The following is a 72,089-nucleotide window of genomic DNA, read 5'->3' on the forward strand; positions in this document are numbered from 1 at the left end:
CAGTATGAATATATTATCAAACCTGTTTATTTAAATGACACCTAGTGTGGACCCTTTGGTGAAGCAAATGAATCAGCCTTTCATTTATTAGCTCTTCTGCTGCTAGGATCGAAATCTTAGATTCCTTGTTCACATCTGCAGTAGATCCCAAATTCCACCGCATGTGTCCAGGCACAGAGGCTGACTGGTTGCTGGTCGCAGACACAAGTTGAGGAATGGAAATCACTCTGATCTGGGCACAGGGGCCATAAGCACATTGCCATCTAGTTTGTTGATGACGTCTAGCATACCTGTGCGTAGGGCGCCGTGTTACAGAGCTTGTTACCACGAAATCTATGAATTAAAGAACTGATTAAATGTGTGCACTGCGGGGTTTTTCAGATGTTTGGGGTCCCCTCAACCCTCGGTTCTGGTTAGTGTACACTCTTCAAGGGAATTAAGAATTTGGTATGATTTGTCATCTGTCCTGTGTTTTGCCCACTTATTTTTCAGACCAAATCACCCTATTAATTTCTCAGGCTCACACCTTTCACAGAGTTACAGGTAATAAGTCCTTGAGGAATTTGGGAGAGTTGCAGGCAGTCTTGTAATAGAAGGCTAAAACACAGCTCAGCATTCAGTTCAGTTATGCTGTTAGGTCGAGCTACTTTAATTCAAATTTTATACTTTATTTGAACCCTATTGTTTCCTTTTTCTCTAAAAATGCATCGTTTTCTACATATGAAGGTGGTTTTTTAACAGGTCCTGGGACTAAAATGCAGTGGGTTGTCTCAATTTTATAATACCAATGGTATTTTCAATATAAAAATAGATTGATATTGATCTTATTTTTTAAAATATTTATCTTACTGACAACTTTTTGGGATCATGTACATTGTGGCAAGGGATCTAACTTGCATTTTCTTAAAGAACAACTATTAGCAATTTCTCCAGGCATGTTTCGTAGTTGCAGTGTCTCATTTTTTATAATTGAAACCTCTCATTTTTACAGTGGCTGCCTGTTGGTTAGAAAGAGAGGGCTTTTTATGGGTGATTTATTTGAGTTCTGTTTATGCTTATTTAACCTTGTTAGCCAAGATGAAAAAAGTAAAGGAGGTGTCAGCCTGGGCATGAGAATTTCCCTTTAGAAAATAGGGAGAAAAAGAAGCAAAATTTATATTAAGCTATGTTTATGGTTTAACTGGTGAATATGTTTTGATTAAAAACCTATCATTAATCAGAAGTAATGTTGTATTGGGCAGCAGCAACTGGCTAGAGAAATATTTTGATTTCTACTTATGACTCCAAGCTGAGTATTTAGATCTCTACTCTTCTGACTGGGGCCAGTGAGGAAATGATTCAATGAGGTAAGCCTCTTCCGCTCCACAATATAACAGATAAAGATGAAAGTTACTTGATGCTTTTTACTCATTATTTCATCCTTTTGGGGCACATTAGGTTTTAAGAAAAGTGGGGGAAGTGATTAGAACACTGTGGAGACTTAGCTGTGTGACTTATATTCCCCGGAGTTTTTAGTTCTACTAAAAATTCTTTGAAACAACTGAACGGTACTCTCATCATCCTCTCGCATTCCTCTGTACAGGTAAAACTTCGCTTTCTGAAAAACAGAGACAAGGTCTGGAGAACTTGTCCAGGTTATCTACATCTGGAAACTAGAACTTCAGAGGGGGTATAACTGTCAACATTGATTTATTTGGAGATTAAAGGCATCCAGTAGGTCTTATAAAAAGTTGGCGAAAGGTTGGACTATAAATAAGTGGTACTGCCTTCTCCAACCTTTGGTGTCTATTAGTAGTTGGTACTACCAAATGACTAGTTTCATTTCAGCAGGCTGTCACGGAATGAATGAATTTGAATGTCATTTGGTTAATGACTATCCCTGGGCCTTAACAGAAATCCCACTACTTTGCCAGGGAATGTAATGGCAAAAGTGAGACAGTGAGAGACAGAAAGGGAGGGAGGGAGGGAGGGAGGAAGGAAGGAAGAAAGGAAGGGAGGAAGGAAGGGAGGGAAGGAGGGAGGGAGGGAGAAAGATTGTCCTGCTTTCCCCAAACTAACATTTTAAACAAGTATATATTTTCTTTTCAAGTTCACTTTTGCTGAGATGAATAAATACGAAACGACCGTAGGGCAAAACATTAAAAAATTTTTTTTCTGCCTCCTGATCTTCCTAAAGTGACATCATTAATGGTGACACATTGGTGTCTCTGTCTGCACATCCATTAGCTTCTCATCAGGCCATGAGGCAATTTCCTTTGTCTTTCATTATTCGGTTTCCCTGCCTGCCTTGCTCTAACGCTCCTGGAGATCATTTACTACTTCTGGAATTAATAAGAGCTGGAAGTTTGAAGGCTTCTTGTAAATTGCTGTGCCGTAGTGGAAGCAGGCAAGGATTCTGGTTTCAATCATTTATACTTTCTTGGGACAGAACCAGATTTCCTACCTTGTGTGGTAGGAAAATCCCCACATCCTACCATGTGGGGATGATTTCACTCATTCAAGGCAGAGGTAAGTCCAGGGAGTTTTTGTCCCTTTGGCATCGTCTTAATATGCCTCAGACAGGAGCAATTTTGATGTTTTCCTTTTCCTGATGACTTTCAGAGATGATCCATTACTAGATCGAGCTCCTTACTGTTTTGTAAACTTCTCATCTGTGAGGACTTGGATTTTGTCTCAGCATTTCCTAAAGAAGTGGCTTTCAATCCTAATTGCACATTTTAATTACCTGCAATGGTTTTAAAAAAAAGAAGCCCTACCCCTAGAGATTCTGATTCAATTGGTCAGGTCTGGAGTACAGCCGGCATTTTCAGAGCACTGCCCAGGTGAGGGCTGAGTGTGACGTGTGGCAAGATTGCCTATGATGTCTAGATAGTTTCCCGGGAAGGGCAGGAAGTCTCCAGCAAATGACAGTTAAGCTGAACTGCACTGATAGACAAATGGGTTGCACAGTGCCAGATGATTTCAGGTAAGAACATACTTGGACATTCCTCACTGCAGGCATCTTGTGCTGCCTTCAGCAGCTCTTCATTTTGGGGTAAACCATAGGGGTCTAAAGGTCTCAACTTGGTTCAGCTGGTAGCTCAGCTTGGTTTTGTTGTCTGCCCTTGGGTTTTGTACCTTAGTTTGCTCATCAGTAAAATGGGAGTAGTCAAATATGAGGTTGTATTTTTGTTTGAGGCAAAAACTAGTACAAATTTGCCACAGTGAACTTTGTGTAAAATCATCAAATTGCGGTCATGCAAAGAGGGATGGAGTTTTGGAAGTGGACGCAGCAGGAATGTGGCTGGAGTCTTGCCAAACAGTAGCTCATCAATGGGGCTCAGCGATGACCTGGACGTAGCAATCCTCCTATCAAATCTTGTTATCACGACATTTGTGCCACTGAGAGAATGTCACAGTCTCCACTCACTGAAGGTTAAAACTACCACGTCTTCTTTGTAATAACTGGAGGGCTTCTGGCATCCAGACTTTTTCCATGAGCTGTTTGAACTGTTGGTCAGGACATCAGTGTGAGGGATGGTGGTTCCCTGCTCTGACCACCAGCACCTCGGAGGCCCTGTGCACTCTGCAGGGGGGCTCAGGCCTGCTGGCGTTATCTGTCCACAGCTGCAAGGCTTCCCACACTGACAGCCCCAGCTCACAGCCCTGGGGTCTGGACCCAGTCATGGAGTGGTTACTTCAGATCTTGAGCTGCAGATCCTGGCTTCCTGGGATGAATCCTTTTCCTTGTCTAATTCCCTACCTCTGTTTAGAACTAGAGCTGCACGCTATGCCTGTGCACATAGACTCCCTCCTTTTGCCCCGTCTGTCTCATTTTGTGCACCCCAAGCCCTGCTTGAGTTCCTCGACCACTTCCACCCTTAAGGCTAGTCCAGCAGACCCTGTAGGGCCAGGCTGAGCAGCTTCATGGGGTAGCCACTGAGCATCTGCCCAGGTCTAACACAGGGGCTTAACGCCTCTTCCTCGCATCTGACCTAAAGTCTTAATATTTAATGCTGCTCTGTACATATATCTCCCTAGAGATGGGAAATAGATGGTTCCCTCTTTTATGACATTTATGCTATTAGTGAAGTACTGGGCCCTCTCATCTTGGGGTAAATTACCCCACTGTTTTCAGTTGCTCTTAACAGTGTGTGGGTTATCTCTCCTCATCTCCTCTTAGGCTATAGAGCGTCAGACCACACACACAGTACCTTAAGAAAAGAGCAATAGAGGACAATTTATTTTTGCAGGTAGGAAAATGAGGCACAGAGAGTTTTGATGACTTGTAACCATAACAAGTGAATGGGACTTGAAATGAGGATTCTCCCCCTCCAGAGAAGGAGGTGAGCAGGGGTGGTGGACCTGGAGAGTGCTGCAGGAGAGTGTGCTACTTAGGACACTTGAGCTTCAGGGACAGACAGATATTCACTTCATGTTGTCTCAGTTTTCTTATTTATAAAATAAGAGAATAAGAATACTTAACCAATAAGGATGCTGCGATGATTGAAAGAAATATATGTCACATGGTATATGTATACAACGGAATACTACTCAATTATAAAAAACGACAGTAATCTAGCACCTCTTATGTTTTCCTGGATAGATCTTGAGCCCATCCTCTGAAGTGAGGTATCACAAGAATGGAAGAATAGGCACCACATGTACTCGCCATCAAACTGGCACTAACTGATCAACACTAAGGTGCTCACACGTAGTAATATTCTTTGGGGGCAGGGGGTTTGGGGCTGGGTAAACACACAATTAATGGACGTGGTGAGTGTTGTGCGGGGGCAAGGGCATGTCTCAAATCATGGTTGGGATGTGGCAAAGTCATAACATATAACCAAAATGTTTGTACTCCCATAATTTCCGGAAATAAAAAAAAAAATGCAAAAGGAAAAAAAAAGAAATATATGTGGAAAGGACTGGCATAGGGTTTGGCACCTAAGAGGCTCTCATTACAGGCAGTGCAGGCACATACACTGAACACCCATGCGGCCACGAAGTTGGTTGCTCTGAGGTGTCCCTTTCCAAAGCTCAGCCATAACCCACAGGTCCCCCGCCATAGCTCCTGGGAGAATCTCCCCCTGCAGGACCCTGGAACAGTTACTTCTCTCGAGGTTCATCTCCGTGCAAGGATGCATGTTCTGGAGAATGACTTGCAGGGACCTCAAGGGGGCTGTCTGACCAGCAATGGATGCAGCTAGCTGTGCCCTGCTGCACAACCAGAGGCAGGGCTAACCTAGACAGCAGCACTAGTCCCTCCATAACCGTGATTCCTGAAACCTGTTGAAGAACACAGTTTCAACAGTATCTGCTTCATTTTAATAAAATGAGGCGATGTCTATAAGTGGAACACTTAGCTTAATGATGGGTATGTACCAAGTATTCAACAGATATTAACAGTTCTTAGTAGTGGTGGTGTTTTAAATCCAAGGCTAGATTGGGTCAGAGGGCTTTCAATTGTCCTTTTTCCAGCCTGGGGCAAATGAACAGGCTCTGGATTAGGGGCAGTCTGTAGAAAGTCTATGCTCACCTATTGGCATCTGTTCCCTATTTACTTATTTATTTGTTCATTCATTCATTCATTCAACACATTTACTGAACACTAGATTTGTGTGTGCCCCTGTGCTCAGCACACAAACCTCTAGTCTTTGGTATTTGTGCCTGGCTGCATTCTGGACTGGCACACCTAGTATCATATCAGAAAACCCTGCTTCTCAACGCCGTCTTTCCATCTGCCTTCTAAGAAAGCTGGAGAGTTAGGGGGAGCTCTGATGATGGCCCGTTGCATGCCAGGGTGTGGAATTTGGAATCAGGCAGGTATGTGTTTTTTTTTTTTTTCCCCACAGATAAGGAAGCAGAGGTCTGAGGGAGGAGTACTTGCCTAAGTTCTTACAGGAATTTAGTGGCTGTCTGAGGCTAGAACCTGGTTTCCTGATCAGCGTAGGAAACAAGGGTCCTTTCTACTTGACCAGTTACCTCTGTAGGAGAGTGGAATAACTTGTCTTTATGTTTTCCTCTGCACATGGGTAATTTTTTCCTTTCTGATGAGCTGCATTTCAAGGTTAAATGAAGAAGCTCTTGAATACTTCTAGAACAGTGGTTCTCAACTCTGGCTACATTAGATCATCTGGAGAGTATTTCAAAAATACTGATGTAGGAGCCCCACCCCAGACCAATTAAAAAAGTATTTGTGGGGGTGGAGCTGGGGCCTCCTGTTGGCTTTTAAATTTCCCCAGGTGTTTTTAATATACAGTCAAGGCTCCACAGTCTAGTACACAGTGAGTCTAATATACAGTCAGTATATTCCAAATTCTAATACACATTGGAATCATCTGGGGATCTTGTTAAAATGCAGTCTCCATTTCTAAGAAGCTTCCATGTGGTGTTAATACTGCCTGTCTGTGGACCACACTTGGAGTAGCAGCTCAGAAGGTTCTCTGGGATTTTGGTCATCCACCTGGTCACTGGTTACTCTAGTCAGGGGCCTGGGAGTTACTTCTCTCCTTCATCCTCTCTTCTTCTTCACCCCATCAGGCCCTTGGTCATCAGATCTGGTCAATTCCATCCCAGGGCGCCCTGCCGCTCCTGTGCTTTCTTGGTGGACTAGAGCAACATTCGCCATCCGGTTCCCGCCATCACTCATTACTCTGGCTGTGTTCTTGCTAGACTGCCTCCTGACAGGGCTTTCTCATTCTTCCTTGCCTCTGCCCATGCTGCTTTTATTTCATAGAAAGCTCTTCCACTCCTTGACCCATCTCTTAAGAGACCACTGCACCCCTGGACCTCCTCTCTCCCTGCACTAATCACCTATGACTATTGGTGACAGGGTCCCCTTCTGGTTTGTTTCTGCATTTCCAGCACCCAGCTCAGCGCCTATCAGACTCTCAATAAATACTTGTTGATTTTAACAAACAAAACCCCAACCCTCAATGAACAAGGCCAAACAAAGGCCTCAGCTGCTTTCCTTCCGATAAAAATGAACATTCCTTCGAGATTATGCATCAGGCTTTAATTCCCCTTTCGGAAAAAAAAAAAAAGTTGACCAAATTTAACAAAGTAAGTGGTTATTTCCTGTCTGGGTTAGGTTGTTTAATACAGGCTCAACGCAGGCTACGGGACGGGAATGAGAAGGATGGATGCTGGCAGGAGCTTGGAGGTCTGCTTGCAAATCTGGGCTCGTCCCAGCGCAGGGAAAGGCTGGAAGTCCGGGATAGGGTGGAGGCGGACGATGGGAACCTCCCCGGCCGGAGACAGCGAGAAGCGCACGCAGGCAGGCAGGCGGGAGTTGGGAGCGTGAACTAACTTGGCGCGGAGGGAGGCGTCGCACGCCGCAGCCGTTCAGGTTTCGCGTCTTGCGAGCGCCCACATGGGCGGCTGGCTTGGGGAAGGGGGCGGGGGAGAGGGAGGGCAGGTCCCGAGCCGAGGGGGTGGAGGAGGGGGGAGACCGAAGGAAATGAGACAGCCTTTTCCTCCCACTGACTCGGGCTTCTCCAGCGGCTGCGGGGCTCGGCGCGGCCGCCCGTGAGCGCCCAGGCCCGGACCCCGTGGGCGCCCAGGCCGGGACCCCGCGTCTCCACCCCAGCCCCGGCCCCGGCGGCCGGTCCGCCGGGATTTCTCTCCGAGGCGCCGGTGCCGGCCCAAGCCCCGGGCGGCGCTTTGTCACGTCCTCCCCTCGGTGACCGGCTCCCGGTGCCCGGGCTCGGCCCCGCGCACCCCGAGCGCAGCCCCCGGAAGTACGCGCCGGCGGCCCCGGCGAAGGTAAGCGGCGCCCGAGAGCGCGCCCTGGGCGCAGGGGTGCCCGGCATCCCCGGCGGGACGCGGCTTCCCCAGAGCGCCCCCTCTGCGGAAACACCCAGAGCACTTCTGACTTGAAGCCGCTGCTTTGTTCCCGAGCTCCTGCCCAGGTGTTGTGGGCTGGGTCCTTCAGGGAACTCTGCTTCCCAGCGCTTTCTTTTTTGCCCCCTCTTCCTCCCACTTTCCTGTTGCTTCCCCTGCTCCCCGTTTCTTTTTCTTGCTCAAACGACTCTGGGCTCCCAGCCTCTGCACCCAGCTCCCAGCCTCTACATCCAGCTCCCTGCCTCTACACCCAGCGAGTCCTTTCCAAATCTGGCGCCTCTCTCCTTGTCCGTCTCAGGGAGCGGGACTGAGCGAGCTGGCCCACGGCAGCGACTGGCTTTGATCCTGGGCCTGCCCCAGGCGGACCTGCCTGAAATTTACGTGGTGCGCCTTCGTGGTGCGCCTTGGACTATTTACCTGGCTCGTTTCGGAGACACTCAGTTAGCCGCGCGCATTTGGCAACCCCCAGGACCCTTAAGTCATTATTGACTGGGGAGTGAAAAGGCCGTTGGCGCCCCCTAAAGCCTGAGGGGGATGCTCTGCTGGTGGACAGGGGCGCAGTCAGCCCATGCCGCTCCACCTGGGGGTCCCAACGGTGGGGGCGAGGGGCACTAGGTATGGGACGTGGAGGTAATTAGATGGTTTGGAAGGACAGGAGGGCCAACCCCGTCAAGCCAGCTTGCCATTTTGCTCTTAATAAATAAACTGCCTTTCTCACACCAAGGCTGTGAGTGGAGACTCCTTTCCCTTTTTTACAAACGGGCAAAATGAGATGGGGAGAAGTGACATAAGACTTCCTGGGCCACACAGCTAGGAAGAGGCCCAGCCAGGATTTGGGTCCCAGCTGGTCTATACCGTCCAGCCCTATAAAGGTTCGTCTGTTCAGTCTGAGCAAGAAACCACCACCTTCTGCTTGCCCCATAGCTCAGGGGACCAGTCTTTTTCCTTGCTGAGCAAATGCATCTTGATTCTATACAAACCCAAACTATTTATTTAGTACCTACTATCCTCAGAGTTCAGTGGCGAGTACTGAGGTTTCACCTTTGAACCTCACTCTTTCATGCCCTTCCTGTCATCCAGTCTGTTACTAAATCTATAATTTTGCTGCAGGAGGATGGCTTGAATCTCTCTGCCAAGAAAGGCAGTTAAGCACTGTGGCTAAGAGCCCAGGCCCTGGAGCCAGACCACCAGCTTGAATCCTGACTGAGGCCTTTCTGTACCTGGATTTCCTCATCCATAAAGTAAGGATAGTAGGGTTTGCAGCAATGGTTCTCAACCAGCGATTTTCCCCCCACGTGGCATCTGGCAATGTCTGGAGACACTTTTGGCCACCATAGTGTAAGCAGGGGAGAATGTTATTCATCTGGTGGGTAGAGGCCAGGGAAGCTGCTAAATATCCTACATTGCACAGGATGGCACCCCACAATGGAGGATTATCTGGCCCCAAATATTAATAGTGCTGAGGTTGAGAAACCCTGATTTAATGTATCAGTTCATGGAGAGTGCCATTATTTCCAGCTCTCATCCTTTTATCTGCTCCAGTTTGGCTGATTATACCAACCTCTGTCCCCATCTCTCCCCTCATTCCAGTGCCAGAATTCTGTTGCTAAATCCACACCAAGTCTTACAACTATCTTGCGAAATTACACTTGTTGGTCTCCCATTGCTAACAGAAGGGATGGGAATCTTCAGGTGTTTTACAAGCATGAAGGTAATTTTTCTGCATGTTAAAGTTTGAGAAATCACTGTCTTTAGGGAATAAAATCTAACCTCTGATCTTGTACACATGGCCCTTCACCACTGGCCTCAACCTACCTTCCCAACCTCACCTTATGCCACTTCCTCTGTGCTCCCACCATAACTGACAACTCACTGTTCTGGGTCCTCACTTTTCGGAATGCCCTTCTTCCTCCTTGGCTGGCAAATTTCTCCTCACTCTTTGACACTAGAGCTCAGGTCCCATTCTGGGTGAAGCATTCTTCAGTTCCTACAGCCAGTTCTGTTGCGGCCCCAGCCCCAGGCATCCCTGCCCCCTCCGCACTTTTCTTTCAATATATCTCTCCTAGTATTTACTGCACTGCGTAGGGATCCTTGCTCATCTTTCCACTGGTCTAACATACTTGGACTCTAGAGTAGTGCTGCTCATGCTCACAGTGGGGGCTAAGCTTTCTGGCTTTGGAGTCAGGCTGCCTCCATTCCAATCCCAGGCCTGCCACTTATTAACTCTGTTAAAAGTTAATTACTTGACCTTGGGCAAGTGGACTCAGTCTCTCAAAGCCTTACAGGTAAAATAAGAAAAAAATAGTATGCCTTCTCTGTAGACTAGTGTGACTAACTAATGGGATAATAATTGTTCATCTTAATACTGAATGTCTACCCATGCCAGGAGTTGGTTCAAGTTTAGGATTTTATGAGTTTTTACTCAATTAATCCTTAAAATGTCCCTTTAAAGTTAGTACTAGTATTGTTCTATTTTCCAGACAAAGAAATAGTGGCATTAACTGTGCCCAAAATCACACAGTTAATGAATGGCAGGGCCAAGATTCACATAGACATGTGGATTGCAGAACACACACTCTACACTATGCAGGTGAAGGGCTTAGCCTAGTGCTTGGCATATAGTAAGTGCTCAGTAAATGTGTGATGAGGTTTGTTGAGGGCATGAGAGCCTAAGTTCATTGGCTTTTCTACCTGCATCACACTTATGATCTAAGCCTGTGCCATTATTTTTACAATTCCTGTTCCTTTCCTTTCCTCCTTGCCCTGCCCCCAGCCACACAGGGGTAGGACTTTGGGGTTAGTCTCCTATCACAGTGCTGAGCCAGCACCACTGACCTTGATACTCTATGGAGCTTAAGTGTGCCTAGTCAGGGCTAGAAGAGCATTAGCTTTTGGGGAATTGGTGGAGAAGCGGGGGTTGGAGTCAACACACACCTGCCTGGAGGAGAGAGATGAAGATGTGGGGTCAGAGACTCTGTGACCATGATTTTGTCTTTACCAAGCATGTGCCCTTTGCAGTGTGCACCTAGCACATAAATATTGGCAGAACCAATTGATGAATAGGGGATGGACGAATAAATGCCACCAGCTGGGTCTCCTATCTTGTACTTGATCAGGTGTGGAATACACCTTCTCTCTGAATATTATAAGAAACATTTATGTATTAAAGATAAAACTTGTTAAGGGAATTTAATGACTCATGTAGGGTATCGGAGAACCAGGTTTGAAACCAGTCGTTGATCATCTGTATGAGTTGTGTTTGACATTGGGTACTTGGTTACAGCTAGAAATGTTTTATTGCCCCAACTACAGCCCTGGCTTTGAAAGCTGAGCCCCCTCCTTCCTAGTCCTGGACCAATTGCTCTGTAGGCCAGTCTGCCTTGCACAAACACCTGTGCATTTGTGTACTCTGGCTCCCCCCACAGCTGTCCTCCACAGCTGTAATCCCCCTGAGTTTGCTTGTTTTGACAGGTTGCCCCTAAAATTCAGTGGGATGAGGTCACCTGACATCTGTAAGGCCTGGTGGTTTTGTTAGGGGCCACAGAAACACTCCAGTAAAGGCTGCTTTTGAGGGCGAAGCAGAGTGAGAACTTTCCTGTCCATTGACACATCCAAGACCCTTCAGATCCCCTGTAGCACTGCCTTCCCCTTCAGGCACTAGACTCTTATGTCTCCTGACATTGTCCTCTCTCCTAGGTCACCAGCTGGCTGATCTGAGAAATGTATTTCCCCAGGATGTTAATGACTTGGGTAAAAGTCAGACCCAAGATCTTTGGGCATCACTTGTGTTTACACTGAGGCTTTTATAGCCTGGCCCAGAAGATAAACTAGCCCAGTGATGGTGGGGTCGGGGGGAGTCAGGCTCGGTGCCTGGTCATCAGGCCTCTGCTGTTGCGCCTTCTTGGCTGCCATCTTGGGTGGTACCTCTTCACTGACCAGCAGGCAGGTTTCTACTGGAGCTGGCTCCTGCTTTGTGTGTCTGGTTCTAGGGAGGTACACTTTGCCCTGTTTAGTCTTGAGCTGTGTTCTTTGTGAAGTGTACTCTGCTGTTTGGCTCTACGTAAAACGCTGTTTAGTGCTATAAGGGACATTTGGTCTCAGACTAGAGTGGTGGTGGAATTTTGAGGCGTTAGCATGGACTTGGAGTACACATGCTATAAGTAGTCCTGTGTAGGTGCCAAAGACACACAGATGAAGACCTAATCCATATCATCAAGCTCACTGGCCACGGCATATGATGGATATATGAACAGATCACCAGAGTGTGTTAAATCAAATAAGAGATCTGAGCTGAGAAATGGGAGCTCAAAGGAACCAGCTATCATCTGTGCTAGTAGAGTCATGAGAGGCATCAAAAAGAAGAGGATGTTTGAGCTGGGCCTTAGCATATAAGCAGGAGCTTTCTGCTTTTGAGGGGATTGGTGATCAAAGGGCATTACAGACAAGAAAGAGCATACATGAGGTGAAGAGTCAAGAAAGGGCCTGGCAGACGTGTAGGTATATGGTGGGGACTGGAGGGCTGGAGATGGGTCTGGGGAGGTGACTTTGACATTTCAGCAGTCCAGGAGTTTGTGCCTGTGCTGTTGGGAGACAATGGAGTAGATATTTAAAACTCAGGTGTGCTGAGCTCTTTGAATGGTGGCTCTGACTCCTGTCTCTGCTGGTCTTGTTTCCTCCTGGGACAGTGGGACCAGAGACCAGGGGTCAGGGAGGGACACTGTCTCTAGTAAGCAGAGAAACCACAGTGAAAAACAAAGCTGAGCTCGGTGGTTGTGTGTGGTTGTTTTGTTTCCTTTTCAAAGCCCTGGCTGATGAACTATGTGGATGGCCCCTGTGGAGTCTGGGCTTTTGAACAATTACCTTTAGAGCATCCAAAAGTCTGTATGAATTGCTAAGTAATTGCAAAGTTTCTCCAGACTTAAAGAGGGAGGGAGGGATATAGGGAAGGAGGAACGGAAGGAGAGACAGAGAGAGAGATGGAGTTTTGATGCTCAGGTCTGTTTTACATAAAATTCAGCTTGTGATCCAGCAGATCAACTACTATAAGGACTGACACATTTCCTGGGAATTGCGTTCACATTTACATTTCTTTTCTGAGCCTAAAGCCTTTTGCATGTACTGATTGCATAGACCTCCCCACAGATGATGAGTGCATATGCTTGCTGATTGGACAATTGGTGTAGGTCCTTCTATAGGTCATCCCAAGGCTTTACTCACTTATTTACCACTTAGTGACCGCTGGCACATGAGAGGCACTCAGTAAGAGATAGATAAGTGAATGAATGCCCTAGCATGGAAGTCCCATTCCCAGCCCTCAAGGTGCTCATGGAGGAACGGGGAGATAGATAAGAAAATAGACAACATGGCACAGTGGACTAGTCCCATGACAGAGAAGAAAAGGCTGCAGAGGAAGACCCAGTCCAGCCAGGGATCAGGGAATGGAGGCAGGGAGAAGGGTGCTTTCTTCTGGGGACCAACCTCCCTCGAGGGAAGTGGTCCTGTGGGTGATTCCTAGAGGTTGATTATAATAGTAGCACCTGGGCCAGTCACAGTAGTTCACACCTGTAATCCCAAGCACTTGAGAGGCCGAGGCAGGAGAATTGCTTAAGCTCAAGGGTTCAAGGCTGCCAGTGAGCTGTGATCGTGCCACTGCACTGCAGCCTGGGTGACAAAGCAAGACCCTGTCTCTGAGAAAAGAAAAAATAATAGTAGCAGCTGGGGTGGGTGCCAGGCTCTGTGTTAGGGGCTTTAGGTGCCTTTATTGCTAGATCCTCACAAACACCCTCTGAGGTCGGTGTTGAAGAGGAGGCGTGGTCACACCCACAGCTTATAGGCAGATCTGGAATCAGATCCAGACCACTGGCCTCTGAGCCCTTCACCACTGCCCTGGACAGTCTTGGGATACTTTTATTATCATCAGTGGTGCTTTTAGGAAATCTGTTTTTAAAAAAGAAGGTACAAGAATGTGGGCCTCTGTGGTTGGAGTGGGAGCAAGCCATTTCCTCCCGGCTTTTCCCCCTTTCCTTCTCGCTATGTAACATCTGAGGTTGTGCCTGGGACAGGCAGAGGCTCTCTGCCCTCTCTGCTCTTGGGTTCAGTGACTCTGTACCTTCTCTTGCCCCCTCTTTGATCACCAAGGCAGCCTGCACTTTGTCTTCCATGGTGAGAGGACACGGAAATGCTGCTCAGCAGAGAAGCAACCAAACAGTTGCAAGGAAAAGGCTTTTTACAAAACACCTGCTGTAATTTAAGCCTCTCCTCTTTTGCCCTGCCCCCTCCTGCCCGTGTCACTCAGACGGGAAGTAGCTGCAGGGAACAGACTTCAGAGGATCCTGTTTCTGCATGGGGACCCCATCAAAAGGGCTGCCTAAAGCTGTCCTCCCCTGGGCACCTCCACAAACACACTCATCTTGTCAGGACAAGACAGGCCACAGCAGCCCATGGGGAGTGGCGGGGAGGGCCTCTTGCTGGAAGACAAGTGCACTTCTTTCCTCAGGTCCCCCATCCTGTGTGCCACTTGGCTGAGCAACTTCTGACAGCAGCTCCTTTCCTTGCTGCGCTGAGATTCGACAGTGAACCTGAGGGTGGGCAGAATGAACACTGGAAGGAAGTCGGCAATGCCACTTACCTGCCATGAGGACTGGGTCCTTTAGTCTCTTAGCAGGTCAGTCACAGGGGCAGAGATGGTTGGCCTGGACATTCTGCGGCATTAGGTCCTGCTGCATGTCAAAGTGGGGCTCACTGTGAGGACCTTGTGAAAATTCAGAAAATAATGACTTGGACATTCAGTCTGGAAAAGACGCACATGACAGTGAATTGTGTCCCTGTGGGTGGGCTCGTATGCTCACAGAGATAGCTTGATGGCCTTGGTGTGTCTGCTCAGCTCAAGCTGTCAGTGTTTACCAACACCCTTGTGTGTCATGCACAGTTCTAGGCCCTGGGGACACAGAGATGAACAAGATACTCTTTGTGCCCAAGCAGCTCAGCAATCCAGGGTGGAGACAGACAGGGGAATCAGAGATAGTAACGCAACATTTTGCTGCCCGTCTCTCTCATTAGAATAAGTTCTCTGAAAGCAGGACACATGTCCTGTTGATTGCCACATCACCAGAGCCTACCGTGAACTCTGGCATGTAGTAGGTGCCCTACCTACTACACCTATTTTATAGCTGAGTAAACCTGAGCACAGAGACAGTAAGTAACTTGCCCAAGGTCACACAGCTATAAGTGACAGACCTAGGATTTTAGGTCAGCTGTCAGGAGTCGGGGCCTGTGCCATACCACCTCTATCCATGAGTGTTGTACTACCCTAAATGCCACACTAGAGGCAATCACAGAGACAGAGCACCATGAGCACCCAGAGTAGGGGCCCATGAACTCAGCTTGGATAGCAGGAAGCTCCAAGAAGACATTCATCGAGGAGGGCGAGATGGAGGGATCCAGGCTGACTGGAGGGAGAAGCAGAACTTAGGCAGAGGGGCCAATGAGAGGTACAGTACGTCCAGGTGAGCAGGCAAGGTGTGCTCCAAGAAAGGAAGGTTGGTAGGCAAGGTTGGAGAGAAGAGAAGTGAGCCTGTGAAGGAGCAAAGTAACCAGATCAGGAAGGACCTTGCTGGAGAACTTGAACTTTACTTTGAAGGCACTGGGGAGCCACTGTGGGATTTCACACACAGGAGAGGCTGGGTCAGAGTTTTGTTGGAATAACAGACTTCTCTGGCATTAGAGTAGATATTGCAGAAGAATAAGACAGGTGTCAGGACACCACTGCAGCTTACAGGGTGGGAAAAACCTGGGGTTTGGAGTCAGGCACATCTCAGTCTCCTTCCCAGTTTCACAATGTCTCTCTAAAATTCAGGCTACCTAGTAAATGTATCTGAGCCTGGGTCTTCTCATTTGAAAACAGAGACTTCCCCATGGGTGGTATATATGTTGGTCAGGATGATGAAGTACGTGAAAGGTCTACTGCAGTGGTTTATCCATTGACTGATGTGATAATAGTGGCCAATATTATTAATATTATTGTTATTTATCATTCAGGTGAGAACTAATGAGGTTCTAATAAGACACTGGTAATAGGGGTAGAAGATTGGTCACAGACTCAAGAAATACTTGGGCAATAAAGTCGACATGATTTGGTGACTAAATGGGGGAGTGAGGGAGGGGCAGGAGTCTAGGACGACTCTGACATTTTGGCCTGGGTGACTCGTGGGAAGGAGAGTGGGCTGTTCATCAGGAGGGTAATGGGGGGAGCAGCATTTATAGGAAAGGATGATGAGCTCAGCTTTAAACATGCTGAGTTTGAGCTACCAGGGCAGTTAGGGAGAGATGTCTGTGGGCAGGTGAGAGGTCCTCTGGAGAGAGGTCTTAACGAAGATTCATAAGCAAACTTTTAACAAAAGAGAATGAAGTCATGATGTGGATCTGTTGACCACAGAGTGTGGGAAGAGGAATTATAATAGCTAATGCTTGTTGAGCGTGCATTGTGTGTTCTAAACACTTTATGTGTATTAGTCCTCTCAACAACTACTGCTAGGGAGGACTACTATTATTTTACCTATTTTATGAGTAACCTAGGCACAGAGATGGTGAGTAACTTGCCCCAGGTCACACAGCCATAAGGAAAGGACCTAGGATTTTAGGCCAACTGTCAGGATCTGGGACCTGGGCCAGACTGCCTCTGAGAGTGGGATTCCTAAAGCACAATATTGACCTCTGAAGGAGGGAAGGAGAAGACCCAGGGAAGGCAACAGGGGAGAGGAAGTGCAGAGGCAGGAGGAAATTGGACACTGGGATGTGGAAGAGGAGAGTTTCCAGGAGGGAGGGATCAATAGCATCAGTGGGAAGCATTGCATATTCCGTAATGTGGAAGTCCACTGAGAGAGCCGAAATGTCCATGGATTTGGGAATTAAGAAGCTATCACCACTTGGTGAGGGGAGTTTGACGGATGAAGGGAGTTGGTGAACAAATGTGAAGCGAGGAAGTAGACATACTGAGGATCAGCAATTATTTCCAGAAGCTTGGCTGCGAACGTAAAAAGAGAGAGAAGACAGTAGCTAGAGGTGTTAGGCAGAGGCGGTGTTCTAGGGATGGAAAAGACCTACACATATTTGCATGGGGAGGCCGGATGGCGCCAGAGGAGGCCCTGCAGAGTGGCACAAGCGCACTGTGCTCACTGGGAAAAGGATCTCCGTGTTCACTTTCCTTTTCCATGCAGATTTTTAATATTTCTCCTCATGTTCTGGACAGCTTTATTAGGTGGAGCGGACAAAATTTCCTTCACAGTGCCCAATGGTGACTCATCAGTTGTTAAATCCAGACCATGTCAAATTCAGGTGCAGTATGTTATCCACTGAATCTGCCTTTGAAATATTCTCTGAGCGAGCATTACATGCTGGGGCTCCCTGTCTGGCATGGAGAATTGGAGTCTGCTCTGTAGATCCCCGGAGGTGAGAATGGTGGTGGCACAAAGCATTGAGGAGGAAAGAAGGGGACCCAGAGCACAGTGGAGCCGTGGGGAGAGGACGCCAGCTTTGGACTGGACACGAGACACCTGATCAGAGGCACGTGTGCTTGGGGATGAAGGCAAGTCTATGGGAGGAGACAGAGGGTTGCTTGGATCTTGTAGGAAATGGAAAGCACGTGATAAGGAGGTTTGCTGGGACGACAGCCCTCTGCTTGGAATGACTCCAGATGATTTGGCTGCTGCCAATTAAGTTCTTAACGATGGAAAAGGCTGGCATTTCTTTATGAATGCTGTATTACCAGGCTTAGAGGATGCAGGTCCAGCAGGCTGTGAGACGATGTATTTATCTGGGAGCAAAGACAACCTCTGCTTTCATACATAGGATTCTTTTGTTCAGAGCAGGGGCAGATACCACAGAGGGTTAAAAGCTTGACTTAAACAAGAAATTCAGCTTTGCCTTGGTTCATGGTGCTGACGTCCCTGAGGCCCTGGGCTGGAATTAGGGTTTGGCTGCCAACTTCATAAATTAGCCTTGGTTGAAATGGCGTCTTTACTCTTCTTGGAAACATCTCAGCAAAATGCACACACCTTCACAGATGGCCTTTATGGATGGGGCCCTCCCGAAGGATACTGTCCTGGATCCAAAAGGCCACACAGGAAATGGCCTTGGGACATTTTTTTTTCCCCCCACATGAAGCAGCAGCTTAGCTGAATTATATGCTTGATCATGAGTCTTCGGATATCAGGAAAAGTGAACAGTGCTTCTTTCAGAGTCACATGTCAAGCTTCCGGGTTCCCTCAGTAGTGGAGGACACTGGGGGGCAAGGAAGGACCAGCCCTGCCGGACCCCTCCCAGCCCTGTCCCGCCAGGTGGGATGCGGGAATGTGCAGTGTCCCTTTGGCCGGGTGTGGGTGGGATGGACAGACAGGGCACTCTCCTTGGGGACAGAGTGCAAAAGCTGCAGGGATCTTGCCCCACTTGTCCTTGGTAGACAAGGAACCAACGATGTCCTTCTCCAGGAGGGCGTGGCTGGACTGGCGTATGGCTCAGCACAAATGTGGACTCAAGGGAGATCCTTAATTCTATATGTGTCTTTATTCCTATTCCACAGGGTCTGAATTTTCTGTCACGGAAAAGGCCCATCTATGTACATGTTCCACACTGATTTCGAAAATGAGTGCATAGGCCTGTATACATGCTTCGAATATCCACATCAAAGCTGTCAGTGGTGCTTCTGTCATCCTCCCTTCTAGACCACGGTGATGCCAGAAGGGTCTGGGAGACAGTATCCAGTATGCCCAGAAAGTAACAGCTTTGATACCTTTGATTCTTTCACTTGTATTGATTCATTAGTAAGATATATTTTTTTCATTCAGCCAATCGCTCATTCATTCAGCACTTGGAACAACTACCATGTGGCTGGGTGTAGGCTAAGGGATGGTAACGCAGTGGTGATTCCAACAGTCTTAGTTGCTGCCTTCTTGGAGCTCACAGTTGTTAGGGGACAGACATTAAAGAAACAAAGACACAGATAAAATACATGATTACAAACTATGGCGAGTGCTATGCTGGACAAGAACAGCGTGCTCTAGGAGGGAATGAGGGAGAACAGTTTAGATTGGGGGCATATAGGCCCGTATTCACCATAGACAGCACGCTGTCTATTGAAGGGATGTTACATGGTGCCGAGGCAGCTCTCAGGAAGGGGTGCCTGGCTCTTGGATAGGGCCGAGGGGGCAGTTCTGGAAGGCTTCAGGAAGGAAGGGACATGTAAGAAGAATCTTGAAAAACAGGTAGAAGTTTTCTACATGGAAAGGGAGTGATATTCTAGGTGGAGGCAACATGGTGTGTTTGGGGGGACTCCTAGCAAAAAAGGTGGGGTTTATGCTACGTAGAGGGGAGTGGCAAGAGATGAGCCAGGAAAGATAGGCAAGGACCAGCTAACGCAGCTTCGTTTTCGTATCAGAAGCAAGTCCCTGGAGGGAGTGACACGTTACCAAGGGGCTGGCAAACATTTTCTGTAAAGGATCAGACAGTAAATATTGTAAGCTGTGTGGGCCATAAAGTCCATTGCAGACACTCGGCTCTGCCACTGTAGTACAAAGGCAGCCATAGACAGTATGGCTATGTGCCAATAAAACTTCATAAACAAACCCAGGCAGTGCGCTGGGTTTACCCACGAGCTGCAGTTTACCAGCGCTTGCTCTGGAATGACAATTCTAGTGCCTCTGTGAAGGTTAGAGTGGAGGATGGGGAGAGAATGGAGGTAGGGAGACCGGTCAAGAGCCATTGCTTTAATTCAGGGGCCCTAAGGAAGGGACAGTGGGGAGAAATGGTTTGTGGCACGCTCCAAGATAAAAATGACAGGACTGCATGCCCAATTTAATGGGAGCATGTCTAGTTATTTCTTTAAAGCTCAGTGAACTGATTCTTCCAGTGAAGGGAAAAAAATGCATGGACATTCTAGGCATGTGACTCAGAATCACACGCACATCTGGGAGGTCACCTGCTGGTCACTGGACATAGTGCTTGGTGCATTACATAGATTATCTCATTGTTAAGCATAACTCTTAAGAATTCTTAAGAATGTTAAGTTGTATTTTCTATTTCAGTTTAAAAATAGTAAGTTGTTTTGCCCAAAGTTATATAGCTGGGGAATGGTGGGGTCAGATTTAACCTGGATGTGGTGTCAAAGCCTGTGCCATTCCTGAGACGCGGAATCTTTTCTCCTCCTCCCAGGGGGTGTCATGAAGCCCCACCCGTGAGCCTGTGCAGCTCTCTGCTGTCCCTTCTCTTTGTCCCTTCTAAGACACATTCCGCCAGGAGGACGAGAAAATGCATGTTGGGGAGATAAACACCAAGGTCTGCCGCAAGTGTTGATCTGTTTTAACTACCAGCCTCTATTGTCATTTCCTAGGACTCTTGTAACAAAACACCACAAACTGGGTGGCTTAGAATGACGGAAATTTATCATCTCACAGTTCTGGAGGCCAGAAATCCAAAGTCAAGGTGTCAGCAGGGCTGTGCACCCTCTGAAGGCACCAGAGGAGGGTGTGTTCTAGGAGTCTCCTGTGGCTTCTAGGAGCCTCAGGTGTTTTTTGGCTTATAGATGGCTGTCTTCTTTCTGTGTCTTTTCATGGTTTTTTTTTTTTTTTTTTTTTTTTTTTTTGCTCTGTGTGTGTCTGTGTTCAAATTTCCCCTTGTTATAAGAACACAAGTTATATTGGATTGGGGCCCACCCTAATGACTTCATCTTAACATAATTAAATCTGCAAATACCCGATTTCCAAATAAGGTCACATTCTGAGCTACTGGAGATCAGGACTTCCCCATATTTTGGGGGGGGGGGAGGGGTGGGTACAGAATTCAACCCATAACACAGCCCTTTCCCAAGAAGAATTCAGGAGCTTCCTTAGACCAGGGTGCCTGAGTGGATTTCAATCTAGTTCCTACTCCAGGTATATTCATTGTGGTCATTTTTCTGTCTACTTTCTGTATATGTTGCGCAGGACATGAAGATTCTGTCTATATTTACTCATGGTTTCATTATTATATTTCAGGTGGGCTCCTGTCCTAACTTCTCAGCCTTTGAACTTGCCAGGGTTCTTCCAGCATGAGAAGTTCCTCACTGCATTTGCCTCCCAGTCTCTTCTTTCCCTACTTTGCACTTTGCTAGTTCATTTATTCGTTCATATAACAATGGGTGTTAAGTTCCTATCACATTCCAGGCACTATGCTCACTGAGCTCTAAGGATATAAAGATGAAAAAGACAGTTCCTGCTCTCGGGGAGTTCTTGTGGGAGGCCACACAAGCCAACAGTGTGAAACTGAATAGGGAAGTGTACACGCAGGTTCTCACTTAGCATCCTGCATGGCTCCCTGGTGCTGCCAGGGGACAGTCCGAGCTCCCTCGCAGAGCACGCCAGGCCTCCCATGACCTGGCCCCGGCTCCCTCAGCAGTTTCATCTCTTGCTGTTTCTTTTCTTTCACTTTGTGTTTCACCCATTTTGATCTACTTGCTGTTCCCCAGCTATACAGCTCTCTCTCTCTCAAATCTTGTCTTTCTTCACGAATGCCTTCTCAGTTGGGATGTGTCCCCCTCCCCAGTCCTCAGCTATGCTCTCTTTGAATAACTCTGGCCTCCTTTGGACTCATCTCCAGGGCTGCCTCTCCCAGGAAGCCGACTACAGCCCCCTCCTCTGTCATCCGCCTAGCTCCCTGCGCTCGTCTTTGACCTCTCCTCCCCCAAGGAAACACCGACCTAGGTTTATTTATCTTCGTGACTCCAGTGCCCAGTAAATACATATGGTAGCCTGTATTAACGGGCACTCCATCAATAAATGAGTTGAGTCCTGTGTTCTGTGCTTTGCTTCTCTTCTCCACCCTGTGGCTTCATTCCCCTGAAATCACATGTCTGCTCACCACTTTTTCTCTGCCACAAGTCCAAAGACCTCACTGCTCAGGATGTCCTTTCCTTTGTGCTGACACCTCAGCTCTGCTGGCCCTAATGGTCAGTGGCCACCTTTGGCTACCCACTGACCATCATCTCTGGTCTGCCTTGCTTCCCACAAAGAAAGGCCTGCTTACTTGTCTGTAAAAAGATGGTTCTCATAGGGGAAGCAAAACTTCCTATGTGGCCTTCCCTGTTTCTCAGTTCCTAAAGTTTCCCCCTCTCCCAGTTCCAGGAGCAAGGGGGCCACTGTTTCTGCTTCATTGATTGATTCAATAGCATTTTTTTTGAGCCCTAAATTTATACCTGGGGCTGTGGTTGAAGCACACATCTAGTTTCTGTCTTTCTTACCAAAAAGATAGTTTCTTTCACCCCTTCCTGCTTAATATATTGGGTTTTTCCTAGGAACTAAATGACACAGTGATTTTCAAAAATATTTTAAGCATTAAAACTCTTCAAATGAAATCTTAAATGGAACATTAATGAATAAAACAGAAGAAACCAACATTTTTTATCTATTTCATTTGATAAATCTAATCTGCAATATTCAGTTAATTAAGAAAATAATGAGAGTGTTATGATGAATTTGAAAATTTAAAGTTGAAGGTCTGGGGTGACAGTTGCAGCCTCAGAGCATTCTCACTTCAAATGTACCCCCTTATTTTGTATTGACTGTACAGTCTGGGGAAAATTGGGGCAAGTAGACATTTGAAGTGACAGCATTATTAAACAGGACACCCTTGCAGATTCAGGCTATTCTGATTAAAAATATCCAGAAACTTGAAGGAGAAATCTAGGAAGAATTGGTTTTAATGTTGACTCACTAATACTTTGTAACAATTGTTTCATTATAAGGCATCTAATTAAAAGGAATAGATGAACAGATTCTTTCCTCAATTTATATCTTTGGCAGAAAATACTTCTCAGAGTTATGTTGTGTCATTATGAGAGATTAATTATGTTATTAAAAAAATTTTTCAGAAACTTCACTGCCTATTTCTCTCTGTTTCTTTCTGTTTCTCTTTGCCTTTAACGTAGCAAAAATGTTTAATTTAGCATGTGAGTCCAAACTTCAGTTGTCAGTCTCGTCACTGACTATTGGCCACAGGAGGAGCAGTCACAGAGTGGCCCCGCATTGTTGAGTTGATCTTGTTCAGATTTTTAAGTCTGCCAATCAGTCTAAGATTACAATAAGCACTAAAGCTGCCAATAATAACTTGCCATGGTGCAACATGTTATGTGGTCACTTATTACTGTATAGTTTACTATTGCATCTGTATAAGAGAATGCACTCAGTGGAAGCCCCTGAGCCTTGCCTGGCATTTAATTGAACAAAGCACACAGGGGCCAGAGGGGTGGTAGTGGACTTGCTTGTACAGTTTACAGCACGAGAAGACTTGCGCGGGTCTGAAATTGTTAAAGGAACTTTATGGAACCACAGTCTTCCTAAACAATGACACATCTACATGTGTTCAAACATATTCATGGTTTTGACAGGAGAACCTTTATTCTGAAGTGGGAATGGGTATATTGACCTGTAGCTCATGGAAACCATTGGGATCTGTGATCATTCACATTTGGCATCACACACTTGAGTGTCTCTGTTTAAACTTTTAAAAGTATTTTTAGAAATGCAATTTGAATCAAACATTTGCAGAACCCTGGAAACAAATAAGTTTGACCTCCTTTGTGTTGGAATCAGGTGTAAGACAATTGTGGTCCCTGGTGGGACCTTTTTGGCAAGGCTGGCTTGGGAGGGCCTCCCTGTTCTGATCAGATGAACGTCTGCCCCATTCAGGGCTTTTTACTTCCCAGGAGCTCAGCAGTTTGTCTGCAGTGAATTGAGTTGAATGGACACAGAGCAGGTCCCATGTGGCTGTGGGACTAGCTCCCCCTGGTGAGGGATGATCAGGAAGGTGTCAGGTGGAAGTTGCCACCTTCCTGAGAATCCACACAGCTCCCACTGGGGAGGCTGGTGTACCCCCCACCTAGACTGCTCATCCCTCCAGCAGGGGTTTTGATCCCCCCAACCCCCCGCTGACTTCCTCAGGGTTCCTGTGCTTGTGCTCTGGGTTTAATAATTGTAATGGACTTAGAAGTCACGTTTGGGACTGGGAGGCCAACACAAAACAGAATCAGATGACCAGGAATGCTTCTTGTTTTCATTTCGTTGTGTGTTCCTTGGTCGGGCATTATTTCTGTGAGTTCTCTATGTTTGCAGAGGCCTCAGGTGTACTGGGCTTGGGAGGCCCCACTGGTTAGGAATAGAATGGTAGCAAGTCAATTGCCTGTTTTAACATCCTGAATTAAGGATCCATAAGCCTGTCAGCATGGCCTGCCCTATTTACAGAGTCACACAGGATTCAGTCAGAATTATTCAGGCACATGTTGTTATGGCTGACCAACAGGGCTGGAATTCTTCTCACGGGCAGTGGGGTATGGATGGTGTGACCGTCTTCTGTCCTGTGCAATCATTTCCTGCCAGTGTCCATCATGGTATCTTTGTTTTCCACCTGACACTTGCAGGTGGGTGTCCCCGCGGTTCCAGCCATAGGCCTTTTCCCTTCACGTTGCATGTTCTTTCTCAGGGTTACCTCGTCTATTTTCATACTTGTACTGATAACTACCAGATGCCTTCAACTATCCCTCCGGAGTCACATGGCTTCAATCTACCTTTCCAAAGTTATTCCCCCAAACTTCTTTACATTTCTTACAAACTGGCCAAAATTAATGTTCTTGGGTCTCCCCCTGCCTCCTCCATGAAGGCAAAGCTGAGGTGAAGCCCTCATTGTCAAAGAGCTTACAGCCCAGTGAGAAAGTATAAAAAGCACACACGCTTACTCGGTACCAAAGAGTGGCACCCAGGGTTGCAAGAGTCCCAAAGCAGGAGTGATTATGCCTCCTGGGGAGGATCAGAGTCTGTGCCAGCAGGAGGTGATGTGATGTGGACCTTGAGGGATGGGTAAGATTCAGGGATTCCGAAATGCAGTGATGCAGAGAAATGCATTCCAAGAAGAGCCAAAGCTAGAGATAGAACTGGGTGGGAAATGTGCAGAGGAGAGAATGGTTCCATGTGCCTGACGTTGGGCTGTGTTGGAAAGGTAGGTTGGGAAGAACTCATGAAGGGCTTCAATTTACAGGCTCACATCTGAATTTTACTCTAGGTGATGTGGATCCTTTGTTGATTTTAGAGCAAAGGAGTGGCATTATTAGAACTTTGTTTCCAAGTGCTTAGCCTGGCACCACTGTATGAGATTGGGAGTGGGGAGGGAGGAATTCCTGAGTGAGGAGAGTGACGGTGGGGATGGAGAGTTGGTATAGGGGGTAGGATTTTCAGGGCAAGGGAGAGAAGGAAGATGTCCCGCAGGTTTGAGCCTGAGTGATTGGGAGACTCAGGATATTATGAACACTGTAGAAAATAGAGGAAGCAGATGGGTTGGGGGAATGAACTTAGGACATGTTGAGCTGGAGGGATCTCTGGGGCCCCCGGTGGAGACTGCTCCTTTCCCCTCCTGGCCTCGGTGTTCCAGACTCCAGGTCAGTGCAGTCTGACTCCCTGCCCCATTCCTACCAGCCAAGCCCAGCATACCCTGGTGCCCAGGCTTGGCTGACCTGAGGCAGTGAATACTGCAGTAGGTCGTCCACACGCCCGTGTGGCAGGCATAGATATTAGGGCATCAGTCTTGCTGGGCCAACCTAGGGCTGAGCATTAGAACCTTGCTGCCTGTCTCCAAGTCCTGTGCTCTACCTCACAGGACTAGCTTTTGATTGTCTCTGAAAACTCTTGTCTCCTTTTTGAAGTTCCCTCTTAAACAGAAACCCTGCCCCCAGGCTGATGGCAGAGCCTGGATGCCATGGACAGAATGCAGAGGCTGAAATCTGATCTTTAAAAATAACTTCTGGGTTTTTATATGTTCCATCAGCCTAGGGGACACCTTGTGGCTTTTGGTTATTGACCATTTTTAAGCCCATAGGCTTGGCTCAACTCTTCTGTCTATAAGGCCCAGTCCCTATGCCTATGTCATCCTCACGGATGGGCCCTGGCCCTTGTCCCACTCCTGGGTGCTATTTGAACACCACACCATGCCAGTGACCCCCAGGAAGTATGAGGTGTCCAGCAGGTGCACAGCATACTCTGTACCTTGTACTCACTTGGGTCCTTTGATGAAAGCACTTTGCGTCCTGCCTCTCAGGTTTTGAAGATTCCTTCCGATTCTCATCCCTCTGTCCCTGCCCCAGTAGTAGGGACACATGACTGAACACATGACATTTATGCTACACTGGAGGTCCCTGAACTGCTGGGGGTGTTGGTGTGGTGTCTCCTGTCTTGGCTGTTCTTGCTGCTAGTTGCTTAGTTCTGACAGTGCCATCATCCAGTTCCATGGAAGTTTCCTTTGTGTTTGTGGTTTGGGGACTGCAGCAATAAACTGAAACTGGAGAGAGGTCTGGGAGCATCCAGGGCTTCCATGACTGCTTTAGTCAAACATCTTCAATCACTTTCTTCTCATTCTGAAGACTTCATATAATTAAAACCATTCCCAGCCAAACACTAAATAAATTTTGCACATGCTGCTTGAATTACTGTGCAAGCTTACTCCAGTGTGGCTTTCTCAGAGATTAATATTTCACTAAAACTATCCCTCTGGGTAGGCTGAAGCCAGCAGCTGTGGAAACTCAGCATTTGCTTTATACAATGAAACTTTAGGACGGGGCTGCATTTCACATTTCTCAGATATGCTGCTCACTTGGAAAAAATAAGTGCTCTTGGCGAAGTCCACGTGGCATGAGCCCTGCTTGTGTTTCTATTCAGATATAAAATGATGAGAAAATGCAGCTCTTCATGTCATCACATAACATTGGTGCATACAAATAATGACCATTTTTTGAGCACTTACTCTGTGCCAGGCATCTTACATGCTCTGTATCCTTATAAAAACCCTGTGAGTGTGCCAGCCCTGGGCCTGTTTGTTTCCTGATCCCTGCTCTGCTCTTGAGAGCTGGAGCTGACCTGGAGGCTGCCTTTCCCAGGCTCAGGGATTCTCTGGTTTCCTGCTAGATTTGACCAATGGAAGCACCAGTGGAAGGCTGGGAGGTAGTGGAAATGAGGAAGCCAGAGTCTTTCCTCTTTCTTTTCTTCAAGTGTCTCCTCCAGCAGTGGCTGCATCTCTCCTATGGCTCCAGCTCCCACTATTTGGGTCATCCTTGGTTCCAGATTCTTCCTGGAGACCCCGGCTCCTGGGCTCTGGCAACACTATGTCTTACCTTCATCCCCTCAATGACCTGCTGCTTACTGTTGCTAATGTCTGGATTACATCATGGTCCCATCCCGTGGGATCTTCCTCCATCTAATTTCATCTTTTTAAAGTGATATCAGCTTGAGACAATCTTTACACTCTTAACTTTGTCATCTATTGCAACTGTCTTCAAGTCCCAGCTTCTCTATCACCTGCAACCTATATTTCAATCTTTATCACTGCAACCAAGTTCCTGCATTAAATTCTTTCTGTTGCAAATACTGAAGCCATTTCTATTTCTCTGTTTAGATGCTGATTGATGGATTAAAGTAGGAATAATTAGTTTTATCTAAGGATGAGGAAATTGAGAGTCAGAAAGGTGAGCTAACTTGTTCAGTCTTAAAGACAGGAAATGTTGGAGCTTGGCCTTAAACCTAGGTTTGGTTCATCCTGAAGTTTGTGCACTTTCCCATATATCAGCCTGTGTTCTGTTTACTGGTGCCACACAAAGTCCAATTTCCTGTGTATAATCCCATCATATTCTAGAAAAAGTAAACCCTGATAGTCTTCTCCAAGGTCTCCCCAGATGAAAAACTCTTTATCCCTTTAGCTGTTCCTCATGAGAAAGAGGATATTTCCCCTAATATCCTGGTTGGGTCTTTTATAATATATTAGTATTTCTCAAAGTTAAGTGTGCAGAGTATGATTCAGGAGGACCATAGAGATTGTACATTAAGACATTTTTTAAATTAGACTTTTTTTTGGAGATAATTTCAAATTTGCATGAAGTCACAAGATATAATACAGAGATCCCATGTTCTGTTTAACCAGTTTCCCTAATGATAACATCTTGCAAAACTGTAGTACAGTATCACAACCAGGATGTTGACACTGTTGAGATACAGAACATTGCCATCATCACAGGGATTTCTCATGTTGCCCTCTTATAGCTAAACTAACTTCTTTCCTGACCCCATCTCTTCCTTAACCCCTGACAACCACTAATTTTTTCCCTATTTCTATAATTTTATCATTTCAAAAATGTTGTATAAATGAAATCATACAGTACATAACCTTTTTAAAAATATGTAACCATTTGAAATTATTATTTTTTTTTCACTTCGCATAATTCTCTGGAGATTCATCCAGGTTGCTATGTGTATCAATAGTTTGTTCTTTTTATACTGCTGGGTAGTATTCCGTGGTGTGAATGTACCTCAGTTTGTTTAAACAGTCACCGTTTGAAGGACACCTGGATTGTTTTCAGTTTTTAGCTATTACAAATACAGATGCTATAAATATTCATGCAGAGGTTTTTGTGTGAACACAAGTCTTCATTTCTCTGGGATAAATGCCTAGAAGTATAATTGGTGGGTTGTATTGTTGCATTTTTAGTTTTTTGAGATGCTGCTAAATTGTGTGCTGTTTTATATTCCCACCAGTAATGCATGAGTGACTCAGTTTTCTACATCCTTGTCAGTATTTGGTGTTGCCATTATTCTTTCTTTCAGCCATTCTGATTGGTGTGTGGTGGTACCTCATTGTGGTTTAAATTTGCATTTCCCTAATGACTAAGGAATATCTTTTCATGTATTCACTTGCTATCTTAGTGAAATGTCTCTTCATGATGTTGTCCATGTTCTAAATGGATTGTTTGCCTCTTTACTCTTGAATTTGGAGAGTTTTAAAAATATATGCTAGGTACTAGTCCTTTGTAAGATAAATGATTTGAAAATAGTTTCTTCTACTCTGTGGATTTTCTTTTCATCCTTTTCACAGAGTCTTTCAAAGAGGAAATATTTTTAATTTTGATGAAGTCCAGATTATCAATTTTCCCTGCTGTGGATCATGCCTTGAGTGTCCAGGCTAAGAATTCTTTGCTTAGCCCCATATCCCAAAGGTTTTCTCTTATGTTTTTTTTCCCTAAAAGTTTCATAGTTTTAATGTTATACATTTAAGTCTGTGATCCATTTGAGTTAATTTTTGTACAAGGTGTGAAGCTTAGGTCAAAGATCACTTTTTTGCCTATGGATATTCTGTTCCTCCAGCATGATGAAAAGACTGTCTTCCTTCATTATATTGCTTTTGCAAATTTGTCAAAAATCAGTTGGGCATATTTGTGTGGGTCAATTTCTGGCTTCTCTATTCTAGTCTATTGATCTCTGTGTCTATCCCTCTGCAGTAACACACAGTCCTGATTAATGTGGCAATGCAGTAAGTCTTGAAAGTAAGTCTTGGGTAGATCGATTCCTCCTCCCACTTTATTCTTTTTCACCCTTGTTTTAGCCATTCTAGTTTCTTTGCTTTTCTATATTAATTTTAGTGTCATCTCGTTTATATCTACAACAAATCTTGCTGGGATTTTAATAGGAATTGCATTTAACCTACATATCAATTTGGGAAGAATTATTCATAGCATCTTTACTATGTTGAGTCTTTCATTCCATGGTCATGGTATGTCCCTTCATTTACTCAGATCTCCTTTGATTTCTTTCATCAATGTTGTGTAGTTTTCTGCATACAAGTGCTGTAAATGTTTTGGTAGATTTATACCTAAGTGTAGTTGCACATTGCTTGATGACAGGGATACATTCTGAAAAATACATTGTTTGGCGATTTCGTTGTATGCAAAGATCACGGAGTACACTTACACAAGCCTAAATGGGTTAGCCTACGACACATCTAGGCTATGTGGTCTAGCCTATTGCTTCTTGGCTACAAGCCTGTACAGCATTTTACAGCACTGAATACTGTAGGCGGTTTTAACACCAAAATAACTATTTGTGCATTGAAACATAGAAAAGTTACAGTAAAAATATAGTATAAAAGATACAAAGTGGTTTACCTGTACAAGACACTTAGAAAGAATGGAGCTAGCAGGACTGGATGTTGCTCGGGGTGAGTCAGTGAGTGAGTGGTGAGTGAATGTAAAGGCCTTGGACATTACTGTACACTACTGCAGACTTTATAAACACTGTACACCTAGGCTACACTAAATTTATTAAAAAAAATTTCTTTCTTCAATAATAAATTAACCTTAGTTACTGTAACTTTAACTTTATAAATCTTAAATTTTTTTTAAACTTTTGACTCTTTCATGATAATACTTAGCTTAAAACACAAACACATTGTACAGCTGTACAAAAATGTTTTGTTTCTTTGTATCTTTATTCTATAAGCTTTTTGCTATTTTTAAAATTTTTAATTTTTTAAAACTTTTAAAAACTGTTTTTGTTAAAAACCAAGACACAAACACACACATTAGCCTAGATGTATGCAAGGTCAGGATCATCAATATCATTGTCTCCCACCTCCACATATTTTCCCACTGGAAGGACTTCAGGGGCACTTTGGTACATGCATCTGCAGGGAGCTGCTGATACCATGCTTCAAGTTTCCTTTTCCTTTTTGCCCTTAATTTCTTGGCATGTAAAATGGAGATAGAAAGGTGCCACAAATCCTTTGTGGGGCACAGGCAGCTGAGATAAGTCTCTACAAAGTTGTCAGCAAGCAGAAGTCAGATACTGCAGGAGTTGGCAGGGTGCAGTGATGACAAATGAATGAGTGTGCACATGTGCGGAGGGACGGCTCAGTGCTCGGAGCTCGGTGACTGACTGCTTTCTTCCTACACACGCCTCAGTGAAGCTGGTAACAGAGGGGAGCTTCCTTAGCTGGGCTGAGCAGAGGCCTTGACACTTCTGCATGGGAGGCACAGGATGCGGGAATCCACACATCAGCGTTGACAGGTTTTTAGTGCCCACACAGAGCTGTCTGAGACTTCATTTCACGGCCCATCTGGGCATTGCTATCTGGGAACTGAATTCCCTCCCTTCCTGTTCCAGAGAGGCCGGCCTGCAAACTGCACTGATGAGGGGCTAGACGGGCATGTCCTGGTCTAGCTGTTTTGTGGGTTTTGGCTGACGGGAGAGGAGAGGAAGCATGTATCTTTGATCTTTTACCTCTTGTTTCCTTCTGCTATGACCTTGGGAGGTTGGTTTCTCTAGCTGTCTGGTCCAAATTCCAGTCAAACTCTGGCACTAGGCTTTCTCCTCTCAGGGGAGACTATTCATCCCTCCGAGAATCCAGACATGCCACCAAGGCTACTCTGTTGGGTTCATGATGATACCAGACCTAAAGCATGATGTGATCTCCCACGTATATGATGGTTTTTGTGCCACTTCTTTTTTCTTTCAGAATCGGAGAAGCCAGCTGGAGCCAACCAAGTTTTAGAACCTGTAGTGGCTGATACCAACATCAACAGAGATGAACTGTTCTTACCAGAAACTTCTCTGCTTCTGACAGCACAGCTCTTCTCAGGTAGCTAAAGCAATAATGAGATTACCACCCCCTGAGCATCATGTAACGAGACAGTCACCTGTATGGGTGCTCCCATGCAAGGGGGCGCTCACTGCTGCTACTAAACTATAAGACAAAATGTACTATCACCAGGTACATTTCCTATTACACTTGGGATTCAGTGATTGCACTCAATATAAATGGGTGGACTCAAGGTTCCGGAAAATACAAATTTGCTGCAATGGGAGGAATAAGGGTACCTCCAAAATGGAAGCCACTGGAAAAAAACTTAAAATGCCTGCAATTAGCTGCTCACAAGGTAGGGTTTATTGTCATCTTCATCAAGAGACCAGCAGGTGGTCAGGAAGACAAGAATCTGGGATGTAGGTGTTAGAAATAAGCTGTCTCCTTTCAATCATGGTGTGATTTGTCAGTAATTAGGTGAAGGAGCTTTGGGCCACGGATGAAAGAAAGCTGTTGGAGAGTAAGATTTATAAGAATTGGTAGGTGCTGTCCAAAGAAAGTATACTGTGATGCTGGCTGACTGGCCCTAGAGTGTTCTCTAGAAATGATTTTTCTCTAGAATGTTATGAGATTAATACAATGGGTTATCACTGAGAGGAAGGCCTGACTTTGAAAATACACAGCCCCTTAGTCATAATTCTGTCCCTACAAACATAATCCCCAGGATCGATGTATTTAGAGGACACAATCTAGATCTTGTGCCAGGTGGTTCTCCAGCTACAAATTATTAAGCCAGCATTGGTTGAGGATGTGCTGTCTTAAGGGCTGGGTTGCTGTGAGTCATTATGCCTGAGCTTGGTCACTTCTGGCCGCTGGGAACACTGAATTGCTGGCCCAGGACTTGGACCTGTGCTGCCCTGATCAAGGTGCTGGGAGCTGCCAAGCAGCCCCTCTTTCTGACACCTTTCTGACTGTGTAGGTGACACACATGAGGTTCTTAGACACTGAGAATTGGTTAGGCTGGTTCATGAAGCAGTGATATTTGTTCTAGAACATGTTTCTTAACCTTGGCACTATTGGCACTTTGCATCAGATAGTTCTTTGTGGTGGGAGCCTGTCCTGTGCACTGTGGGATGTTTAACAGCATCCCTGGCCCCTGCCCACTAGATGCCAGTATCATGCCCCACTATAGTTGTGACAACCAAAAATGTCTCTAGACATTGTCAAATGTTCCCTGCAGGCAAAACTGCCTTGGATTGAGAACCACTGTTCTAGGAGCTAACCAGTGGTGAAGGACTTCCTTGAGGAACAGAGTACAAAGTTGCACTTAGGAGTGAATGAGTGCTTCATTCCCTTTACTGTTATGTTGGCAGGAGGTGCAGAAATGTTTTAATTCCAGGGTGAACTGCTAGTGGAAGGTGTCCAGAGTTACCTGGAGCTGGTTCGTCCCTGTTAAGGGAGGGCCCAAGGAGGATTTGAGAGTAGAGTTTGGCTCTGGGGTTCATCTACTTCTCTGACTTCTACAGACCTTGTCTCATTGGCGATACCCTGAACAGACTCTCCTCTGCCAAGTCCTGCCCTCTAGCTTGGAGTCCATACTAAGGCTCTCTGTAACTGCTTGGAGAACTGAGCTGTGTGACAGGGTCAGTGAGGAGTAGCCCTCTGGCCCCAATCAGATTTATAAAGATGGCACTAGGTGAAAGCCCCCTGGACCTCTGTCTTGGTAGTGCTCAGGCTGAAGGGGCTAATGTAGAGCAGCACCTCTCAAACTGTACTGGGCATGTTGTAAAATAAGATTTTGATACAGTAGGTCTGGGATGATGATCAAAATTATGCAGATCTAAGAAGCTCCCAAGTCATGTCAGTGATGCTGGTCCTTGTGCCATCTTTTGAGTAGTTAGGATCTAGGCCAGGGGTCTGCAAACTATGGTCTGTGGGCCAAATTGGGACCAAGACCTATTTTTGTAAATAAAATGTTATTGTAGCACAGCCACACTCATTCATTGATATATTACCAATGGCTGCTTTTGTAACACAATGGTAAAGTTGAGTAGCCGTGACAGAGAATCTCAGGCTCTCAAAGACTAAGCTGTTTACTCTCAGCCCTTTGTAGAAAAGCTGTGCTGACCCCTGCCCTAGACTGACTTGTCCCATGTGGACCATGGAGGGTCTTCCAAGGAAGCTACTCTTTAGGATGGGCCATCTAGAGGTCGCTTTTCCTCTGCCTTAGCCTAACTTCTTTGTGCCTGGTTCTCCTGCCCCTGGCTTCTGCCACCCTCTCCATTGGCGCCTGGGGCAGGGAGACTTGCAGGAAGAGTTTCTGTGCCACCTAAGGCTCTGTCTTGCGCATGTCTCATGGTCCTGGGGAAGTGCTCTGCTTGGTGCCCCATGCAGAGCTACTGTCAGCCCTGTTGTCCTTTAGTCTTCAAGGTGGCTCACCCTCAGATCTGTCATTGTGCCTTTCATTCATCCACCCACCACCCATCCAGCCAGCTGGCATTTACTGAAAACCTCCTTTCATCAGGCATCGTGCCAGGGGCTTGGGTAACAAGGATTTATAAGATGCCTCTCCAGTTTAGGAGACAAACATGTGAACAGATAATTCCAATTGCAATATCATAAGTGCAATATTAGAAGAATATTTGGATACTTTGGTAGCCAAAGAAGGGCTTTTGGAGGATTCAGGGGGAGCTTTACTGCCATAGACTTTTCTTTATTTTTTTTAATTTGTATAATTTTAGAGGGTACAAGTGCAATTTTATTACATGGATATACTGCATAGTGGTGAAGTCTGAGCCCTTAATGAAGCCATCACCCAAATAGTGTACATTCTACTCATTAAGTATTCTCATCCCTCACCCCCTCACCCCCTCACCTTCTCACCTTCTCATCCTTCTAAGTCTCCGGTGTCTATTATTCCTCACTATCTGTCCATAGGTACACAGTATTTAGCTGCCACTTATAAGTGAGAGCATGCACTATTTGTCTTTTTGTGTCTGAGTTGTTTCACTTAAAATGATGACCTCCAGTTCCATCCATGTTGCTGCAAAAGACATGATTTCATTCTTTTTTATGGCCAAATAGTATGCCATGAGGTATGTGTACATGCACACGTGTGTGTGTGTGTGTGTGTATGTGTACACACACACCACATTTTCTTTATCTAGTCATCCACTGATAGACACTTAGGTTAATCGCTATCTTCCCTATTGTGAATAGTGCTGTGATAAACATACGAGTGCAGGTGTCTTTTTTATATAATGACTTCTTTTCCTTTGGGTAGATACCCAGTAGTGGGATTGCTGCATCAAATTATAGTTCTATTTTTAGTTCTTTGAGAAATCTCCGTATGTTTTCCACAGAGGTTGTACTAATTTACATTCCCACCAACAGTGTATGAGTTCTCTTTTCTCTGCATTCTCTCCAGCATCTGCTATTTTTGACTTTTTTCTGACTGATATAAGATGGTATCTCATGTGGTCTTAATTTGCATTTCTCTGATGATTAGTGATGCTGAACATTTTTTTCATATGCTTCTTGGCCATTTGTATAACTTCTTTTGAAAAATATCTGTTCATGTCCTTTGCCCATTTGTTTGGTCTTTTTTTAAATTTCAGAATATTATGGGTGTACAAACATTTTGGTTGCATGAATTGCTTTTATACAGTTTGAGCCAATTATAAGTGTGTCTATCACCCAGGTAATGTACATTGTACCTGTTAAGTGTGCTCACTTTTTAATGTTATTTGTGTTTTTTTGAGTTGAATTTTTTGAGGTGTTGAGTTCCTTCCTGTTTTTTTTTAAATCATGAGTTTTTATTAAATTTTACACAGACACATTTTGCATTTATTGGTGTGATATATGTTTTGCCTGTTATTCTATAACTGTGATAGATTATACTAATTTACTGTTCAATTTTTTTAATAAGTGAGATAACATCTTTTACTTAAAATTAAGCCATATTAATAATGTGATAGAATTAGAATTCTATTGACTTTAATTTTAATACCACTAACAGATAACTCTGCTGCCATTCCTGTTAATTTAAAACCAAAATTTGGTGGCAGGATTCTCTAAATGAAAAAACCTTCACAATTCACTGTTGTACCCCATCAAAACTTTATTATTATTACTGATTTTTAAAATTGTGGTAAAATACACTTAACAAAATTTATCAACTTATTTTTAAGCGCACAGTTCAGTGGCATTAAGTATATTTACAGTATTGTGCAACCATCACTACTATCCATCTGTAGAATTCTTTTCATCTTGCAAAACTGAAACTTTGCACCCTGTACCTTGTATAATAATTCTCTTTTCCTCTCTTCCCCCAGTTTCTTAAAACCACTATTCTACTTTCTGTCTCTATGAATTTAACTACTCTAGGTATTTCATATATGTGGAATTATACAATATTTGTCCTTTATGACTGACTTATTTCACTTACCCTAATGTCTTCAAGGTTCATCCATGTTATAATGTGTCAGAATTTCCTTCCTTTTTAAGGCTGTGAGTAGTATTCCATTGCATATATAGACCACATTTTGTTTATTCATTCATCCGTGGATGGGCATTTGGGTTACTTCCACCTTTTGGCTACTGTGAATAATGCAGCTGTGAAAATTGGTGTACAAATTCTGTTCAAGTGTCTGCTTTCAATTCTTTTGAGTATATACCCAGAAGTGGAATTGCTGGGTCATGTAATAATTCTATTTTAACTTTTTTGAGGAACTGTCTTATTGTTTTCCATAGTGGCTGCACAATTTTACCTTCCCATCAACAGAGCACAAGCGTTCTGGTTTATCCATATCCTCTCCACTACTTGTTATTTTCTGATTTTTTTGATAGTCATCATACTAATGGGCATGAGGTGGTATCTCATTGTGGTTTTGATTTGCATTTCCTTAATGCTTATTGAGCATCTTTTCTTGTACATGTTGACTATTCGTGTATCATTGGAGCAATGTCTTTCCAAGTCCTTTGTCCATTTTTAAATTGGATTGTTTTTGTTGTTGAAGTGTAGGAGTTCTGAAATTAAGAATTAGGATATATAGGACTCTGGATATTAACCCCTTATTAGATATATGATTTGTACATATTTTCTCGCATTCTTTAGGTTTCCTTTTCATTCTCTTGTTATCTTTCATGCATAGAAGTTTTTAATTTTAATGAAGTTCAATTTAGCTATTTTTTTTTTTTTTTTTACTTTTGTTGTCTGGGTTTTTGGTGTCATATCCAAGAAACTACTGTCAAATCCAATATAATGAAGCTTTATTTCTATTTTTTCTTCTAAGAGTTTTATAAAAAGTTTAGGTGTTACATTTAGGTCTTTTTAAACATTGTATAAGGTAAGGGTCCAAGTTCATTTTTTTTGCATGTTTTCCAGTGTTCCTAACACTATTTGCTGAAAAGATAGTCTTTTCTCCATTAAACAATTTGGCATCCTTATCGAAAATCATTTGAACATTTATGTAAGGGCTTATTCTTGGAATATCTATTGTACTCCATTGGTCTATATGTATGTTTTTATGCCAGCCTTTAAGTTTTGAAATCAGGAAGAGTGAGACTTCCAACTTTGTTATTTTTCAAAATTGTTTTGACTTTTCAGAATCCCTTGAGATTCCATATGAATTTTAGTATAGATTTTTATATTTCTGCAAAAAAGTGTTATTGGGATTTTGAAACTGCTATAGAACTTTTGAATTCTCTCTTAAAGGAAACATTTGCCAGACAGATGAGGGGAAAGGGGGCATTTAAGCAAATGGATGCATGATCAAAAGCATGGAAAGATGAAAGAGCTGCATTTGGGGAACTAAAAGTATTTTTGAAGCATTAAGCATGCTTATGTCTCTGTGTATATATGTGTGTGAGTGTCAACTTGGATAGGAGGTAAATTAGGAGCTAGACAGAGGTCAGATATTGTGGAAGTGGGCATGTGTTGTGTTGAGAAGTTCAAAGGAAATTCATTAAAGGGCTGGGTTGTGGAGTGATGTGATCATGGTTGTATTGGAGAAAGATCACTCCGTTGGTGAGAGTGGGTGCTATATTGAGCAGGAAGAAGATGTCAGCGGAAAGAGCAGGTAGGAGACTGTTGCAGAATTCTCAGAAATGAATTGATGAGACTTGTGCTATGGTAGCATTAGAGGAGATAGGTAGGAGGGAATGGATTTGAAATAGGCTTGTCTCACTGCATGCTCAGACACATTGCAGTAGCTTCATTCTTTTCCTGGGTCCTGGAGTCCTCAGACCTGCAGAACAGCCTTTGAACCCAGGTTAATATATTAAGATAGGCTAATATATAAGATAGTTAATATATTTAACCTCTCTTTATTATACCAGTTCAATTATCTGCTAAGAAAAATATCCAAGATGAAATTTCTGTGTTAAATAGTATAGACTTTTTAAATTAGAATCACAATATATTCAACATTTAGAAATATGCAAAGAACTCAACTCCAAAGTCATACGTTTTAAAAGCTGTGCTTTTTCAGTTTTGAAATCTCAAATATAAAATTAAAATATTCTTATTAGCACTCAGAAATAGGGTCTTTGAAATTAATGGTGGTTCTAACCATTCACCTGTATCATCCACTTGTCACCTTTTAGGAACTCAAATGGCTGCTAAAGGAGGCCCCGTGCTCTGGCTTAGAGGCTCAGGGATCCCTCAACAGTAGCCAGCCCTTCTCAGAGCCCCTGACCTGCCACTCCCAAGGCCTCTGGCTGCTCCAAGGACCTTATGGTTGTTTCTTCTCACCTGTGAGTTGGTCAGCTGTTCCTTGAGTGAGTGAGAGTGTTCTTTTCTGTTGTAACCAGCTCCATCCACCTTGTGGCATCGCAGCTCTCTAGGCCTTCTGTGCTCCGTGTTACTGATGTCCGTGACCCTCTGAGAGCCCAAGTTCTTTCCCAGCGGACTGGAGCCTTCTGCTTCTCTAGCTTTCCCCAACCTGACATCCCTCCGCACCGCATGACTCAGTTCCCCGCCCTCCACTCACCACAGCATTGAACTTGAGCCATTGGAGTCTTTGCCACTTCTCTCCCCCTTCATGCAGAGGAGCTCTAAGCCTTTGCCGTGACCTGGGCAGTGATGATGCCAGGTCTGAGCTGCTGCAGCAGCTGGGGAGAGGACAGGGGGTCGGGCCGAGCTGCTGAACACGAGCTGCAAGGCCCTGGAGGGGTGATGCTGTGGGTGGGCAGTCTGTGGGCTCTGTGTGTGTGTGTGCGTGTGTGTGTGTGTGTGTGGTTGGCTCATCACAGGCACAGGTGTAGCATGGAGTTGGGGGCAGGGAGCAGGCTAAAGCTCCCAAATTCTGGTGGGTATTTTATTAGAACTGGAACCGTTCTGGCAGTTCTGGGATAGCCAGCACTGACCCGCTGCCAAGGACACACATTTGGTGACCTGAGGGATGAGGCAAACTGATCAAGGTACACAAGTGTCGTCAGTGCGGGCTCCCGGGAAAGCAGAGCAGGAGAGGAGAGGGCTGTGGCTTGGCCACTTGTGATTTGGACCCGCTGGGCTGTGCCTCAAAGGTGAACCAGGGAGACTGCAATAAAAAACACCAGGGAAGGTAAGGGGAGAGAGTTAAAGTGGGGAGACGGGGAAGAGAAAAGAGAAAGGCCAGGGAAATCAGAGATGCAAAGAGTTGCTGCTTCCTTGAAAACCAACAGGCTCGCTTGAGCAGAGAGGACAAGACCCCAGATCTTTGTGGTCCCTGACTGGAAAGCTCAGTGGCATCGGGAGACTGGCTCTTTGTTCACGAGCCCAGGTTACCCGGAACATGGCCTCAGGAAAGCAGAATGTGTCTCATCACTCCCTTTGTGTTCCCAAACAGAGACGAGAGGGAGAGTGTCCACGCTGATTCAGCCGAAGCATCTCCAGGAGGTCTCCTCTGGATGCCACACGAGGTCGCCCCTCAGCCCCAGCATAGAGCACGTGGAGATGGCTTTGCTTAGCAACATCCTAGCGGCCTATTCCTTCGTCACGGGTAGGTACCTGGTCTTGGCTGGGCTAGCGCTGGGGCCTGGGGCTGGGTCCAGGGCTGTCTCCTGGGTGGCTACCTCTGGCCCTATACTCAGGAGACAAATGCTCTGTGATCAAAGTGAGGGCTCTGCTGTGCTGAGTCTTGAGATGAAAGGTCTTCTTGTTGGGAGTTAAGCTTGGCATTCTTTAATTTGGCAAATGAAGGGTTCTAAGAGCTTTATCTTGCTGAAAATGTTTGGTTTCCTTTCAGCTCAAGTGAGTAAGTGAAGTGGCCCCGGGGCTACTGTGGGCATCTGTCACTGCGCATTAGCTCTTGAGGATGGAGGGAGCTGATGGAGGGCCTCCATCCTGGCTATTGCTATGCAGTTCCAGCCCCAAACAGGCTGCCTGTGTGTGAGTGTGAGTGTGTGTGTGTGTGTGTGTGTGTTCCCTGTTTCAGGAGCTATCTGAGTGGTTGATACACTGTGGAGAGATGGAGACAGGTCTGTGAGTTTGGGAGAGTCTGATATTTGCCCCTTCCTTGGTGTAATGTTGCACTCTTTAGGAAGATGGCTGACTGTCTCCTGAAGATCATTTCCTGAAAACAGATGTTGTTCATATGAAAGAATCCGTTTTAAAATACATGAAAATGAAATTCTCAGTGGTTTGAATAACCAAACTGTTTCTCTCCTGCCTGAGTGAGGGTTAGGGTTTTTTCGATACTGTGTTTTTGTTTTGTTTTGTTTTGCCCGATGTCTCTGGATGTGGTATAAAAAGGAAAGGACTGAGATGCCAATTAGATTTCTTTGGGGCAAAGACTGGTTTTACTTTCTAATTCTCTAGGCAGGGTTGATACGTGGTGACCTAAGAGTTCAAATGCAAAGCCTGACATTTCTATTTACAGTGGCAAATACGGGACAAGGTTGAGGGTTCCATGAGCCAAGGAAGCTCATGGCTTCTCTTTGTGAGAGGATCTTGGATGACGTGCAGCCTGATTTTAGAAAGAGACTTCTCCAGGCTTACCCAGCTGGCTCCTTTGTGGTTGGCAAGATGCAGCTTGTAATCTGCATGTGCCTCAAGTCCGGGGCTCTGCCTTCTTGGATCAGTGAAGGCCTAGGTCATCGGTCCGCTCCTCTCGTCCCTTAGGAAGTCCAGAGGCCTCCTTCCCGGGCACTCACACATCAGGGGAATCTTACCTTTGATCTTTCTTCAAGGCTGTAATGGGGAGAAAGGACACTGAGGCTAGAAAAGAGATGTTTGAAATTCTGGCATCATGTTTTCACAAGTGATTGAATGATGATTCCCTTAACTTTATAGTGAAGATATCTCCAAAATGAAGTGGGGGTGGCAGGGAGGCTCTGGAGTTTCCAAGGCTTCACAGGACACCTGCAAATCAGTGGTTGCAAGAAAATGTCTCGGGTAAGAGCAAACAGAGTACTGGACTTTGGAGCTCTGCTCAGCACAGGAGGTGCCTGGCAGTTTTCCATCTCAGCCAGCGTGACCCTGAGTGTGGCCATTGAAAGTGGCAACTCATAGAGTGGTCACTGTTGACCATGTGTCTTGTGATCTTGTCAAGGCCAAAAGGGTACAAGGCCCTGTTTTTCTCTCCCCTCCAAACTTCCTCCTTCCTCCCCATACTCTTGAATTAAATACTGCTTGGGATGAAGGAAGATCTTTTAAGTAAGCACGGGCTGAGATTTTAAAAAATGTAAGGAAATGGAAAATAGGGTGACTAAGATAAAATTTGTTAGATCCAGTAAATAGACTTGATTCAGTGGGGAACACTCCCTGACTGTAAATGAAATGTATAAAGAAAATTTAAAATATGAAAGTGAATATAACAGATACAAATAACCATTGTTTTCAAAGAAAAAATTAAATAAATGGATTGGAAACAATAAAGAAAAGTATGATAAACGAAAATTGTGGAAAATGTCCTAATCTTGTAGTTCTCTCCTGCTCTCTACTCTTCTGCTGTATCTACTCTTCAACTCCTTGGGCTCCAAGGCCTCCTGTTTTCTCCCAGTACATCAGTTGCCTCTTGCCCCATCCACGTGGTCCATTATTTCAGCAACATGCTTGCTAATATACACAACTGCCTTATTATTTTGTCCAATTTCTGAGAAAACCAGTAGGGGAAACCCTAACTCTGAGTGTATCCTACTCACTTGGTGTGTGTGTGCACGCGCGCGTGTGTGTATGTTTTCTGTGTTTGGGGGGCTGTCTGAGGTGGGAGAGATGGAGGTAGAAGACACATGTGTCTGAGAGAGTCTGATATTTGCCTCTTTCTTGGCTCAAAGTTGGACTCTATACGAGGGTGGCTGAATTTCTCTTCAAGATCATTTCTTGAAAACAGATGCTGTTCATATAAAAGGAGCCATTTAAAAATACATGAAAATGCTCAGTCGTTTTGAATGACCAAACTCCTTCTCTGCTGCTTGAGTGAGTTTTTAATTTTTTGATAATTTGCTTTTGTTTTTGCCTGATGTCTCTGGATGTTATATAAAAAGGAAGGGACAAGGTTCTGATTAGATTTCCTTTGGGCAAGGACTGGTTTTACTTTCACATATCGGCTTTCACAGGGTTGATATGTGATGACTTAAGACTCCCTCTGCACCCAAGTTATCAAGTGCTGCTACAGTTTGCAGTTGTTTTTTGTTTTCTTCCGAGCACAATTGCGTTACTGGGAATACAGTTTGCAGTTTGAAGCTGCTAGAAATTCACGATCTCCAGTCTCAGCTGAGCCTTTCATGTAGTGCTTTAATCTTTCTCTTTGCTTCTAGATACATCTTGTGCCCATTCTTCTTAACAGTCATTTAAAACCTTGACCATTTCAATAATTTTAAATATTTGCTTGCCAAAATGAGCCCTTAAAAGTAAATGACAAGTGACAAGCTAAGAAAAAAAAATGTAGCATTAATGAAGAAAGGTTAAAATTTATAACATATAAAGAGCTCTCACAAATCAATAAAAGTGTCCCAAAAGAAAAGTTGCCAAAGGATAAGAATTAGCAGTTTGCAAAAAAAAAAAAAAAAAATACAAATTATTAATAAAACATAAAGGTCTCAAATACTAATAAACACAAAATGGAAAAAGCAATGAGATTAATGTTTTTATTTTATAAATTTCTCAATGATTTAAGTGATTAAGTACATAACTTTAGTCTTGGAGAAAGTGTGGGGAGATGAGCATTTGCCCATAGTGCTCATGGGATTGTGAATCGCTACAGCCTCTCTAGAGAATGATTTGGCCATATCTATCAAAAGCCTTAAAAACACATATAGCCAGAAATTCCACTTCCAGAAATTTCTCCTAAGGAAATAATTAGAGATATAGGCAGAAATTTTACTATGAAGATAATTCATCTCAAAACTGTTTACAAGGCCAGGCTCAGTGGCTCATGCCTGTAATCCTAGCACTCTGGGAGGCCGAGGAGGATGGATTGTTTGAGCTCAGGAGTTCAAGACCACCCTGAGCAAGAGCGAGACCCCATCTCTACTAAAAAAATATAAAGAAATTAGCTGAACAACTAAAAATATATAGAAAAAAATTAGCCGGGCATGGTAGCGCATACCTGTAGTCCCAGCTACTCAAGAGGCTGAGGCAGGAGGATTGCTTGAGCTCAGGAGTTTGAGGTTGCTGTGAGCTAGGCTGATGCCACGGCACTCTAGCCTGGGCAACAGAGTGAGACTCTATCTCAAAGAAAAAAAAAAAAACAAAACAAAAAACTGTTTACAGGTAGTAAAAAGATTAGAAAAATTGGTGGATGTTAATTGAAATAGAAAGATATTTATGCCATGCTGTTGGGTGAATAAAGTCTGTTACCGTGCATTACATACAATATAATCCCATTTATGGGTGCATACTCATATGTATAGGTAACCACATTTTACTACAAATTATATCTGAGTGCCAGCATTGTACAGGTATGTGCCTGTTATGTTTTATTTTTCTTTTTGCTTAGCTGTCTTTTTAATTATTCTATAATTTATTGATATTATTTCATAATAAGTATGTTATTTTATTATAATATTAAATTTTGAACTATGTCATATATACATTAGACAATTACTACTCCTCTCTCTTTTCTGCCTTCCTTTTCAAAGTGTCCTGAAAATTACACTTGGATATGCTATAAGCATGTCAAATTCAACCTGGCCTAGAATGGAATATTGTCCATCATTTTAAATATACTCCTTCTTTTGCATACCTAAGATATCACGTAATCCAGAAATATGATTTTTAACCTCTGATGCATCTTCTTCACAGCTCATATCCAACTGGGTAGGGTGGGTCCATTTTAGCCTCTCCCTGTCCCTCAAATGCATCCCCTCCACTTTATTCCCACCATTATTGAATTGGTTCAAGCCCAAGCCTGTTTTTGCCTGCCTTGCCATTACAGCATTTTCCATAGTCTTCCTGCCTCCAGTCTTGCCTCACAGTCTGTATTTTGTAGCAAAATGATCTTTCCAAAATGCAGGAGTGATGATGCAACTCCTTTTATTTTTGAGAATCCCTCAGTGCATCTTCATTATCTCTGGGATAAAATCCAAACACTTTTTTATGGTTTAGCAGTTAGAATTGTTTTCAGATGCAAATAATAGAAAACCTCAACTTGGTAGCCTAAACACATAGGAGTTATCTCACCCACACAACAAGAAGTCTGGAAGTGGGTGATTGCTGGCATTAGCCCATTGGCTTAAAAATGTAGAGGCCAGCATATTTCTTTCTGTGTCTGGCTTATTTCACTCAGCATAGTGTCCTCCAGGTTCATCTATGTTGTCACAAGTGGCAATATCTCCTGAATAATATTTCACTGTGTATATATACCACAGTTTTTTAATCCATTCATCCATCAATGGACACTTCGGTTGTTTCCATATTTTGGCTATTGTGAATAGAGCTACAATGAACCTGGGAGTGCTGGTATCTCTACAAGGTGCTGATTTCATTTCCTTTGGGTATATACCCAGCCAGAGACAGAAAAATACTGCATGATTTCACTTATATGTGAAATCTTAAAAAAATGTTGAATACATAGAAACAAAGAGTGGAATGATGGTTACCAGGGGTGGGAAGGGAGAGGAAATGGGAGAAGTAGCTGGTCAGAGGGTATAAACTTGCAGTTGCTTAGGATGAATAAGTCTTTTTTTTTTTTTTTTTTTTTTTTTGAGACAGAGTCTCACTCTGTTGCCCAGGCTAGAGTGAGTGCCGTGGCGTCAGCCTAGCTCACAGCAACCTCAAACTCCTGGGCTCAAGCGATCCTCCTGTCTCAGCCTCCCGAGTAGCTGGGACTACAGGCATGCACCACCATGCCCGGCTAATTTTTTCTATATATATTTTTAGCTGTCCATATAATTTCTTTCTATTTTTAGTAGAGATGGGGTCTCGCTCTTGCTCAGGCTGGTCTCGAACTCCTGAGCTCAAACGATCCGCCCACCTCGGCCTCCCAGAGTGCTAGGATTACAGGCGTGAGCCACCGCGCCCGGCCATAAGTCTTGAGATTTAATGGATAGCATGAGGACTACAGTTAATAACATTGTGTTGTATACTGAAAAAAGAGTAGATTTTAGGTGCTTTATCACAAAAAACAAAAAATTAAAAAGGTAATTATGGAAGGTGATGGATATGTTAATTTGCTTGATGTAGTAATCATTTCACTAGATATATGTGTATCAAAACATCATGTTGTACACCTTAAATATATACAATAAAAAATGTAGGGGCCAACATCTTTGTGATTCTCATGGCCTTTCTTTTAAACTTGTCATCTCATGGCTAAAACGTGACTGTTGTCATTCATGCTGTCATTCAAAGTCAGAAAAAGGCAGAAAAGGAAGAAGGTTCCAGAAGATCTCCTTTGATATTTCATTGACCAGAATTGTGTCATATGGCCCTCTCTAGCTGCAAGGGAGGCTGGAAAAATGAGAATTTTAGCTTTGTCAATGTTTAGACCAGTGGTTCATACCAGAGGTGATTTTGCCCTACAGGCAGACTTCTGGAAATGTCTGGAGATATTTTTGATTGTCATGCCTTGGAAGGGCGGCTGATACTGGCATCTAGTGGAGAAACATCTTACAATGCCCGGGACAATCTCCCACAACAAAGAATTATTGAGTCCAAGATGTCAATAGCGCCGAGATTGAGAAAAACCTGCTCTAGAGTAGACAAACAAGGAGAAAGGGACCTGGGGATGGTTTGGGGCACCCCACTCTGCAGGTCCTTGTGTGGCTTACCAGGACTTTTAGTGTCTGACCTTTACTTCTCCATGTTCTTATACAGTCGCCGCCCTCCTTGACCGCGACCTCTGCTCCAGTTATTCTAAACACTTGCCAGGTTTTTGCTTACCTCTTTGCTTTTGCACAGTTGTTTCCTTTTGCAAGAATTCTTTCCCTCAGTCCTCGACTGGCTAACTCCCTCCTAGTCTTCAGGGCTCTCTCGGGGTCATCTTCTCCCCTTGCTCCCTCCATGAGCTTAGGTGCCCATCCACATTCTTCCCAAATGTTTTGTTTCCCTCTGTCTCAGCACTTGGATTGGAGGAGTTAACATTTCTTGTACTATTTGCAAGCAACCCACTGGGACCAGAATGATATTTTATAATGGGGATAATCTCATTAATAATAATAGCCTTATTAAGAACTCCTAACAGGGTTGTTAGAAAGAGTAAATGGAATGATTACTCATTTTAATTTAATGATGTGAATTTTTAATACACTCACTCTTCCATTTCCTATTGGTTTTTCCTTAAAAGTCACCTCAATGAGTTTCACTCTGGTTACTCTATCTACCTCCTCCTCACCGATACACCTTCAACACTTCATATTCTCCTTCCTATTTTCCCCCTTTCTCCTCCTTATCACTTATCATCATCTGCCATACTATATATTTTACATATTTGTTTAGTATCTATTTGCCCTGCTGGGATGTAAGTTCCCAGGAACAGAGAGATTTTGGGTTCTTTTGCTGACTGCTATATCCTCAGCATGTAGAATAGTGCCTGGCAACCATTAGGTGCTCAGTAAATCAGTGAATGAACATGGCTCAATGATTAAATGACATAAAAAGACATATAGCAAGGAGTCTTACCCCAGACCTGCTTCTTCCATCCAGTTCCCAAGCTTGACCCATCACCATGTTTCTATGAATCCTTCCAGAGTTCTTCATGCAGATGTAAGATATATCAACATACAGTTTTCTACCCCCGATTTTATGCACAGATAGCATACCATAATGCTGTTTTGCACTTTGCTTTTTTCACTGGAAAATATATCATGGAGATATTTCAGATCAGTATGTGGAGACCTTCCTCATTCTTTTAGATAACCGCACACCGATCCATTGTATCCACAGACCATCCATAGTTCCACCAGTCCTCTACTGATAGCCAGTGGGAACGGTTCAAATCTTTTCAAACTGAGCCACAAACAGCTGCAGTAATTAACCAGGACATACATGTTGAAGTGAATTTGTAGAATAAATTCCCCAAAATGGAATTGCTGGGTCAAAGTAAATGTAAATTATTAATTGAGAAAGACATTAACAAATTGCCATTTAAAGAATTTTACCAATTTACTCGTAAAAGATGTATGAGAAGACTCAGTCTCCAATGGGGGAAACCCCAATTTATTCCAAATTTTTGTGAAATAAATATAAGTAACTATCTATTGACCTGTACAATTTATAAAATTTTTAACAGTTGGAATATCCCCTGCTAGAGAAGTTTTGGTGAAAGTGGTACTTTGACACATGGCATTAATGTACCACTTTTGAAAAACCACTTAGCAATGTGTATGAAAAGCTATAATAATGTATATCCTGTTGGACACAGAGATTCCTTTTCTGAGAATCCATTGTAAGGCTATAAACAACAAAGAAGCAAAAAAGGAAGTAGTGTTAAATACAATATTCCTTCCATCATTATTTTTTTAAAAAATGTTTTTTGTAAAAATCTAAATAACCCAAGGCAGGAAACCGTTTCTGTAAACTGTGGCACTTTCACTGGATAGAATACTATGTAGCCATTGTTAGGCTTGATTGAGGGAAGATGATGGAGCAATACTGAACAATGTTGCATGCAATATACATGTACAATACCCAGAGAAAAAGATATAAACCATATATATACTCTGACTACAACCAAGTAAATATAAATAAATAAATATGCACATTTATGACAGAGAAAGAACAGATGAAAATTCGCTTCACTGTACTACATACTGTATAGTTATTTTCTTTTTTTTTTTTCTTTTCTTTTTGAGACAGAGTCTTGCTCTGTTGCCTGGGCTAGAGTGCCGTGGTGTCAGCCTAGCTCACAGCAACCTCAGACTCCTGGGCTCAAGCGATCCTTCTGCCTCAGCCTCCCGGGTAGCTGGGACTACAGGCATGCACCACCATGCCCGGCTAATTTTTTCTGTATATTTTTAGTTGTCCAGCTAATTTCTTTCTACTTTTAGTAGAGACAGGGTCTCGCTCTTGCTCAGGCTGGTCTTGAACTCCTGACCTTGAGTGATCCTCCCTCCTCAGCCTCCCAGAGTGCTAGGATTACAGGCGTGAGCCACTGCGCACAGCCTGTATAGTTATTTTCAAGTTGTGAGATTATAGTGATTTCTTAATTTTTTTCTATTCTTTACTCTTAGTGTTAGGCCATCGTATACATGATATGTATATCATGTATATGATATATATACATATATATACACACACACATGTCTACGTATAATAAATATATTAACTGCTCTTTTAGAAGTTGTAAATTCATGATTTAATTCAATAAATACCTGTGTGACACCATGAGCAACACACTGTGCTTGGATGCTCTGGGACTCCGAAGTGAATCATATGGATTCTGTGCTCAAATTTCTCACTGCCATGTGATAATGATTTATAACTAATTGTAATGCAGCTACATAAAGTGCTGCCTAGATTGAAAGGGCTGATTCATCACACTCTTCTTCCCTTCCAAACTCAAGGACCCCCTCAGAAAAGCATCAGAATTTTGAAGGTTGACCTCATCAGCATCAACTTCAGCAGTGGTGAAGCCAGATTAGAGACTGTGTGTGCCAGGGCCTTCTTACCTAGCTCCCTTGGGTCCCAGAGCAGCTATGGGACTGCAGATCTTTCCCATTGCAGAGGAAGAAAACTGAGCAGGTGGATTAGGAAAAGTGAGGGGTAAGAAAATGGATGCTTTCTTGTGGGGCACTTATTCCCTATGGGGGAGGGGGGAGGGGAATGAAAGGGTTGACGTTAAAGGAGCAAACGTCAGAGCCAGCCTGGTGGCAGCAGAGACTTTCCACTCCTCCTTCTTCCTGAGGAGGAGCAAGTCGGGGATGGAAGGAAAAGGAAGGAAAGCTTCCTCTAGGGTTTCAGAGAGGGGAGTAGTGTTAGTGGGAGTCTCCCCTTTCCTCTGGGGTGGGGCAGAATCCCATAAAGAGACATCCTTACAATGCCTAAAGAGTTGGAGAAGAGATTATGCTACACCCTCGCTCATTCTACACAAGCCCCATTATTCTCTTTAAAGCCCATTTTAAAGCCTTTTCCTTTCCACTCAAGGAATTGGAAGCATTGGGGCCAATAAGAGAGCCCAGGCAGGGCAAAGGTGGCACTTGCATGGAGACCAGCTGACCTGGTCTGGGCTGCTTGTTGCTGTGCACTCCTGCAAAGAGTCTCTTGGGCATAATCTGACCTCTGAGGGTGCAATGAAATTAGCCCCAGGACCTCTCCATAGGGCCTCTTCCTGCCCATGAAAACAATGACCCTGCAGGAAACAAGATACAGCAATACATTTATTTTTATTTATTAAGGGAAAACAACTGACAATAGCCCTCCCTACTCTGCTTCCTGAGTAATTAACAGCTGTCTGGATCTGGTCAGGACCAGGGTGGATCATTGGTCACGAGGAAGTGACCTGGAGCAGAAAGTATTAGAGGAGAGAAAAAACAACCACTGTAAAGCTCCAGTTTTGATTTTTTCAGAAAAGTGATGAAGAGGCATGATATAAATTGCATCAGCTGAGTCACCAGCTTGAAACCCCGTGAGGCCTAGTAAACGCCCTGGCCCTGTTTGATTGCTCTTACTGGGCTTCTCTGGGAACCCGTGTCTGAGATGTTGTAGACAAAAGAGGATGTTTTCTGATCTGGGAGACAGGATGGGGTGGACTAGTTAAGCTGGAGGGAGAGCAGCAGTTTCCCAGATGGAGTTCAGGAACTGTCTTCCAAGTTAAGCCAGGCGGGGAGAGAGCAGTATGTGAAAGCCAGAATGATTTGTGTTTCTACCTTTAGGAGAAAGTCTAGTTTTCCATCCTGGTGAAAGCATGGATTTGGGTGTCAGACAGACCTGCATATGACACCTCATCTCAGCCTCATCTTTTAAACAGGAGTAACACTAATTACCTACCCTGCTGAACTGTGATAATGGTTCAAGGTGTTACAGATGGCCAGCATAAAGGGATTATGCCAGATCCTGGCAAAGAGAATCATTCAGTAAATGATAGTTCACTCTATCCATCTATCTATCATCTATCTATCTAATCTGTCTTCCTCCCTCTTTCCCTCTTTTCCCCTCTCCTTTCTTTCCTTCCTTCCTTTTCTCATCCCTCACTCCTTCCTTTCCCTGTGAGTTATGTCTCTTTGTGTATGCATGTGTGCAATATTCATATATTTATAAACATCCTTAGATTCTAGTGTTGGGAAAAGGGTGGGTGCATGAAGAGATTCTGCTTGTGAAGGGGTCAGGAAGTAAAGGGGATGTAGCCCAAGCTCTTCTGCTGTGTCTGTTCCGCATTTATTGGTTTCTCTTGACCTTGACTTCATTGGAGTGTGTGGCCCACGCAATTAGGTTAAAAATTCTCATGGTCTGAAAACTCTCATGGGGAATGCAGGCAAGTCTCCAGGAAATGGAGCTGGAGTTAGGAGCTCCAGACTCAGACTCCGGGAGGACAGGGATGTGTTTGCTGCCTTCGTGGATACCTGAGTCATCTAGAGGTTTTAAAAGACAGCCTATTCTGAATTTATTTCTAACCGACTAACATGGATGGGTGGAATTGAATTCTTTTAATGCTAAGTGCTTATACTAGCAGAAGAGAGGTTGATTTATTGGGGGATTTGGGCAGTAAAGTTAAGTGTAATTGGCCTCCCATGTCCTCTTTCTCCCATGCTGGGACACAGGCAGATTCTCTCTTGGTTGGGGAATTGGCTTTCTTGGGTTGAAGGGACTGGTGGCAGATGCAGTACTGGTGTCTTCTGAGCCATGGCTTGCCCAGGCAGGTTCTCTCCAAGGCTTTGCAGGGGGGAGCTAGAGGAGAAGAATTTGGTCTCAAAAGTTCTTCCCCAGAAATGGATGCAGAAGGCCAATCACAGTAGATGCACCTGCTGATTCCCACTCACTCTGCCTACAGGGGCCCTTCCCCTGCCCATCAGAGCAGAGCCAGCTTCCCATTGGTGTGTCTCCTTCAAGGGCGTTAGATCAGAGGTGGGCCAGTCATTCTCTTTGGCTCATTTCATTCTAACTTAGAAAAGCTGTAACTTAATTATAATTGGCTCTATTTCTTTAACCTCGATTAAGAAGACAAAGCCAAACTAAGGTCAGAAATCAAAGTCTTTTTGTTGCCAGGGCACACTGAACAATATGAGCTTACTCTGTAGTTTATGTGCTCAAAGCCATCTCTCCTAAACCAAAGCATGTACGGGATGATTTTAAAGTCTTCTTTTCCTAAGGAAGAATTTTCACAATAACCTTGTGTAGAAATTTTATTTTATACTCATAATGAAATGATCTTTAATAGAATTCTAAGAAAACTCCTTTAGAATGTTTCATACTGCTGAAAGGAGAAATTAAATATTTGTGAAGTTCAAGGCATATCACTTGAACACTACATTAATGTAAAAAAGAAAAGCATAGTTTTGTTAAAGGTTAATTATCTATTGGAAAATTTACTATGGTGCCCATATTCTGACATTCCAGCAGAGGAGTCAGGAATGAACCTGAAGGAGGTGTGTTTGTGGGCTAAGAGTGGACAATGAAGTCTTTGGCTTGTGTGGAGTTAAGGGTCCTGCGGAAGAGTTTGGGGGGATAGGATTGAAAAGGGGGATTGGAACCAGATTTTTGAGGGCCTTGAGAGTCTTTTTTTCTTTTGGAAAAAATGAGGCATATAATCAAAGTGACATTTAAAAATTGCATTGACATACATCTGTGTGCAAAATGCATTGGAGGTGGAAGGAAGTGGAATCTGATTGCTGAGCTAGAACACTGCAGGTGCAGGGAAATGGCAGTGAGAATGGAGGGGTTGGAAGAGACGTGAGAATGGCTGGGATTAGTTAATTCATGGAAAGAAGCAAAAGAGTGAGTCAAAGGTGACCTTGGGCTTTGGGATAGATGGCTGGTAGGCTGAGGGGAGCCTCAGGTAGAAAGGGAATGGTTGAAAAAGGAAGGGAGAAAGGAAGACAGTGAGAGCCAGAGTGAGAGCAAGAGAGAGAAAGAGAGAACTTGCTAGTTTGAGGTAAAAGAAAAAGAATTCATTGTGAGATATGTTCTGTATGAGGTTGGAAGGTACAAGGGAGTTTTTAAACATAAAACTTATTATGGGAAATGTATCTTTTAGGAAATATATCTCTTAAAGAGATGGATAAGGCTTTTTCCCCTGCCCCAGTTAATGTATTCATGGGTAAATATCACTTTTTGCAAGAATGAGACATGATTTAGTGAAAATTCTATTTCCGATTTTCATTTTTGTAGATATGGTATTGAGAAACTTTGTTCACACAAATATGTAGATGAAAACAAAAGCAGTTTTGTTATAGTAAAGTCACTCATGTCTTTGAATTAAATTTGTATTCTATGCCAAAAATCAGAGTGATCTGTCATCAAAAATTATTTTAATGATTTATCAGCCGGTGACCTGATTGGGCCTTCCTTCTGTTTTGTTGAAAACCAAGAACTGGAAACTGACTTGGAAAAGGATGTGTTACCAGTTGTTAGGGGCTTTTGCCTCCAGACTTTGACATTGATATTTGGAACTGTTATTTCGCTTGGTGGCCATTTTTGCACTCTGCGACAGTGCACTGTAGCAAGATTTGGGATGTGGGGTAGGGGGAGGGACTACCTTTTATGAAGTAGGGAAGGGTCACAGTCGGGGGTGTATAACAGGTAAGCTGTCCCTCCACCATCGGCACCTTCTTGGTAGATCTAGTATAAGAAAGAACAAAGAAAATGGCTGTTGAAGGTCTGGAAATTGATTTCTTTAAAACCATCTGTGCCTGTTCACCTCTTGGGCACGTGTTCCCGCTGTGAAGATTGCTTATCTAGAGTAAAGCACAGAGCAGTGAGATAAAACTTAGGCCCTCTTAGACCCATGGGGACCTAGGCAGGTCACTGGCCTGCTGGGTGTGGGTGTGTGGATAGAGGTAGCACCCTGGGTCCCTGATCAGCTGCCACCGCACATGGAATGACCTTATTCCTGCCCGACACAGCTGATGGCAGAAAATCAATTCTGTTAGCAATTGGGAGCAGAGTTCTGAGGCAGAGTCGAGGCTGTTTTAGAGGAAAAGGGCTCCAAAGAATTCCAGGCAGAGCAGAAAGGCCCAAGGCACGGCCCTGGAGAGAGGTTTTATCTTGATAAACAGCAGAATCCACTTTTCCAGCAAATGGATTTCATTTTGCTTTATCCTGGTGATTTTTAGTTTTGAATTATCACTGGAACTAGGTCTTATAAAGACCACCCTGGACTGAACCTTTCTTGCCTTTTTGGCTTTCCGTTCCCTGTGCCCACAGACCTTTGACCAACTCTGCACTCTCCGAGCCTGCCCCAGAGGGGCCTCGTTCACACTCCCGTGGTTCCGCTCAGTCTCGCTCAGTCCCAGTTAAGTTTTCTTGTGTGTATGTTTCTCCTGTCACACTTGGGAGTTCAGTGAAGCTGTGATTGGCTCAAGGTCATTAGACTGATGAATGAGAGAGCCTTCCTCCCACTGTACAAACGAAAAGCAAGTTATTGGATTTAACCCAATCATGGGAGGCCAAGTCCAGGGATTTTACTTGTCTCAAGACATGTCCTCTGTATCTGAAGTCTTAAGAATTTTCTAAGTTGCTCTAGAATGTAGGTAAGGCTCAGGCGCATTCCAGCCTGTCATCAGATAGCATAGTTTTGTACACATTGTGCACGGTAAGGATGGTCAGGAGACATGAGCTGACCATAGATAAATGCAGATTCCTGGGCTGTCTTGATCATTATTTCCTCAGGGAAAATGTAAACCTAAGGATAGAGGTAGTGCCTTTTCTGTGACCCTATGGTGCCTGGCATAGGAATATGCCAGTGGGTAAGCAAATGAGTTCTGAGGATGCCACCTTTTATTTACCCAGAAATGAAACTTTCATGTGCATTATCCACATCGATCCTCCCAACAGCCTCGGGCGGTAGATGGCACCTCAGCATTGATACTGGTACCACAGAGGCACCGGGTGATGAGAAGAGAGTAGGCTTTGGAACTAGGCAGACTTGGACTTGTCTGCTTGGGCCTTTCTACTTATCCTGGGGCTTAGAGAAATCACAATACCTCTTTTTGCTTCTGCCTTTTAGTTCATAAAAGACAACCAAAAGAGGAGGAAAGGAGGAGATAGAGCAAAGCAGGAAGGAAGAGCAGAAAAAGAAAAAAGGGACTATTTTAAAGATTGGGACTGATGATATAATGGATTTCATGAAATTGTAGGAACATGGACAATTTTTGTAAGTTCTAGAAATTTACAGAATTAAATGAGATTTAGTTCCTGTCTTCAGGAAGCACCTAGGCTAGTGAGGAGAGAGATGTAAGGAACTGACAGCAAGGCTGGAGGCACATTGTCGGGGTAAGCAGCCCTGGGAGACCAGGGAATCACTGGGGCATTTCGTGAGCATGAGGATAAGGTGGAGACACTTGGGCTGAATGCTGGGCTGATTAGGTAAATTCGTGCCTCCCGAAGACCACAGGACTCCCTCTTACTGGGCTGGTCAATATTAACCCACAGGCCAGTTTAGTAGCTTGTTACAGGTCTCTGTCCTGTTCAGTATTTTTACATCATTTTCGATGGAGTTACACATGTTGGTTTTGGTGGTTCAATGGTAGGCTCTGAGAGATTATTTTAGATGACAACATTAAGATTATAAAAAACCTTAACAATTTAAAACCAGGCTGAAACAAAGTGAAGTTTTTGTATTTGAATTGAAAAGAATCCTAGTAAGTAGTATTTTTTTATTTAAATAGGGAAACAAGACTTAATGCCATTACCTTTGTTACAGAATTAACAGTTGACCACATGAGAATATTGTGATTTGGTGATAAAGACATGATTTAGGTTGTTTGTCAGTATCTACAGTGGGGGAGGTTATGGTTCTGTTACTTTCTATGCTGGAATATTATGATGTCTAAAGAGTGACTGTGATGTTTGAATATCAACCAGTGTTCTTTGAAACCTAGCTATATGATGGTTATTTCTAAATATTTAAAGGGCTTCCACAGAAAAGAGGAATTTAACATTTTTTCTGCAGATTTGTTCCAAGCCTCTTATACTTTCCCACACAGGCATGCTTTTTCACACCTCTGTGCTTTGTCCATGCTGTTCCCTTCGCCTGGAACACTTTTCCCAATCTTCACATGGCTAACCCATCTCAGCCTTCAACTCTCAGCTCAGAAATGATCTTTTCTAGAAAGCCTTCTCCGACCCGCATATCTGATCTTAGCTTCCTACTTGCCTTTGTGTTTCCAGAGATCCCTCTTCATTCTTCTATCATAGCACTTCTCTTTTGTAGTGGAACAGGGTGGGCCTCTTCCCAGTTCTTCAAGGCAGGGGCTTCCTTAGTCCTCCCAGTGTTTGCGAAATACCAGCTGGACAGAGTTCAGTTTCAGTCTCCTTCACTGCACTTTAAATCCATTTGCTGACTATTATCACCTATTCTTGTTTCTATTTTCTTCTCCACACTACTCTTTGTACTCGTAATTTATATCTGTTTTATCCATATTACTGTCGTTTTGATGGGGCTTCAGAGGGAAGGATGGATTGTTAACACATGGGTTCAATATGCTGTGTTTAGACGCATAGTGCCTTTTATTGGATACAGAATTTAAAATGCATAAAACTTCAAAATGCCTATGCTTTTTGATGCAGCTGTTCACTTTCTAAATAACTAACCTGTAGAAATAATTCTGTTTTGCATGAAGAGATATGTACAAGGACCCAAGGACACTGACTCTAGTGTTGATTGTAATTGTGAAAAATTACAAACAATTTATATGCTATCAATAAGGAAATGGTTGAATAAACTTTGACAGGTCTATCTGTGCTACAGAACACTATGCAGCAGTCAAAAAAATGCTGTTAAGCTAAATACACACATTTGGAGATATCTCTAAGAAACATTCTTAAATTTAAAAAGCAAATATGTATCATCTATGATCCTACTTATATTCTTAAAACCCATAAAACAATATATATTTTGATTCATACTTACAAGTGAATACAGAATATGGAAAATTAATTTGTCTATCTGGGGTCCTATCAGCTTGACCACACCCTGTGACTCAAGGCCAGGCATGTCCCTGTGTCCTCACGCGTACCTAGAAAGGAAAGCTGGTCACCCAAGACTCTCATTCTGTTGAGCACATCTTACAGGAGTCACCATTGACCCGCTAAGTGTTTTGATCATCAACAGAATGACGATTTTCTTCTTTCACGAAGGAAAAGAGCTCAATCAAATTCCTTTCGGTTAACCTGCTAAGGCCATTCCTAAATGCTTGCACTGGCTTTCTGTATGTGATTGATTGCATAAGTTATTTATTGCTGTGTACAAAACTACCCCAAAACTTGGTAGCTTAAAATAACATATATTTATTATCTCTCAGTTTCTTCAGGTTAGGAATCTGGGTGTGGCTTAGCTGGGTTCTCTGGTTCAAGGTCTCTCACAGTGTGCTGCAAGGCCAGGGCTGTGGTCACCTCAAGGATAGGCCAAGTGGTATTCACTCCAAGCTCACTCACGTGACTTGCGGCACCATTCAGTTCCTTGAAGAGTGTTGGCCAAGAGTTCCCTGCCACGTGGACCTCTCCGTAGGGCAGCTCCCACATGGCAGCTGGCTTCTTCAGAGCCAGCAAGTAAGAAAAGCCACAGAGAGGGAGAGAGCAAGAACAACAGCAAGAGGAAGTCACAGTCTTATGTAACTTAATGTTAGAATCACTCATTGCTTTTGCCATATTCTACAGTTGTCACTTGGTATATGTGGGAGATTAGTTCCAGGACCCCTGCATATACCCAAATCCATGCATGTATACTCAAGCCCTGCAGTCGACCCTGTGGCACTGTGGCAGCCGTGTGTTCAAAAAGTCAGCCCTCCTTATATGTGGGTTTCGTAGCCTGTGAATACTGTATTTCATCCCTTAGATGGCTGAAAAATTCTGCTTAACAGTGCACCGAGGCAGTGCAAGCCCGTGTTGTTCAAGGGTTGACTGTATGTCTTAGGAGCCACTAGGTCTAGCCCTTAAAGGGATGGGATTGCACAAGGCCTGAATACCAAAAGGTGGAAGTCAGCTCAGAAACTGCCCAGCACTGTGATGAAAAGGAAATTCAAGGGGTTGCATGAGCAGATTTACAAGGAGAGATGTTTTCATATAGGTGAAAAGCAGCTTGAGACAGAAACGCCTCTTAAAAGCCTCCTAAGCACAGTTGCTTGCATATAGTAGGTGCTAAGTAATTACAGTTTTTATTTCTTTTCACTTTTCATTTGAAGATAATTTCAAAGTTAAAGTTGCACAAGAATAAAAGAATCTCATGTACCCTTTACAGATTCACTGTTTTATCAATAATTATATTTTGAATACATTATGAAATTAGTTATATGGGAGCACAATATTTGTAACCATCAAAGCTTTGGGGCCTAGTGGGAGTCCTATTTGGTCTCTGCATCTACAGTTGTCTCTCAAATACTTGCTTCTTCCTCTCCCTCCAGAAAACCCTGAGCGGGCAGCTCTGTACTTTGTGTCCGGCGTGTGCATTGGGCTGGTGCTGACCCTGGCTGCCTTGGTGATGAGGATCTCTTGCCACACAGACTGCCGGCGGCGTCCGGGGAAGAAGTTCCTGCAGGACCCAGAGAGCAGCAGCGACAGCAGCGACAGCGAGGACGGCAGCTCAGACACGGCGTCGGACCTCTCCGTGCGGAGACACCGCCGCTTCGAGAGGACTTTGAACAAGAACGTGTTCACCTCGGCGGAGGAGCTGGAGCGCGCCCAGAGGCTGGAGGAGCGCGAGCGCATCATCAGGGAGATCTGGATGAACGGCCAGCCCGAGGTGCCCGGGACCAGGAGCCTGAACCGCTACTACTAGGGCAGCGGCGCGAACCCCGGAAACCGCTGGAAGCCGCCGTTGGGGGCGGCTTTGCAGGGACAGTGGGCACAAGGAACAGAACCCAGCTCTGCTAAGGCGGTGGCTGCAGAGAAAAGCAGGACATGCCCTTTTTCTAGCAAGGAGGACTGATTTCTCCTTTTTGACTGAATCTACGGAAACGTAGAAAAACCAAGTCTGTTCATCAACCTTTCCAGGTCTTGGAATGGTGCTGAAAACCCCTCTCCAACAATGTGGATGGAGATTGGAGAAACAGGACTATGGTTTCTCTTGATTTCTGAGGATCTCAGAAGTTTCTGCAGCCTTCATTGCTATGTGTTATTCCTTTACAAAAGGAAGGAGTATCATAGCATGAAGACTGAGAATAGCAGGGTGAACCTAACCTAGTAAATGCAATTTTCTAAATGACTCCATGCTATGGAGGTGATGCTGATTCAGATAGAATGATCCATGCTTATTATTTAAGGCTGATTTTTTAAATCTTGTGTTGCAATGGCAACCTCATCCATTTTAACTGGCACCTCAGGGATTAAAATCCTATTTTTTAGTATAGTTCCCACCTCATTCATGCAAATGAATAGAATTGTTGTATTATGGAAGATGTGTCAGTGAACTAGAAAATGTCAATAACCTCAAAGGATGAAGGGCTTTTTATTTTAAATAGTTTATAAGATATATATTGACATGCAAATTTGAAAATGCTGCAAAAGAATAAAATTTGTGTGTTTCCCCTCTCTTTGAAGAGAAGAAAGTTCTATTATGATTCCAGATAATCATAATTTTAAACATTTTGTTTAAAAAAAAGTTTGGATTTCCAAGAAAAGAATGGAAATGGAGGTGAGGACTAAAGCCAAAATTAGGATGGGATTAAAAAATAAATGTTACATAAAATCCTTTTTGTTTCATGTCTATCTCTGTTGTTACACTTACCTTAAATGACAGCCTTTTATATAGGTGGATATGGGCTTTTGCTAGGCCCCTCAAGGATTATTAGAATGGAGAATTAACCCCTGTGTGATTATGGGCTTCTCATTTTCTGTAGGTTATATGTATGGTTGCAGTACAGTTTGAGTTATTGCTGAGCAGATAGAAGAATGAAAGACTTACCTGAATCTAGTAATAAGATGGAGGCCCCCATACGGAGAGAGGAAGTTGGTAGGGAAGGAAGAGAGGCAAGGCTGTGCTACATTTAGAAATGGGTTACGGAGGAGGAAGCAACATCCTCTAGGCTGATAAACAGGAACAGTGAAATCTCTGTTGGCTCCCTTCTCTTGCTGTGGAATAGGTTCCTTGGTCAGCCTATCTGGATGCTCCAGAGCCTTTCTGCTGGGAGGATCTCCCCTGTCCTTTGCTGCCATGCTTAACGATGGTCGGAAGACTTCCTCTGGTGGCATTTCTACTGCATTAGCAATCCACTTTCTGTTCTGGGGACTTTGAGGGTCACCTTAAGAATTGAGCAATCATAATCTTTGCTGAGGGAACAATAAAGTTTGCTTGAAATGCTCGGTAGCTGGCCTGATTATATAATTTTCGGTAGCTAGTAAAATTGGCTAATAACAAATGCCAAAAATCTTAAGTCAGCATCTCCGAATCTGGATTCCCCACCCTGTTGGTTTCGGTCGCTTAGCAGCAATTGCAGAAATCATCTCATTCCCCTGGGCTTTAGATTAACCTCATCTGTCTTGGTCTCTGACTTTGAGAAAAGTGCAAAAATTGCCAACTGCCTTCATTGCCAGGACACATCCAAAGCTGATTATGGAGAAGGATCACGACCCTTGTTAGGCAGGAGCTGCAGTAGTGGAGGTGTTCGGGAGGGCTTAGGGACATAGCAGCTTTCCCAGTTCTCACTCCCATATTCTGATGCCTTTCTATCAAGTCTATGGCGTTCCTGTTGTCAGGATGGTTGGGGCATTACCTGAGACACAGACTATGCTAGGTGACAGCTGCTTCACTTCTGTATCACAAAGATTCCAGCTTTTCAACCTTCCCTATCTTCACTCAACCGATCTCACATTTTAGGTCTATCATTCCATTCTTGGTTCAAGTTTCTGTATCAGGACACTGCATTTGCAACAGAAATATATCCAATTTAAGAACATTTATTGATTCACATACCTAGAAGGGAAGGGTTGGATCTGGCTTCCGGCATAACTGGGCCCAGGGGCTCCAATGCTACCAAAGTGTTAGTCTTTCTCAGCTGTCAGCTTTCCCTTTGCTGCTGGGCTCATTTTCTTCTACTGCAGATGACACTGTGACACACCAGTATAGTGTGATGGGTTGCTTCCTACTCATCAAGCTCCTGCACAACTCACAGGTTGCATGTGTGTGTATTTGACATAGTTTCATGGCTTATCTAGCTCAGAAGTCAGCAGCAAGACAGAGACAGCATGGAAGGGATGCTTTTGGTGCAGCTTTTCTGGTCTTCCAGAGTTCTACAGAGAAGCGCTAGCTGACAAAAGTCTGAGAAAACTTTAGGAAGTGTAAGGTGTCTTAGGCAGCCCCCAAATCCTCTTCAGGTGTGAGGATACTCCCACCAATTTCTCTGAAGAGCCTCTTCCTGAGCTGGGAGGCACAGGTGGTCATTATTAACTCGTGGTACATCTAAACGCACTCAGCTGAAACATTGCCACATGGCAGGGAGCACCCCACAGGCACTGTGGATTTATATCGTTTCAATACAAGGACACAAGAGGAAAGAAACACCTTGCTCCCTGGCTCAAAATATAAAAAACACGTGGGCTGGCTTGTGCAATGTGCCCATCAATGGAGCAGTCATTGTGGCTAAGAGCCTGGGCCCAGCTAAAGAGTGGAGACAGGATGCTGGGAAGACACTTGCAATAGCCACTGCACCACTCTTCCTGGTCTTTTTTGGTTTTCCTACTATCTCTCTTGATTTTTCTTAATATTCTCTCTTCTTTTCCTCACATCTTTCAATATGGGCCCATCCTTCTAACTTTGAACCACTGATCTTCTCATTCCACACATCCTGAAACATCTCATATATTGCAATGGCTCTGAAGACCACCTACATGCTGATGATTGGAAATGTCTCTTTCCAGTCCTGGCTAAGTTTCAGACTCACAGCCTACCGATCCTCAACCACAGGAGACAGTTGTTCCACTAGAGGTATTAGGCAATATCAGGAAGACATTTTGGTTGTTGCCACTGGGTGGGTGGGGATGCTATTGATATCTAGTGGCTAGAGGCCAGGGATGCTGCTAAACCTTCCACAGTGCTGAACCCAGCCTTCCAGCCATCTCCACCAATGCCCCAGTGAGTGAAGAAATCTCCAAGTGATTCCAGCCCCCAACCATATGACTCTCTTCAACCAAAGCCCCAGACGTTAGAATAGAGATAAATCACCCCTGTTGAGCCCTGTCCAACTCTTCAGTTTACAGAATCCATGAGCATAAGTTAGTGGTAGTTTTATGCCACTAGGTTATTTTTCCTTCTTTTATGTAGAAGAAATACACTACCACTCAACCTCTACTGTAAGGTTGGCAGCCCTGAAAACTCCTTTATTAATGTAGCATGTTATAAATGTAGTCCTGATCCCAAAAAACTGAGGACTAGACATTTCCAAACGGATTATGCCACTAAGATTTTCTGTTTGTTTGTTTGTTTTTGTTTGTTTCTTTTTTGAGACAGAGTCTCATTCTGTTGCCAGGGCTAGAGTGCCGTGGCGTCAGCCTAGCTCACAGCAACCTCAAACTCCTGGGCTCAAGCGATCCTCCTGCCTCAGCGTCCCGAGTAGCTGGGACTACAGGCATGCGCCACCATGCCAGGCTAATTTTTTCTATATCTTTTTAGTTGTCCAGATAATTTCTTTCTATTTTTTTTTTTTTTAGTAGAGATGGGGGTCTCACTCTTGCTCAGGTTGCTCTCGAACTCCTGACCTTAAGCGATCCTCCTGCCTCGGCCTTCCAGAGTGCTAGGATTACAGGCGTGAGCCACTGCGCCCGGCTATGCCACTAAGTTTTGAGGTAGTTTGTTACACAATAGATAACTGGACAACTCCAAAACTGCACTCACCTTTTCCCAAATCTATAACTCTACCTATATTTCCTATCAGTTAATGAAAAGGCAGGTAACCTGACCTCTATTAAATGCATAGCTGCTAATGTGCCAATCCCTCTTTAAGTCCCCCAATTTCTTCCTGTTGCTTATAGAAAATGTCATCATGCCTCCAGATAGCATGCCAGGCTCCCCATGAAAGGCCCTTGAAGCATCATCTCCTGCCCTTCCTTGCCCATCCCTTTACACTCTAATAATATTGAATTACTTATAGTTCTCTCCCACATTCTTTATTCTGATTGTTGCTCTGACCTAAAATACCTTTCCCTCATTCTCTTTCTCCCGCTCTTCTAGTCATCCTCAACACTCAGCACAAGCATTTCCTCTACCAGGGAAGCCTTCCAATTCTTCTCCAGGCTGGGCTAAGTACGTGCTCTAAGTTTTCACATATCTGTGCTGGCTACGCTCCTGCTCTTACCACATGGTTGTGAAATTATCTGCTTGTGCGTCAAAGGCAGGAGTCTGTCTCGTGCTTGGGTCCTAGCAGGATGCACAGAGCTGGTCACATCATATGCTTTCAGCAAAGACTATGCAGGCAAAGACTATTGACATAGTCACCAAACTCTGTTTCCTCTGCCTCCTGGGCACACAGATGGACTACATTTCCCAGTTTCCTCTGTGGTAAGATGTGGCCGTGTGAACAGGCCTACCTAGTTGACGTTTGCCATTTCAATGTTGCTTGGCTCCTAAAAGCTTCCACATGATCCTCTATACTCTTTCCTTCTCCGCTGGCTAGATGCAGAAGATCCAGCAAAGATTTCTGAGGCTCTAGGGGATGGAGGAGCCACAAAATGGAAGGAGCCTGGGTTTCTGAATGGCCACATGGAAGGCCATTCACTGGCCAGACACGTCCACATTGTGCTTTCTGTGAGGAGAGAGAGGTTGATGAAACAAATGCCTGAATCTAGGGCTGGAAGAACTCTTAAAGTCTCTGCTTCCAATTCTCTGTCTCTAGACAGGCTTACTTCTGACTCATTCTTCATAAATAAAATTGATCCTAAAACTTTCCAGGAAACTCTACAGAGGAGCGTAACTCTCTTATTTAGTTAAGCATTTCCCTTACTACTTTTAAGTTCTTATGCTTCAACTGGAGTTATCTTCTTCTGTTCATAAAAGACATTCATCCATCTCCTTCTATAGTAATTCACATTAGATTCAGAGTTAACCTGTTCTTTGCCTTTCTTCTCTTTGGGCAAAATAGTTTCTAATCTATTGATACACTTCTCATGGAACGTCTCCCTTTTTATTCTAATATTTTATTTACCTGTAGGCATATTTTGTATTCTACTTTGTTACAGTAAAGTGAGTCAGGTATTCCTCCTGCCTATTATCATAGCTGTCATAAAAGCTGCAATATCACACTTAGCAGAGTGGCAGTTCTGATAAAGGCAGCTAAACTTGCTCTTCTAGTCAGCTTTAAGCAGAGCAAAATTAGCATCATTTCTCATGCTGTTCCTCCTTTTCTCAACCTAAGTTGAGATTGCACAAATTAAAAAATGGACTCCTTTTAAAAATTGTGGTCGGTCAGACAAGGGGTGGCAATCTTCTAATCATTTGCCAGCCCAAATCAGTATAGATCAGGATACATTATTTCCTTGCCCTAAATATGACATTTAACATAAAAAAAATAGCACCAAAAGTATCAGCCTTCAAGGTGACGATCTTGCCACATCTTCTTGAAAATCTGCACCATGACCTCACTTTATCACTAATTGCAGATTCAAAAATTTGTAACTTTTTTAAGTTTTAAACATATAAATTGCTTTTATCCTGAGGTAAGAAAATCTAAATCTTTCCTTCTTTTTCCAGATAGAGTCAAATTCTGCCTTTGTGTCCCCACTGCTCCTTGCACATTAATGATGTGTGTGATTTTTCTGTACCTGCCTCTGTACCCTTGTCTCTGAGCTCCTGCCAGCTGGATCATATCCTACCTCTCATTCTCAGTGAGCATGCAGGACCGTTCCACAGCAACATTTCCTTAAATACGTCTTAAATTAATAAAGTACTACATAAAGTCTCAGAGGATGTGAAATAAAGCCTATTTCAGTGTGTTGGTCCACAGAGCCCCAAAGCCTTGTTTATTTATGACAAAGACGATTTTCTTAAATTCATGGAGGTCTGTTTTATTTGTCTTCATTTGTTCTTTCCTCTACCATTAACCATTTTCTTGTCTCTTTCAACTTCGGAGCCTCTCCCATCTTCCGCTACATTAACTTAGATGTGACTGTGTGGTAGAGTTTTCAGTGAATTTCTCCAAGTTCAATTCCACATTCAGAGTCTTAGAAAATTCTTACAGGTTTAGGAGGCATGGGTGTTTCTTGAACTACAATGGCTGTTCTTAATCTCATTGATTACAGATTTTGCAGTCCCACAAAGGTGGAACAATAAAGGGAACTTCTAAAACTTAACCACTGGGACTGTGCCTCTTGTGTCTCCAAAATAGCCACATCATATATGCCATGATTCCTACTTCCAAGATCATCTCGGTCTCATTCATCTGGTCTGACACACTTGGCCCTCAGACACGTTTCATCTCCTGTCTATAGAGAAAACCGTCATTTAGTCACTGAGGGAGGGAACTACTATACTAAAGCCTCTTTTCCTAGGCATCTATTCCCTTTTGGTTTTCTTTCTTTCAGTGGTAGACAGAGACTTGGGCTTACTGGTGGTGACAGTGAAATTAAAAATGACTCTCATTTCCAGCTGTCATTTGAAGAACACAAGGAATCTCTGAGGCTCTAAGAAGAAAAATTTCTCTGGGCCCAAGGCCAGGGCCCATTTTAGGGAATTCATTCAGAATCAGAATCATGCAACCAGCTACCCATGGTCCAAAAAGACCAGATGATTAAAAATTGTCTTTTATAGTACTGAAAATTTGTGGTTTTGGCCATCATCTCTAGCTTTTTCATGGAAAGTATCTGATGCCTTATACCCTGTTACAACACCAAATCTGGCAGATGTTTTGGAATGGAAAAACTGTGGCCACTCAGGGCAATATCTAGATATTTCTGAGTGAATTTCTTGAATGAGAAAATGGATTTCTGAATCAGGAACTTTTGATAAAAAGGAGATGCATGAACAAAAATATATTTTCTCTTTATGATATTATTGTTACTTTGTAGGGTTGGACTTCTGCTTATCTAGGAATAAAGAGACTATTCCCACCTTCTTGGATACTTCCAGTGGGTGATTCATCCTCAATATGTATTGAAGAGTGACCAGGATATCCATAGGTGACAAGATAAAGCAGAAGCGATTTAGCTAAATGGCATGAGCTTCTAAAGAAGTATTTTATGAGATCATAGAGCAGAATTCAGCTAAATACAGTACATGGGCAAATCTTGCCACCACCTGCTTATGTATGATTGCAAGCCAAGAATGATTTTTAAATTTTTAATAGTTGCATTTTAAATCATTATATAAGCACCTTTATCATAGTCTTGATTTTTCCTCTTGGCCCACAAACCCTAAAATATTTACTACACAGCTCCTTCATAGAAAAAGTTTGCTAATGCCTGTTGTAGGGTAATGGTCCAGAGATATCAACAAGGAACAAGACCAATGCAGAACCCAATCTCCCTCTCCTTAAATGTGGCAGGCTGAATAACACCCCCACCAAATATGTCCATGTCCTAACCTCTGGAACTTGTGAGTGTGTTACCCTCTATAGCAAAAGGAACTTTACAGATGTAATTAAGTATCCGGAGATGAGAAGATGATCCTAGGTTATCTGGGTGGGTCCAATGTAATCACAGGGGCCTTATAAAAAGGAGGCAGAAGGGTCAGGGGCAGAGAAGCAGGTGTGATGACAGAAGCAGAGGTTGGAGTGATGCAGCCATGAGCCAAGGAATGTGAGCAGCACCCAGAAGCTGGAAAAGACAAGACAAAGGATTCTCCCCTGGTATCTCCAGAAAGAATGCAGCCCCACGGACATCTTTATTTTAGCCCCATAAGACTCATTTTGGACCCTGACTTCCAGAATTGTAAGATAATCAATTGCCATTGTTTTAAGCCACTAAATTTATGGTAATTTGTTACAGCAGCAATAGGAAACAGATGCCTTTATCAGCCTTGTGCTCCTAGGGTTGTAGAAGAATCATAGAACTCCCCATAGAGTCTCACAAAATATAATATGTGCCTATAGGCTAGGTGGGTAAAGGGAAGCTGGTCAAAGGGTGGAACATATAGCTAATTACAGAATGATGGTTTTAAAGAGCACTTGGGGAAGGCACCCAGGGAAAAGCTCAGTTGTAAGGTCAGCTGAGGGGAGAAAAGTGCAGAGTAAAATGTGGCTAAAAGTCAGGGGCAGGGAGATGATTGCAGGACCTGGGAGATGGGACAGGGTTGCATGAGCTAGTCTCAGATTGTGATGGCTACTGCCCAGGTATCTAGCTGAACACGAATGATGTCCCCACTGGCAGAAGAACAGGAAGGAGAGAGCCCTTAAAATTATAAGGATATGCTTTTATATCAGCCATATAAACTATGTGGCATCTTTTTCAATCAGCACATTTATCTCTGCCCACCTCTTAATTTCAGAAGAATTTCCTCCCTTTGACAAGGAATCCATGTACTGATTGTATTTTCTGTAATGCACACACAGTGGTATTCTTGGCAGCAAGTTATTTGCCACCGATACAGCATTTAGAGTTCAAAATAGAACTTATTCCAGAAACTCTTCACTAAACAGGCTAGGATCTCTTAAGACAACATTTCTCAAATTATGTTCACCAATGACCACCCCTTGGAATTGAGGATCCATACAGCAAAGTTTGGGAAGTACCTCCTTAAACCATGTAAATTGAGTGCAGAATAGAGATTGTAATTGAAATTTGGAATTAGTTACTGCTGTGTTCTAGTCTTTGGAAGAGATACAAGTACATAGAATTCCTAAGGCTTTCTTTGAAATTTGGGTATGTGATGATACAGGCCTTGCAACTCGAAATTTTTTATGAGCAATATGAACATAAAGGCATGAAAATCAGAGCTACCTTTGGAAATCCTCTCCAAATTGCTAAGTAGCTTTTGGACTTTCTGAACCACCTTACGTGTAGGTGCAATGACCCATAATGTCCCTTCTTCCAAGATGTCTTCAGCCAACATCACCAGCTCCTTCTAGGCTCTGGGGACCACAGGCAAGACTACTTTAGAGACCAGGAAGGCAGCAGATGTTGCTACAGGGCTCCTTGACATTCTACCCCTTTGCCTAACTCTTGAAGTGCGAGACCAGAATGCTAGTATTCCCTGGGTGGATATAAAACAGAGCCCTGAGAAGCAGCCAGAATCAACCTTGACAGTTTGCGAAGGAAGAGGCAGACAGTTTATTAACTGAGTTTCACTGCTCCTATGCACCCAGTGCATAGTAGTAATTTCTTGTTTGTCTGTTTCCTCTACTAGAATCTAAGTTCTATGGGGTCAATAAATTTGTATTAATATTAGCATTCCTAGCACAATGCCATGCCTTAGTATATGTTCAGTAAACATATGCTAAAGCAACAACTGAATGTTAACTTTTAGCATCCAAAAGCTCTTTTGAAATGCAGAGGCCCTTTTGATATTGTTGCTATGGCTCTATGAACAAGGTGGTAACACACTGCATTATTTTGAGTTATTTTCTGCAAGGCATTTGAAGGTGCCAACAGAAAAAATAATTTTCTTTTGGTAAAAATGAACAAATAAAATAAGCTCTGGTTATATCTGAAAATTCTATTGTTTAATGTAAGAAAAATCTAAAAAGTAGAATTTTTATAAAGTACACTTTTTTTTTACCCCCAAGGCCTCCTGGCATAGATTCTAGAGTTTCTATTGTCATCATTTCAACAAGTGTTTACTGAGTACTTACTATGTTCAAGACATCAAAAGGATTACGTCCACAACCTCAGTCTGCCAGAGGAAATAAGAAAGTGCATAACGGCTGTTTTGCAAAGTATAATGTGATAAGAGTGAGAATGAAAGATACAAAGTGACAGAACTTCCAAAGATGGAGAGGAAACTGGCAGCTGCCTGCTCCCAGTTAGTGTGATTGAAGTTTATACACAGCTTCCAAAAACTTAGAATTAGATTTCCATAATTAGTGTATTCCCACATTTCAGTCATGTGATGGGTTGCAGGGGGCCAGTGTCCCAAGTTAGCCCAGTGAAATTATTAAATAATTGTAGGATTTTTGATGGAACTATTGGAAAAGTTAAGTTCTCTCTTTCCTCTAGGTTTACTAAGCCAGTGAAGACAAGCCTGGTGCTTATGAGGTCTATAACATGGCCATCCTGACCTAGAAAGTCAACACACATACACACACACACACACACACACACAGAGAGAGAGAGAGAGAGAGACCCAAAAAAGGAGGGAGAAGGGGCAAGGGGAGGAGAGTGAAGGGGAGTTCCTGTATCTAGCTCCAGAATCTTGGTTGTACAGGAAAATGTATTCCTCTTTTCTCCCCCCATAGCCAGTTTAAGTTGTATTTCTGCCATTTGCAATCACAAAGATCCTGGTAAATACAGCGATGATGTGTTTGACTTTAAACATATAAAATTTCGGGTTCCAGAATGGTATATCGGTGGACTGTAACTGAGAAGGGAAGTTGTAAGCAGGGGTCCATATCTGAGACTCAGCTACATGGAAGTGATATTAAATCTCTAGGAGTGATGGAGATCCCCCAGAGAAAGGATGGAGCGGAAGATGGGAGAGGAAGATAGGAGAGAGCCAAGAGCAGGGTAACGCATAATGGTAGGAATGGAGAAGAGCAATTGGAGAAAAGAAGGAAATGGTCCTCAGTAGAAATCAAGTAGAACAAAGTTTGCCCCTGGATTGGAAACTGGAAGTCATTGGTGACCTCTGAGGTGGTGATTTGTAGGATCATGTGTCTTAAAAAGAATTATAAGAGCATAAGATATGAATTTTATTTTATTCTCCATTGGCATTTGTAGAAGACTTGAGTAAGACATTATGTATCTTATTCATTTTTAATATTTGTGTCTGGCACCCAGTAAGTGCTCAATAAGTGAGTGGATAAAAACAATTGGGAGGTGTATGTGTAAAGTGTTTTTATTTATGAAAATGGATTCTGTCAAGAAAACATGCTGCTTACAATGGGTTTCAGGTTGCAATCTGAGAGCATGCTTATGACATGACAGCACCCACGATTTAAAGCTGCTGATTAGAACAGATCAGCCGAGGTAGCCACAGAGCCCTGTGATTTATGGGCCATAAATCACTCAGAGGTGAGTTATAAACTCAGATGTACAAAATAAACCTCACAAAAGGATGGAAACATCTTGTCTTTATGACAAAAGAAGAGGAGACAATCAATCCCACATCATTAGGCTCTTAAATAATGATGGGTAAAAGTTGTTTCCTAGATTCACACTCTATTTTACATTTTCCTCCTTGCTTTAGAAAAGGAAGACATTTTTGGAACAGGATGGAAAATAGGCCCAGTCATGCATATTAATATCCACCAAATGGCAGTGATGGCCTGGAGTGCTGCATGGAGGATTGTACAGCTTCATGGAAGAGAAGAGATGGCTCTGATTACTAGTGTTTTTTTATAGACAGAGTCTGGCTCTGTCACCCAGGCTGAAGTGCATCATAGCCCACTGCAGCCTCAAACTCCTGGACTCAAGTGATCTTTCTGCCTCAACTTCCCAAGTAGCTGGGACCACAGGTGCATGCCACCATGGCGGCTAATTTTTTTTATTTTTGTAGAGATGTGGTCTCACTATGCTGTCCAGGCTGGTCTCAAACTTCTAGCTTCAAGTGATCTTCCCGTCTTGGCTTCCCAGAGTGCTGGAATTACAGGTGCGAGCCACAGCGCCCACCTTCTGGTTGATTATTGATGTTAGCCAGGGGCAACGGAAGGAAGAAGTATCTCTCATTTCATTCATGTCCCTAACCTCCTCAGAGGGGCCTTTCCTGGCCATTTTATCCAAAGTTATCTTATTTTTCATCATAACACAACACAATCTGACATTATATCATTTATACATGGTGTTTTTTTTTTGGTTTTTTTTTTCAGTTGGATCATTTTTTTTATTTTTAATTTCATCTTATTGTTATGGGGGATACAGAATTGCAGGTTACATACGTTGCCCATGTACCGCCTTTCCCCCCAAATCAGAGCTCCAGGCGTGTCTGTTTTATTGTCTGTCTTCTCTTCACTGGAATATAAACTCCACAAAAATTTCATTGCTGCATTCCCAGCTCCTAAAACAGAGTCTCCTCAACAAACATTTGTTGAATGACTGAATGGTATTTGTGCTCTGTATTAAGCCAAACTGGACTAAGCCAAAGCACATCTTGAGAATTCAGAGATAGCACAGCACACAGACAGTTGTACCCCTTTCAAAAATGTTAAACTATTTATTAAAGGAGAGGAGGGTGAAATCTCTATCACCTATGTATACAAGTACTAACATCACTGAAAATTAAGTTTTAGGAGCAGACAGACAAGCATGACTTCCCTTTCCTCCCTTTCTCAGAGGCTGCATTTGGAACAAAAAATGCTGGGACCACCCACGGAGCAGGGATTCAGGAAGACATGTGTGTGTTCTATGCTGACTCCTCTGCCTTAATGGAAGAGCTGTTTAAAAGAAACAACCACAATCTTGAGAAAGAGTAAGAGCAATGAATCATAACATTGTAGTGACACTAAGTTAAGATTCAAAGGGTTTGGGAGGCACAACTGTCAAACAGCAGGATGAGCGATGCCGGGCTTGGAAGCCTTAGTTATGAATGAGTGAGCAAGCATTTACCAAGCAGCAGGACAGAAATACACAAAGGAAGATCTTGCTTACGTTTGTTTCATTGTTCAGGGTCTAGGGGCAGGGCGGAGGAGTCTCTGAACTAAGTTCCACTTGGGTTTCCCCAAACGGATTGCTCGATTTCCCTAAGGGAATCCGTTGTGGAAAGAAAGGTGACACTAATTCTACTCTATGGAACAGGTGTCAAATGGTGTCCAAGATCTGAGTGGGAGCGGGAGGCATCAGAGTTGGAGAAGAACAATGGGCACTAAACTTCGGGGGTCAGGGCAGGGGTGGGAGCCACAGGCAAGGCCAGCAAGTGGGGATCAAGGGGAAAAAGAAAGGGATGCGGGTGTGTGGATGCCGCGCTGCAGAGTAACAAAAGATTATTCTGGAGATAGGGGAAAGGCCATAGGAAGAGGCGATTCCAGGCAATGTGACTGCGGTCAGGGGGAGGGTTGAAGGATTGGTGGGTGGGAGAAAATGGACACATGTGTTTTATTTCATCATAATTTATATCTGCATAAAACTTCCAAAAAAGTGAAGGCAGCTTTCAAGACAAAAAAAAAAAAATTTGCAGTGCAGCTGTTAAAATAGAAATAAAAAAAATTTAAAACAGGAAGGAACGGGAAACACATTGACTCAATGCCTAGGAAAATCTGGTTATTTTTACTGGGCATTGACTTGAGCTCTGACTTTTTTAGTAGCTGAGGGAAAAAAGAGAACAATTTTAATAGCCGGCTGTCCAAGAACAGAGAACAGCAGGATTAAATGAAACTTTCCTTTTTTATTCAAAATAAAGAGAGCTGAACCCGCCTATAGGAAGAGACAGGGTACCAAGTTGAAAGGGAAGGTCCAACTTTGTGGAATGCAAAGGAGAAAACTGAGGGTGGAGGTGTCCAGGGCCACACCGGGTCCACTGCCTGGGGCTTTTTCTCCTCCTGAAGCTGGGTCCTCATGCACCCTTATTTCTGGCCATAAAACTTTCATCTACTCTCTGTCTTCTATCTACCGGCCTAGCCACTGGCTGCATTGTGGCTTGTAAACCTCTCTACACCCCCCTTTCTGTTAGGCTCTATACAAGCCCACCCTGGTTTTTACTCTCTGGTTTATACTGCCTGTTACTCTGGGTGAGGCCACAGATACTAGGAAAGTTTTGCCTCTCCTGTCGACATTGAAACATAAGTCATTCCAGACTTCTGTCCTTAACTCCCCATCCCGTGGATGGTGTAAAGCCCTTCCACACACGCTTTTACCCCTCTTTGTATCCCGTGGGTAGAACTCAATCTGCCTTCCACCTTCCCTGTCCTCTAGGAGGCCACGTGGGCTCCCACACGTGTGTCCTAGGGCCCACAGGGTGCCACCTGCAGCTGAACAGTAAAGACGGGACTGTCGGGCTTTTCCCTCTCTCCAGTGGCCTCTGGAGTCACCTTGGCAAACCCTCTCACCCCACTTTCTCATTTTACTACAATTGTTTAGTCTGCCAACCTGTCTGCTGTCCCCTTTACCCGTCCCCAGGCACCAGAAGCCACACCCTGAGAGGGCCGGACTGTGCCTGTCCGCTTTCCGGAAGTGTCCCCAGCACTCAGCTCAGCCAGTGCCTGGCACAAAGTGAGCATTCGAGAAACAGTTCATTTATTTACAAATACTTACTAAGCAACCACCACGAGAGCAGCACTGTTCTAAGAATTTGGGAGACATCAGTGAGCAAGACAGACAGACCCCTTGTCCTCGT

At 43.7% G+C, this 72,089-nt stretch overlaps 1 protein-coding gene and 1 non-coding gene across 2 annotated transcripts; one reads left to right on the top strand and one right to left on the bottom strand.

Annotated features, from left to right (window-relative positions):
* Positions 1 to 9,480: 9,480 nt before the first annotated feature.
* EVA1A (eva-1 homolog A, regulator of programmed cell death) lies at positions 9,481 to 58,413 on the top strand (the record flags this gene model as incomplete). Its single annotated transcript, XM_069493870.1, has 4 exons — positions 9,481 to 9,535; positions 31,168 to 31,290; positions 39,063 to 39,215; positions 57,151 to 58,413. Coding segments are annotated over 4 exons (705 nt in total), but the record flags the coding sequence as incomplete, so codon positions are not given.
* A 2,583-nt stretch (positions 58,414 to 60,996) lies between these two features.
* LOC138400486 (small nucleolar RNA U109) lies at positions 60,997 to 61,131 on the bottom strand. Its single transcript, XR_011236361.1, has one exon. It is a non-coding gene; the product is annotated as a small nucleolar RNA U109 (small nucleolar RNA).
* Positions 61,132 to 72,089: the final 10,958 nt, after the last annotated feature.

Source organism: Eulemur rufifrons, chromosome 19 (assembly GCF_041146395.1).
Source record: "Eulemur rufifrons isolate Redbay chromosome 19, OSU_ERuf_1, whole genome shotgun sequence".
NCBI lineage: Eukaryota > Metazoa > Chordata > Mammalia > Primates > Lemuridae > Eulemur > Eulemur rufifrons.